General features: G+C 38.9%; 1 protein-coding gene across 1 annotated transcript; it reads right to left on the bottom strand.

Moving 5' to 3' along the window:
- Positions 1-21,179: 21,179 nt before the first annotated feature.
- Positions 21,180-56,627, bottom strand: GABRA4 (gamma-aminobutyric acid type A receptor subunit alpha4). The gene is made up of 8 exons (XM_066317052.1): positions 56,517-56,627; positions 47,232-47,299; positions 44,569-44,789; positions 44,384-44,466; positions 42,511-42,654; positions 40,965-41,117; positions 38,395-38,654; positions 21,180-22,177 (listed from the first exon to the last, which is right to left on the bottom strand). The coding sequence occupies exons 2-8, from the start codon at positions 47,232-47,234 to the stop codon at positions 21,644-21,646; spliced, it is 1,398 nt and encodes a 465-aa protein (XP_066173149.1). The 5' UTR covers positions 47,235-47,299; positions 56,517-56,627; the 3' UTR covers positions 21,180-21,643.
- Positions 56,628-72,089: the final 15,462 nt, after the last annotated feature.

Genomic DNA, 72,089 nt, shown 5'->3' with positions numbered 1-72,089 from the left:
CTTTATGTAATTGTTTCCTTAAACTGCTGTTTTCAATTTGCATAATGTATCATTTAAGTAAAGGTAAAGAAGCATTTCATCTTGATAATTTCTGCCACAGCTGAGATTGCAAAATTGCTTCTTGTTAGAAGGAAATTTTTAAAAAGTGCAATCACTGCAACTTTCCAGATGGCATCTAACATATTTTTCAATCTGCTGCAATAGTATGTTATGGATATGCTTGCTATTCAGTTCAAGCTAGGGAACATTTTCTCTAGCTGAGGTAGGTCTTTTGACCCCAGTTTTTCATATTGCATCATATTCCTTGATAATTTCCTGATTTGTTCTATAGTTCTAAGCATTTTCTTGTACATAAAAAAAATCTCTACAATTTGACTTACCAAGACACTCTATTTCTCCAGAAAGCTTATTTCTTTTCTATTAAATCTGATTAATTCTTTTCTATAGCCTTATTTAATAGTGCCATAATTTAGCCAAAATGCCATTCTACACCTATCTGTAACTTCCCCTAACTTAAATTCTCTTCTATTATTAATAGCAAGTATTGATACATGCAGTACTCTATACCTCAGATGTACTCATAGGTTGAAATCCTAAAAACATAAAGCTTCTCCCAGGTTTCATGCCTGATACTTCTCTGGAATTAGCCTTTATGTATAGTGTTTCAGGAAATATCAATGTCATTATATTGACTAGTTCTGTGCAGGTCAAAATCTAGCAATTGATATATAAAATATGTATTGTTTGTGCATGTTTGGTCCCACATTCACCTGAGCTATTGATCCAGCCAAGCATATGAGTCTTATATTTCTGTAAAGTCACTACATACTTTGTTTCAGTGTGGCAATACCAGCACAGACATCCAAAAATTTAAATAAAATTACTTTTTTTAAAAAAGATCATATATATATGTTTTAAAAAAACATATAGATCATGGTGGCTTAAACAATCCTATTGCTTAAGACTGCAAATCAGACCTGGTGCCTGCCAGAGAGAAAAAAACCACTGAGTTACAGGGCCATAGACCTGTGCAGATAGTCAGCAAAATAAAACAAGATTTGTCCTTGATTTGATTATCTTCCTTTTCTTATGTTTAAAATGCTATCTTTCTCTATCTCTTTATCACTTGCAAGTCTGTAAGCTGATGCAACCCCTCATTTGAAATTCTTTCATTAGATCAAGAGCATTAAAATGGGGCATGCCTATCTCTACTTGGTTGCTATATTAATCTGTCTTTTTCCATCAGAACTGGACAAAATTTCCAAGATTTTCGTTGAAATTTTGAAAATCTTTGTTTTATTGATGTGAAAACTTAGGTGTTTTAAGGATTTGTTTTTCAATCACTCTTGTTTCCAAGCTTAATTTTAACACCAAAGAAAACAAAAATCTATGATAATGTCATCTTTTATGACATCTCTCTTGGTCAAAGTAAGCTCTATGACACATTTCAGCTTCAAAGAGCTCCAGTGCTTCCTTTATGTTTAATGACTGTGACATGGACTCAAGTGATCTGCAGTATCTGCAAGAAGGCAGCAAAATCAGCCACCAGCATGGAAGAGTCAGGACTGTTTAATGTCAGACCTGAAAGACTATAAAGAGTGCAGAGTTTATCTAGATTATGTGCACATCAGCCATGTAGTTAATGATTCATGAAGCTATCACCATCTCTTAGTCTGGGTGGAATATGCTGCAGGATGTCTCAAGTGAATTGTTTGGATAGCACTGCTTGGATGTGGTCAGAGGATGTGAAGTTCACGCAGCAAGATCATCTGAGATATCTGAAACATTAAATAGCTTCATCTCAAACTGTAGGATTGTGTTAGGCTTATTTGCTAGACAAGGAAAACCTTTTGTAAAGGACCAAATTGTAATAATGTATGCAATTTCATTTTGAAATACAAGGACTAATGGCACACAATGCCAGTAATGGTAGTTAAATTTGACCTCCAGCAAGGATTATTATAACCCTGTGGGGGATTCCTCTGCAACTGCTTCTAAAAATTTTACTTCCAACAAAAAGGTTTGCTGCATCCCTCCATAATAGCCCTTTAAGGAACACAGAGACTCTTCTCCATCCTGCTGCAGCCTGGTGCATCTCTGCTACTAGGTTAAACCTGCCTAGGAGTGTGCCTGCTGCTTAGGCAAACTGGCACTGAAAAAAGTGATGTCATTTACTCCTCTTGCCCCCAGTGAGGGCAACTACGTATTGAGAAAATTCCCATCAGGAACTCCCACTTGTGTCCAGAAACCACTTGGCTAGCTGAAGCAAACCAAAACCATCCCAAAGACTAGCTAGATGCTTAACTTCTAACATGGACATTGGCAAGAAGAAACAAAATCAGAAATCAAATAAAATTCTCTTTCACAGAATCATCAAGGTTGGAAGAGACCTTCAAGACATACTAGTCCAACCCTCAATCCAGCACCACCATAATCACTAAACCACAATTCAAGGGTCACATTCAGATGCCTCTTAAGAAGCTCCAGTTACAGTGACTCCACCAACTACCTCGAGAACTTACTTCAATAGCCAACCACTCTTTCAATGAAAAAAATTTGATACCTGATCTGAACCTCCCCTAGAGCAACTTAACATCATTTCCTCTTTTCATTTGAGACATGGCAAAAAAACCAATCGCCACCTCACTACAGCCTCCTGCCAGGTAGCTCCCTCAGCCACTCCTCACAGGATTTGTGCTCCAGACCCTTCACCAGCTCCACTGCCCATCTCCAAACTAACTCCAGCACTCCAATGTCTTTTTCAAAGACAAGAGCCCAGAACTGAGCACAGCATTTGAGGTGTGGCCTCACCAGGGCCAAGTGCATGGGGACAATCACTTCCATGGTCACACTATTGCTGACACAGGCCAGGATGCCATTGGCCTTCTTGGCCACCTGGGCACAGCTGGCTCATGTTCAGCTGCTGTCAACCAGCATCTTCTGGTCCTTCTCAGCTGACTAGCTTTCCAGACACTCTTCCCCCAGCCAGTAGAACTGCCTGGGTTGGTGTGACCCAAGTGCTGGATTCAACACTTGGCCCTGTTGAGCCTCATACAACTGTGTTTGGCCCATCAGTCCAGCCTGTCCAGGTTCCTCTGCAGAGCTTTGGTTCCCTCCAGCAGATCAACACTGCCACACAACTTGGAGTTGTTTGTGAACTTACTGAGAATGCTCCTCATCCAAACTGTGGAGGGAGTTAAGCCTCGGGAGGCTGTGGAACCTGACCGTGGTGAGGACACTCTCCCCTGGAGAGAAAGCAGCCCCTAGGCTTCAGGGTTGTGGTCAGTGCCCTAGGGAAGAAACCTTAGGAGACTGCTCTCTCCCATAGTGATAAGGTGTGTTGCCCTCCATAAAGCTTATCAATACCAGAATAATTTGTTTTACCCCACTGTTTCTTTCCCTCCTTCCTCCTTATCACCCTTAATTGGTTAGTTGGTCTGATTTTGATCCTACCCCTGGTTAGTCCATTTTCAATCTCTAACCCAACTGGCAAAACTGTGTAACCTTGCCTGCTGCCTCCCCTGTATAAAAGCCCTTGATTTTCATGGCCCTGGATCTTCTTGAGGAATAAAGCTCCTGGAAAACTCCACCAGAAGGAACTCCCTTTCTTCCGTGTCACCCAAATCCCATGGCTTTCACAAAAGAGCTAGATCACTCCAGCAGCCTGAACGTGCCTGTGCTCCCAGGACATCCTCCTCAGGATGCCTCCGAGGAAAGTCACAGCACTCAGAACCACCCACGACACCAAACCACTGCTAAAGACATTCAACAGAACTGGCCAAAACACTGACCACTGAGGAGCACTGCCAGCAACCAGCTGCCAGCTGGGTGTAACATCATTCACCACCATCTCTGGGCCCAGCAATCACACCAGTTTTTCACACAGTGAGGAATTTCATTGTCCAAGCTCAGAACTGCAGAGTATAGCTCCTGCACTGGGGGATACCAGTAAAGGCTTCCAAATTAACATGTAAGTGGGGTTATTTCTTGTCTACAACAGGTATCTGAGAGTTTTATCTAGTTGCCTGAACAATTTATTAATAAAGCCCTTTGTGACAAAACTAACATAAACAAATTGTTCTTGCATTTATTCATAACTCAGAAAACTCTTCATAAATGTTATTTACTTCACAGACAATTTCAGTCTGATTAATTAGAGCACCCTTCTTCAGGAGAGCACTTGAGCATGTCCTCAAGTTCCAGTGAATTCAATTTTTAGGTTAGTTGAGCAAATCAGTTAAAAGAGAGATTGTGGTGGAAGACTGGACAAAGAAAAGCAGGAGCTAAATAGCCAAGGACAGAAACAGACTATGGGACAAAGCCTAAACAAAACTAAAACAAACCAAAAACAAAAAACAAAAGGGCCCAAACCCCAGGATTTGAAATTAAATCTGGTGGCCTTGTGCCACTGTACTTTGGCTGTTGTTGGAACCTGTACCTCACTCTCCAGTAGTTTCAGCACACACAGAGCAGAAAATGTCTTCTGTACTTCTCTTGTAAGTTTCTTCATGACTCTTGCAAAATTCTTTATTTTATACAACTTAACCTACAAAACTCTTTAAATAAACATGTTAGTAACACATCACAAAGATATTTGCAACCTGAATTAAGTACTTGTGATTTCATTCAAATTTAAAGACGTCAATGTAATATGTATGAACTAAATAGTGAAAATCCCTAAAGAATGGTTACAGGTGAATGCAACAGCAATGCATTTGCAAGAACATAATGAATACTCATGGGGAAAAATCCATGACAATGAATTAAGCACATGATTAAGTAATGATTTGGTTGATTTGCTCCATTTAGCACACCCTGCTACTGTGATAACAGAGGTAAGAGATGCTCACACTATATAATTTACTCAATGAATTTGACTTTCATGTGAATAAAGAAATAATAAATCAAGCTGCATGACACACACAAAAAAATGCTCAGGCTCATTCTCTCTGCTCTCACTTTAAGCATTTGTAACCTCTCACTGCCACAGGTCGTTTCTTCCCATATGAATAAACAACCAGATCAGAGCATGTGCAAGGATTGAGGCTGGATAACGAACCAAAGATCTAATTTGGATTTCAGTACATGTTCCTACATGACAAAAATTAAACGCTTTTTCAAGACTTGCATGGCATACTTGTTCAAAGAAAAACATGAAAACAGTGACCTTTTAGAGGACAAATTTTTATATTGTTCAAATTATGCCAGCGTTACCTGAGAATAGAGTTGTCTTTTTCTCCCATCCATTGTCCAGCTTCACTTCTCTGCTACCTGCCTTTCTCTCCTCCTCCCTTTTCCTAGAAAAACAATGCAGGAAGAAAGGCCTTTGCCATGGTATCTGTATGACATAGGGTTTAAGTTCTAACTTTACTATAGGTGTGGTTGTTGGATTTCAGCGGGAGGAACCAGCACCTAAAATGCTGTGCTGGTGCTGGTTTTAGCCCAGGGTTTGCAATCCAGAGGTTCAAAGGAGAGGCTGTTGGTTTTCCTCCTCTGGGATCCCTGACTCTTCATCTTGTGCTTATCTGAGAGTCACTGTGTCTCAGAAAGGGATTTCAAAGATTAGGATACTGAAGAGGAACTGTCTGGAGGTGGCTCAAAGGAAAACTGAGAAGACAGTATATCCTAATCTTTCCTCAACCACTTCTTTGGGCTTCACTCAGGTTTACAGTGAGATACGTTTTCTCCAGGCTAAAAACTGGGTAGGTTTTTGCTAACAGCATTTTGTTTTCCCCGAAAAAACTCTGCAGATCTCATGTTTCTAGCACACCTTCTCAATTTTTCCCTCTGATGAGAGCATATTTCTTCCTTACTGGTAGCATTTATGTGCATTGGCTGTGCATTCCAGCAGAGAGAGCATTCAGTGCCTAAGCACTTAAAAGGCATATCCAGCACAGGAACAAAAGTTTTCATAGGTAGGTTTTAATATACCTACTTACCCAGCTTTGCCCACAGACACCTCAAATAGCAAACTGAGCAATCCATTAGATATAAGCTCTTTCCAGACCTTTCTCAGCATACAGACACATGTATTTTCAACAAATTTCAGAATGTACTAAACCAACTTCCCTCCCAATCACCATTTGCAATATCAAACTGATGGCCATTTCTTTTTATGTGATTCTATTCATATCTCAGAGAGGACTAATTGCGTGTATTTTAGAATGCAGCTTATTGACAACAACATATGGAAATAAGGGCAAGATAAAACATTCATTATGTAAGAACTGATTGAAAAAGATCCGACAGATGCCATGACATGTAAGTGGTCACAAGTTTGATAACTAAATATATTCAGAAGCACCAATATTGACATCTTAGCTAATCTAGGTGAATGTAAAAATTAGCAAAGCCTAAGATATTAGGATCCCAGGCTCTTAAAATCACAGGAAAAGAAGTTTCCAGTTAGAGAAATTAAGAAGGCTTAACAATTACCCTACTTGTGTTGTTACTTCCATAAACAGTTGCAATATTTTCTCAAATTTGGGGATAGAATTAATCACATTTGGTGTCCAGTGGTGGTATTTATTGTAATCTTATATGATAAATTCAAAACAGAGTAAAAGAGCCTTAAAATTATGCCAGCTGCACCACTTCTCTGACACAGCTTGAAGCCACATGGAGAAAACGGGAACACATCTCAAATACCTCTTGCCCTGTGATGGCCAGGGAATCTGGCAGGGGTCTGCTTCTGAATTCCTAAGGCATCCCAGCTTCTTGACCTTCAGCTGTCAATGTACAAAGCACAGCTTACACACACTCTAAAAGCATTGCTGTGCTTTATAGCTCGCAATGAATCACATAGCAGAGATGCAATACTGTTTAGAGGAACCGGAAATTTAGAAAAAACACAAGCACAACTTCCAGCCTAAACTGACAGATGTAATTCATTTCTATAAAAGCAAAGACTGTTATTAAGGAGGATAAATAGAGGAATCAAAGTCAAATGTATGGTAAAAAAAGAGGCTGGTATAATACAGGAGCAAAAATAATTCAGACGGGCCCGGACTTGTGCAAATAATCAGGCCTGTTTAACTTCCAACTGGATACCTCTACCCTTAAAAATTATTTTTTGAGCCCCATATCAACACCATTATAACACCTGGTCAGGAAGCTGGGGAGGAACTCTAAGGATGGCTGTGTCCCTGGGGAAAAATACCCTTCCTATGGCTGCAATTGTTTCCATACAACCCACACAGCATTTGGGCCTCCTCAGCTAAGTCCAGTCCCCTTCAGGGCCAAATCTGTAGGTATTCTAACACGTCTATTCAAACCCCATGTACAACATTACCTGGTGCTAAGGCTTCCTGTATAGGTTCCTCGGGCAAGGGGTCCAGAAACACTGTGAAAAATGTGTATGAAATCATCTCCTGAACCAGCAACAGAATCAAACAGCTCTTTCATCTTCAGATCCTGGACAGACTCCTGAAGTAAAATACCTTCTGCTATGCTTCAAACAACCCCATAGGTCTTTTGCTTTGCTGCAATGGCCCACTGGCTGTGGTTACCTCATATTACACACACAGGTTTTTTTATGTCAGCTGGGAGCTGACACCTATAAACATGTTTTAAAACAGGCAGAAGACTTTCAACACCTTTCTGGGCAAGTGCTCTAACCATTAGCATTGTAAAGGAAGGATATAATAACACTTCCAACTGAAATAATTAAAAAAAAATCTTTAAAAAACCCCACAAACAAAAAACAAACCAAACACCAAAAAAACCCCAGTAGATAAAACATCAGGGAGCCCCGAGTTGTTTGTGTCATTTTGGCAGGCTCTCCCATGCTGTGAATGACACTTCAGAGCAGCTTTTGATTCAGCTTCTTGACATCTGGAAAAGAAAATACTTCAATGCATTTTTAATGAATTTCCTGTAGTTTGAAATGAAATTTTCTCAGTCGAGAAAGAAAGAAAAACATCTCCACAGAACAAATGGAAAAAGTCATTAAAGAAAAATAGCCAAAATTGCAATAAATACAGCGAGTACATCTGGACACCTTGCCCACCCTATGATGTCTTTGGCAATTTGCCCCAACAACTTCACACCTGCTAAGTCTCCAGCAAGGTTCCTTTCACACTATCTATCTGTCAGGGCTGACACAGACTTCCCATCCAAAGGCTTTCATCAGCATTGAAGAGTTCAGCAATATAGGTAAGTTCTCAATTCCTCTTAAAGACCCTCCAGCAAATTTGAAAAAAAAGCCTTTGATCTATAATTTTCCTGAATTTTGTTGGCTTAATCACATCAACTCATGCCTTCATCTTCCCTCCCCTAATAGCATCAGGGGCCACCAGCTCCTTCCTGCACTCAGACTGGGACTGCCCTTCACCTTCTATTTTGAATTTCTCCTCCAGGCTCACTCTGCTGTGCTGAAGTTGGTCCAAACTTTCTGTGTCTCTGTGCCTGTGCTGGCTGCCCTCCTGACATGACAATGGCTAGCACAAGCTATGAAATGTCACATGAGCTACATCCAGCTTTTCCCCAGGTGCTTCTTCACTTGTATCTGGAGCTGTCATCTAGCTGGTTTCCTTGAAAATTTTAGTTCTACCATCTCAGATCACTGAACAGGCTGAGCAGATTTTACCTTTATATACATACCAGGTCAGAGGCTGTTCAGCAGATGAACACTGATATTCAGCATTTGAGAATAAGATTTTTATTCCTGTAGCAGCATATTCAATTGTGTCTTCTCCAGAGCCATTCCAAAGGAGCATCCAAACACAAATTTGAGACTACAAATTTGAGACTGATCCCTGCAGAAAGCAAGGAGGAAAAAAGGCAGAAGGCAGTGGTAGGCAAAAAGCCAGAACCTGACTTCCACAACTGAGTCCTCCTCAGCTGCATCTTTTCTCTTAGGAGAAGTACTAACTACTACATATAAAAGTAAACATGTTTTAATGGGAATTGAGAGCACCTATTCCCAGCTCAATCTCAGATATTTCATGGGCCCACAGTAAGACCACTTGGACAGAAAATCCAGGCTCAATTCCCTTAAACTCAGACTGAAATTATATAGAACAGAAGTCTCATGCTCCAAACTACCAGAAATGGATCTAGTGCTTTTGAGACACAATAATCACACCCAGTACACAAAGAGGTATTAAAAATTAATTTAGGAGGTATTTTTCACCAGCTCAAGTAAAGTTCCTGATACTTTTTAGCCTGCAGACTGAACTCTTCTTATACTACCTGCAGCCATAGTTCTGAATTACATAAAACCTGACCACAGCATCCAGTGAAACTCTCCTTGGATGCTAAATAGGCCCAATTTATAACCTAACAGCAGAAATCCCCATCTAATCAATGCAAGTGATGTGAGTAAAACACGAGATGTGGGGTAGGTAGTATCATGCCATGTAGCATTATGTGGCAGCAGCAGCATGTATGACTAATTTGTGCTACAGGCTTAAAAATGACAGTCAGAGAAGCTAGGAAATAGGGCTGTAGTCTCCCAAATCTATGATCTAACTGTGGTTGTCAAACATAGCAGATTTCTTGGCATCAACATCTGTCCCTGAAGCAAGCAGCAATTACAGCACTTTGCAGCACTGTAAGCCATTCTGACAGCTTTCAGCTCAGCCTGCAAAGAGATTTGATGGTCCTGGCCACACTTAGCAAAAGAAATTTGGGTTCCCCCCTCCCTGCTTTGCATGGGCTCATACTACTACTCATACTTAAAGTGATTTCTCCTACATGCCTCTAATACACATATTTGTCACAAGCTATAGTTCATTTTTGCTGAAACACAGTTTTTACAAGTTTATGGTTTCTAATGTGCAGAAGCTTTGTAGGCCCAAGCACAGAATAATAGAAAATCACTTTAGGTCATGTAAAGAAATAGATCAGCTGACAAATGGTCTGTTGGCAGATAAGGCAAGAAGAAAGTGTTCTTAGATTACCTTACAGGAATAAAAAAATAAATTAGATAATAAAATGAGCATTTTTAATCTGTGTGTTATTTGTTCTTAGATTACCTTACAGGAATAAAAAAAATTAGATAATAAAATGAGCATTGTTAATCTGTGTATTATTTGTTTCTGCTGCTGTGAGAGAGGCAAGGTAACTAATTTAGCTTTTAGCTTGTTGACATAGTGAGATACATCATGACAATGATACATCAGTAGAGTGGTCTGTCATCTTAATAAATAATAAATTAGATTAACATTCATCAAATTGCTCATGAAACCCATCCCTTTATCTGTTCATATCTAAAACATCAGGCTGATGGAATCATTTAGCTAGCATCAACATTACAGCAATAATTTCAGGAGAGTCCATATTAAAGAGTTTTACTGTATTCCTTCTTCTTTCTGCTTCAGGCCACAATTAGAAAGACAACTGTTTAAGAACTCTCACAATTGTATTTTATTTGACATCAGCAATATACACTGGAGTATAATAGGAACAATTTTTTTGTACAATCTTTCTTGCAAGATGGATTTATTTTCCAAATACATAGATGTTCATAATACAGGAAGGTAACAGTTAAGCTGCACAATAGCAAAACAAGTTGACAGCTATCAAACCACCTTTTAAGTTTGTTAGTATAGTCAGGTGACCAGCATTGAACACATCATTCAAATAATTTAATATCTGATTTTTCAAATCTTCCCAGCCACATTGTTCCACGCAACTAAAATGTATCCCAAGAATAGTGTAAAATAATTCAACCAAAGGCTTCCCTTGCTTTAATTTCCTTTCAGTTTTTCCCCATGTATGAGCCAATACAAAGGGATAAACATCAGAATTTGGCATGGTTCAGGAACTCTTGCAACATGCATCTAGGACAGCCACATACTGCAGAAGTATTAAGTTACTGACAGAGAAGGTAGGACCTTCCAAAAAGGGGTGTTTAAGAAGCATTTTTACTATGCTTGCTTTAAGTGTGTATTTTATGCATGCCACTACTTTTACAGGAAAAAAGAAAAAAAGATAAAAGTACTTCCAAAGGCTTCCTATTTTTCACTGGGAGTCTTCCTTGCAGTGTCTAAGCCTAAGGCCAGATGTTTTGGTTGTAATGGACAGGGCTTGTTAGGAAACAAAAAGCTTGCAGTAAAACAAAATATCAGTAAGTAACATCTTTTTTGGTTTTGGTTTGGTTTTTTTTTTAAATTCTTTTCATTTTCAGCTTTAAAATAACAAGATAGAGCAGCTGCTGCACATTACATATAAATTCCTTTTTTTTTCCCCTGGTTCCTCAGTCGATACAGGTCTAAACTTCAAATTAGCACAGAAGTTGGTATCTCCCAGTCTGCCTCTCAACTGTGAATTGGTGAGTACAAAGAGCAAGAGAAAGGATGCGCCTCATCATTTGATAGATGGACTGATTTTAACAGCTCACTAAAGTGCCCCAGCAGTTTGGAATATCAGAACTGGCAGACTGCAAGGGTGGTAGGTAAAGGTGAGGAGAAAAAGGTACTTTTTCTCTAGCAACTAGAAGTTGCCAAGCAACTTCTAGGCACCTTATTTACTCACTGCCAGCAAGTTAAGTACTGTGCCTGCAGACAGACTTCTAACATACTCTCTCTGCTCTGTACACTGCTAGATGCAGCACAGAGCACAAGAGGGCTGGCAGTGCTAGCAGTCACCCAGAAAACCTAGAAACCTGAAAATCTTTTTGTCTGTTCTACAACTGACCTGCATTTCAAGCAGCCAAAGTTGGTTTGTGCCACTGCATAAGCACTGGATCCTGAAGCTCACCCAAAAATCCTCACACACCATATTTTAGGACTCCAACCCTACTCACATTGTGCCTTGCTGCTCGACTGCCAGGGTTTATCTGCCACTGGCAGGGATGCACACCCTCTCCCTGCCCGGATTCTGCTGTCCACCTGGTGATGGAGAGGTGATGCATGGAGAGCCCGTGGCTAAAGGGAAGGAGTGGGAATCCCACACCAACCCAGAAACTGCTGCAAGAGAGCAAAGTCAGGGACAGAACTTGAACAAATCAGAACAGTGCAAAAGTACCAGAACATGGCAGAGAGTGGGTTTAGATTGTTCACTGGGGAAGTTTAACAAAGCTAATGAGCCCTTAAGCCTAATTCAACTCTTACATCTCACCTCAGCAAAATGCCTCCACTGTTCTTATCCAGATCTGGGATACCTTCTCCTGCTGAACAGATTGCTCCATCACTTACAAACACATGCTCCTAACTCAGCAAGGCCAGCACTGAGCACCCTCCTAACTGGACTGATGAAATGAACCTAAAAATTCCTAGGTTTTCCACAGTTCACCCATGGCATAGCAGAAAGAAAACTTGGAAGTATACAGGGAAGCTCATTAATTGCATACTTAGTAAGATCAGCTGGGAATGTGAAGATAAAAGCATGTCTTTTTTTCACTCACTTGTATTTTATCTGATTTCACTATATTTATGCATACGACAGCCAGAGAGGAAGTGAGAAGTAGCATTTTAAAACCTCTCCACAGAATTTTCCCACCTTCTGTTTATATATCCTCTCCCCATTCTCCAAAGAATAAAAAATACAATCCATGTATTTATGAAATGGCTACTGAATATCCCACAACTAAGCACCTGGCTTAGCTTAGCAGAAAACCCACATACATTTCACCTTACCCTCCTAAGTGAAATGTCTACAAATAAAATTCACATTTTCAGTACAGAGAAAATATTTTTGTATTTAAAATTTTAGAAGTTTAATTAAATATTCTCCAAATTAGAGATCTTATTTAAAAAAAAAAAACTCACCTATCTTTCTGAGATAATCATAGACAGAAATTTGCATAGAAGTATTTCCTACCTTCCTGAAGTTTGCAATGCAGCTTATGATTTCCATGTGTGCAAGTGAGGAAGCTTCTTTAAAAAAACAAATAAAAACAAGAAGAATGAGCTTGATTTTCTTTTTCATAAATATGCAACAAAATGGAGAAATGTGCATAATTATGCAGCAAAATAAAGTGCCAAAGAGAAATCCCCTTTTTTCAATATTTAAGTTACAGGAGAGATGGTGGGGGCATAATAATTATACCTACAAAAATGTCAGTGATGCAGTTCTCTCTGGGAAGCTGCTGGCAGGACACTGTGGGTACTTACCCAGCAGCAGCACTAAGCATCTTCTGTTTCATTACCAGACCTGGATTTGTCATTGCCACCACTCTCCATCTCAAACCATTTAGCAGATAGGCAAGGAGAAGACAAGACTGCAATACACCTTGGTACTCCTTTGGGATGTTCTGGGCTGTTACAGGGTGTATGAGCAGCGCTGATCTGAAGGAGGTTTTCATTCTGCCCCATTTTGCACTCCAAAAAGCACTTTCTATCCCACCCCCACTACTCCAAAGACCCTGTTGCACTACAGGACAGCTTGGCATTCCAGCTGGCAGCAGGAGCTACCTCACATCTCTTCTAGCCACAGCATCAGAAACCTCAGGGGAGATTAACTGTGCTGATCCTCACACAGGATTTACAGTTGGAGTCAAATTCCACATTGCACTCAGCTTGCTCCTAAGCTGTCTATATGGAAAAGAGTTTAGGGGGCATTTTCCTAAGTGGCTTAATCCAATATAAGCTCTGCTCAGCCTCTGGATGAGGCAGTCACACTCTCATCTTCTCCCACATGAGCATGCAGTGGGCTGCACACACACCTTTGCCTTTTTGTGGGATCCAGGCCGTGCAAGTGCCAAGTTGTGGACGTACATTTTCAGTCATGGCAACTTTAAATGCAGGTGCAGCCCACAAGCTGCAGCACTGACTGGATTATCAGAAATGCTCAGCACTAAACAGCTCTCCTGAATTCATGTACAAGAATGAAGTCTTCAGATTTAGTAGGAAAGCAAGATACTTTAAAATGGTTGTTACTGTAATGAAAGCTGTTTTCTTCACCCACATCCCCTGTGGTAACTGATTTAAATCAGAGATAGCATTCTCTCTATTTAGTCTCTTAAACATAAAGCAAGTTAAATGCTAAACATTCCAAAGTGCTTTATTACTGAAAATTAAATATATAGAGCCCCAGAAAGGTTTTTTTAAAAATGTTACTGTTTACACTTTTGGTTGAGAAATGTTGTAAAACAAAGGGAAACAGTAATACTTATTAAAACTCATCCTTTTTCCCTTCCCATTCTGTCTCCTAATTCTTCCTGGCTGACAATGAAAATACCATTTTCGAAAACAGCTTCAGTGAAACACAAATGTTTATAATAGGATATTAGACACTTTTCTTTATTACTTTCTCATTATACTTATAATGAAGAAATAATTATTTCTAGGCTGTTTCCTGCCAGATGCAGTTCTAGTACCTCTAATACGACATCTCTTAAAATAACTGCTTGGTAGCAAGAAACAAGTTTTTCATCTAGACTCATGTTCTTCCTTCTCATCTTTTTCTCTCTCTTCAAGTAACTTCATTGATTTTGGCTCTTTCAAAAATTCTGGCCTCTTTTTTTGTTGTTTTTTTTGGGGGGAGGGGGGTTTAGTCCATGATTGGTGAAGGAAAAAATGACCACAGGGGGCACCGGAGGTTTGAGAAAGCCTGAGAGAGCCTCTATTTTAATGACGGTGGAGGTAAAACAAGAATCCTCAGACTGTGGTTTCACATCAGCATTCACCCAGCTCAATGCATCAATCCAGGCTCCTCACACCCTCCTTTGTACCAGCACCAAGATGGGAGCCAGATCAGACAGATCCCACTACTGCTAACCAGCCAAAAGGAGACAGGAGAAACACTGGAGGCTTAGTTAGTCAAGTCATTTCAGCCCGCTCCTCCAAAAGCACTGAAATACTTCCCCACATAAAAAGGTGAGGGTGCTACATTCAGGAGTAATACAGTTTTATGGTGGAGTCTTAAAAAAAGGTTGCAAAAAGCCCATGGATTCTGCTTGTGCTCTCGCTGGTGCAGACTGCTTCAGAAGATGGCAGGACATGAGCCAGCTCCAATTCAGAAGCCTCTTAGAATAAACATGCCCCAAGTCCTGCCTTGCCCAATGTGCTTCATCAGCCCTTCAAATATGGGTTGAGTATTCAAGGCCAGGATTTTTCACAGGTGGATTAATTTTCACCACAAAAGCACTGCTGGTATTGATTTGCAAAGGCATGTATCTATGAAACAAATACTTTAAAGTAATTGCTCAAGAACTCTGGTTATCTGAAACACCTCATATCTCCACCACTCCTCAGGTGATAGAGAATGTTGCCACAAATAAATAAAAAATTAAATACATGTACATACAGAATCACCTATTTATGAAAAGTTCATTTGACAGCCTGGGACATCCTAACAGAAAAGGAGATTTTCAAGCTTGCAAATATGAAGCATACTGTGACATTACTGTTAGTAATAAGGTTAACTACCTCATACTTCAAGCTAACTTCGAAGAAATACTTGTAGATGTTCTTTACTTCTGAGTCCTCCATCCTCATAGCAGTTTTACTTACCAAGGAGATGAGCCACCAACACAAGATAAAGCAGTATTCAACTAAATTTTTCAATGTATTGAGCTCAGAAGTAAAGCTGAGCTTTCCATACTGTCATCTTCTTCTTCTACCAAACTCCAGTTAAGTTTTTTCCAAGGATAAAAAACATACTCACAAACAATAATCTCCTTTTTTGTTTTTTTTATGTCATCAGATCATCCATAGATTGCTATGTCAGTTAACAGCAACCTGGATACAGCATTCACAAAACCACTAAACAAATTGACACAATAGCAAGATGACCAGCAGGAAATAACCCAGATCTTCAGGCTATTTGAAGATTAATTCAGTACTACCACACTCTTCCTCCAGATCTTTTTCTTGAAAACAGTTATATGAAGACAGTAATAAAAAAATACCTACCTCATATTGTGTTTTCCATCCAGAAAGCTACTCTTTCCACACAGAACTATTAGCAAGTGCATCTTGAGTTTGCCTCCTCAAAATTCAGGGAAATTATATTATTTCAAGGGATGTTTGAATATAGGTATCCAGGCTGCAACAGCATTATTACTTTTAAATGCTAAAACTATGATATTTTTTAAAAGAAGCATTCAAAAATTGATGGGAGTATGGAAGGTTTTCTAAAAAAGGGAATCTCCAAGGCTTTTGTTTTGCTGCTGTTATTTTTATTTTGAAGAAGCCATCATGCTCTCAATTCCTCTTGCACAAGAAAATGAAAATAGAATTATGACAAAAAAACCAGTTTTTTTTAAATCCTTTTCAGTGGAATAATACAAAAAGCATAAGAAAGTCTAAGAGATACTTTTAGATGCAGTAAGTTATGGACTAAAAGACAACACTATTCAATTCTGAAATAAATACCTACCCCATTTCTAACTCATGTGAACACAAAATAAGTTTCGCAAATTCTATCAGTTTTACAATAATTGCATTTTTTATTCCCTCCAGTTAGCACAGAATATAACACTAGCAAAGAGAGATCTTTACAGGGTGCTCTGTACTTCGCACTACTCTCACTTCCCTGGTATGTGGCAAAAATTTACTTCCAGAGTCTGATTTACTCAGAACACACTGAAACTCTCACCACACTCATATTCTCTAAAATAGCTACATCTTGATTCTGAGGAGAGGCCTACAAATGAAGATTGTACAAATCAGACTCTTTCAAAATGGTACATTTTTCCTTCCAGTAAACTTGCAGTTTAAAGTGCACTGAAGTAAATGAGAAACACATATTGGTGTCAGTGGATACCAGTAGAGGTTTTCAAAAAAATGTAAACTCACCTTGGAAGCCCACAGTGAAAGAAATACAAGGTCTTCAAAAAATAAATAAACAAACAAACAAATAAATAATTTTAAAAGATGCTACTGTCACTTAAATTAGTTTTAATTTTTTTGTGGATATTTTTCCCGTTTTGGGGGGGACTGGTGTCCCAAATACTGACCTCCATAATGTTATTTGCCCCTCGGATTTTTACTGAGTACAAAATTTTGTTTATGCAGTTTTGTTCTAACAAATATAAATGGAGGAGCTGTACTGCTTATACTTTATTGCTTTACTCCTGTCAGAGTATAAAGAGAATCACCTCCTTTTCTCCCCACTCAGCACTGACCTGCTCCAAATTTACTTCTGTATAGTTCTGCAAGACTTCTATGACTTTGACCATCCTTGGCTTGATCGATACCATCAGCAGATGTAGCCCAAACCTAGGCTTCTCAACACTACAGCTGCTTTTCTTCTAATCTGTTATTTAGTACTAGGATTAAATAAAACCAAGGGTGAGTTTTGGCTGCTGTCTGTATTGCAATTCCATAACAGTGCTAGCCACACAAATCCTTTCTATTTTAGTGAGGTCAAGCCCTCTTGGCAAGTTTCAGGAAGACAAGGTACAACTCACCAAAATTTCTTTCCTCCTTAATTCTTATAAGTCAAGCAAAAGTTGTAAGAAGTGTGCAAAGTCCATGACCTACTCTGCTATCCAAACAGACCTCTTGGAAGCTTTTGGGATTTAGATGTACAGTGTGCTATGCTGTAAAAGTTCTCCTAAGAAATCTGTAGTATTTATGGGAAAATATCCCAGATGGCCAATGTGTGTCTTTTACAAAGCCTGTATGTCATTCCTTCCATTCTGGCCTTCCCTACACTTCTAACAGAACAAAGAATATGGGAAGTTAGGCTTTGGATAAATTGGATAAATAGATGCTGCATACTGTGACGTTGGCACATGGCACTCAATGAGCTACAGCATTAAGGTACACTGAGGAAAAATGACATACAGGAGGTACAAAATACAGTGGAAGAACAAGGAATTCTGAGCATATCAAAAAGCTGAGTTCATTCAATTTTTTGTAGAAATACTGGTTAAATCCTATTAAATATATTTACTTGGTACTATTTTTTTGCAAGGTCCATTCTGAATGATGAAGATGATGAGATGCCAAAGGCTACACTTGAACACCCTGAAATCAATAACTTTTAGCTCCTGTTAAGAGAAGATTAATCACATTCACTAATCACATTCCTCATTAAACTATTTACCTCTTTCATTCAATTATCGTCCATTTTACTTGCCTGATCAAAGGGTAATGTAGAGTGGATAACCAAACAGTTTAAAAAGCCTACTTTTTTCCCCTTCAGAGGCACATGGGAGAAGAAATGCACTACCAAAATCCATTTGATGGAGACAAGTCCATTTTAATAGGAGGAAAAACAGATTCCAGTACCAAGGGTGAGCTCTAAGAGTTCAGGTCACCTTGATAGGCTGGGGTTTAAATTTGCTACCTTTCTCATCTTCATTATTTTCACAATTGCAGTGAAACCTGTTATTAATAGTGGGCTCACAGTTGACTACAAACGACACTTCAGTTCCTGTGAAGGCAATCTTTGTGAACCAAGTTTTTAACTGTTGTTCTCAAATGACTGCATTAGTGGTCAGGGCCGTATCAATGCAATGTGTGGGAGTTTGCTGCTGCTAACAATGGCTCCAATGAAATGTCAGTGGAAAACTATCTCTGTTTCCTTGTAAAGATTTTCGTCTTTCTATCCAGTTCCCTTTCCTGTTGATAGACGTGAACTTATCTGAAGTGTTTGGCTAGTTTTAAACCAGTATGATACTGTCAAAAAAGAAAATTATCCAACAATGCCAATAGAAAAAAAGAACAAAAAACAAAAAATATAGCTCTTGTAGAGTTCATCTCATTGAAGGTCATCTCTATTAAGCTATTTGGTCACTGAAATGACACCTGCAATGTTCTCCTGTAGGATTTTAAGTACCAGTTTTGAACATTTGGGCTCCTATATTTAGTCTATTTCTCCTTTTGTGCTTCCAAGTTATGGTGTCACTGAGTATATTGCTGGCTCTTTGTTGTTTTACTGTTTCTGATCATTCAGGGAGATAAAAAATAATGAACAACTTTTAACAATAAATTCCTATTTACTTTGTCCACGTGTACTTTGGAAAGGTAATTATGGCAACTTCTTCATATGCAGAAACATAAAAATGTAGTACAGTTCAATAAATTAGTCCTAGACTCATAATGATTTTTTTAAATGTACTTCATTTTGAATTTAGGCATGGAAGTGTCGGAAAGTACTTCAGAAATACCACAGAAAAAGTAACCTACTTTAAATCTGCTAGTGTATCTTTAAAAATTGCTCCCAAAATGGAAGCATAGAAATAAATATTTGGAATTTATTATCTTTGCAATGCTTTTTCCTCCTTATAAGTCATTAAAATTAAACAGAAACTATAAGTGAATTCAAGCAGCACATTCAGATCAACCTTAACCTGAACTAGTGTTGATCCCACTGAACAATGCACTAGAAAAAGCTGATTATAAAATCAGTATAACAAGTACATGTGGAAGGAACAGACAACTATTTCTAATTAATTGTTTAAAGCTCTGCCTGGGAAAAAACATCCTTGGTTTTCATCACAGAGGAAAGCAAAGAGTAACTCCAGTAACTTCTAGTGCAAATACTTCTCCACACAGCAGGTCACTGTTTTTGATGCTAGAAATATTTTATCATTTGCACAGTTATAATTGCCAGAGGTTTAGCTTTGTTTATACTGGCTTAACCAAATAAATAAACTCTTGTATATGATATCTTCTAACGAATGCAACCTAATTGGAGAGCAAACAGCTACAGCAACCAGCAATACCTCCAAAGATACAAACTACTGCAGTCAGACATCTTGCACGGGTGCTCTATTTCAAGTTCTGTGATATGCCACATAAAGTTTTTGTAACGAGTGCTGTAATCTCAGGCATCTTCTAGATGTAAAAGATGAAAAAGGAAAGAACCATATCTGGCCTTTTGAGAGCATCCCTTAAGTAAAAGAAAGACTAAGGCAATTGTTTATATCATTCCATTAGAATAAAGTTACGTGAGACATTCCCATTGCATTCTATCATCTACAGTTCATTATTACACATTAAAGAACTGTCTGGGATCCATACTACACACTGTAGCATCTCTTGCCAGGTACCTCCCAGGTCCCATAGGTTAAAGGTCAGAATCTCAGCCATGAGCTGGCTAAAACGCTTGGAGAGACAGAGGCATGGTCATGATTTCACCATTATGGGGTCTTTTTACCCTCACTCTTGTCCCAGCATAGTCTAAGGCAGACTTAGACACATGCCTTTTGTTGGTACACAGCTTGTGGTCTCCAGAAGTCCCTTGATCATTATCTGGGCACAGAACCACTCAACACTCACCTGATCTGCGCTGCAGCATAAGACACTGACAACAGGCTATTCAATCAGCTGAAGCTAAGGATTAGTCCAGAGCCTTTAAAGGCACAGCCAGATCATAGCTGAGAATTTGGCCTTTCATTTTCACATGTCACCTGCAAATCTAACCATTTGTCAAGCCAGACAGATGTGTACAAACATTTCTTATTTTGGCAATATGTTTTCCATTAAAATATGTTTATCCATTAAAATAAAACAACATTTATGATCATGATTTCTATCAGGTTTAACTATTAAATTCTTTAATAATGTTGCCTGCTTGCAATTTAGTAAGAAAAGCACCTATCTATGCTACAGTTTAAAGTAAACAAATGGATCACAAATTAACTTTTTTAGCCTGGGATCCACCTAGAAAGTTTACTTTCTCATTTATATCATAGCAGTCCTTCTCAAAAAGGGAGTCTTTCATTCACTCAGTGACATGCCACACTCATCTATGCAGAGAAAATGGGGCTTTTTTTGCTTAATTTTGAGGCTGCTTTTAAGACTATGATGAAAATCTAACCTGACACAAAATTATATAAAGGGGAGGGGGGGAGTAATTGAATATGTGTTTAAAGGAAATGAGGTGTGTAACTGAAATGTATGGGGGGGAAAAAAAGAAAAACCAAAACCCAAACCCCAAAGCATCCAAAAAAAAAGGCAAAACATTCAAATAAAAAAGTTGAACATTGTGGTCTGGTCCTCATCTACTACAATTGATGTAATTTAGGAATAAATCCTCTCAAGCTGGTCAGCAAGGTCAAAGACTAATCACCCTCTTAAGATCACCTTACCAAACAAGAAAATCCAATTTTGAGAATTACATCAGATTTTAGATTTTACAAGGTTCATTCATTCTTAGTTTGGTGTGAGAATTTCCCAGGTTACAATGCAAAATAATGCTTAGTAAAAATATACGGAGCTCTACAACTCCTTTGCATAACTTTCCTGGAGTTGCACTCTCCCAGGCTGGACTCTCTTCCCTTTTGCCACGATTGATTTTCTTCCCCCCACTCTGTCAGTTTTAATCTAGCAGGGAAAAGTCCTTTTCTAGCAACCACTGTCAAAATATTCAGGACATAGACCTCACACCTGGAGAATACAATGCTGTGTCCAGACAGCAGTGCTGGGTGCCTGAGGCATTTGTAGTAGCCAACACACATATTCCTAGCAGTCAGATGTGTTCCACTGCACAGCTGTGCATCTCTGCCTCTGATTTTTTTTTCAGGTGCATGTTCCTCCCAAATGCAAGTTCTGTGCAGTCAGAGTAGTTTGTCTCAAGCAAGTGTTGGTTCATTGCTGACTGAAGGGAGGAAGACCCATTACTGTTACCCATTACTCTGTTAAGAGTTAACTAATTATCCCCACTAACTCCAGCCTTTAGAATGGGAAAGTAGCACACAGCTTTATAAATAAGAATTACTGACCTTTTTAAATAGTTTCAAAAGAAGAAACTCTGCATCAAATGTGAGTATAATTTTAGGAACTACTACATAGCAGCAAAACTACATTAGACTTTCCGATTTTTCCATGGTATCCTTGGATAGATAGACCACCCAGTAGACCATGTTAAATGCTCCAAAGGTAACAGGAAATAAAATGCGTGCATATTTGTCTATCTTACTCGTGCCAGAGTGGGAGGCGGGGGGAGGAGGTGGTATGACAGCAGATGGCTTTGCAGATGCTCCTAATGTATTAGGTGTGGTGGTCTGAATCTGCTCCAGTCTAGATCCAAGCAAGTGCTGAATGGAAGGGGATCCAGCTGTGGCATGCTGGGATACAAATCCAGTTAAAATTGGGGTAGAAGGAGGAGCAGGAGGGGTAGCTCTTGCAGAAGATAATGTCTCCGATGCGTTGATTCGTGTGAAAGGGTTGGGGCTTGATGCAGAAAGGGAGTGGGGTGTAATGTCAGAAGACCCCTGAGCTACAGAGGGAGGCTGGACAGAGCTGTGCCTTGTGTCAATTCGGCTCCCACCATCAGCTTCAGACTGTACTGTGGCATTCATTCTTTTCCTCACGTTTGAATTGGCATCTGTACTCTGCAAAGTTACAAAAAAATACTTGTCATTCTTACAATAAACACCCAAACAAAAGCAATGGAAACTATAATCAAGCATGTCCAATTAGTACCCATGAATATAACCAGTAGCTTGATCCTAAAGAGCAAAGATACCAAAAACTCATGAAAATACATTCAATAGCCTATGAAGTGACAAACAAGAGTTCCTTTTACCTGTGGTTGGAATATCAGAGTGAAGACATCTATATGCATCACACTCCATGTGATGCAGTACCTATACAAACTAAATACCGTGAAGCTAAGGATTCTCAGGTAAGAGTCACAGCTTTTTCCAGGCTCAAGCTCAAAACAAGATTCTCTAATGTCTACCTATTTCCCTGATGATTCAAAAACACTCTAGATGCAACTCACCAACCATGACCGTCTATTTATGCTTTATATATCCAGAAAAAATAATACCATATACTAACAAGTCTGGTCTTCTACAGAAGAGGTTAAAATGCAAGTAATCAGCAAACCAAGTTACCACATTGCTGCTCTTTCAGAAATAAAGCCAGTGGTTTTTCACATCAACCACAGGCAATAAATTCGCCAGGCACAACTGAATCGGGGAATAAATTAGTCTTTCATCAACTACTCCTCTCCATTCGTTAAGTAATAGAAGAGGTGATTTCTCCATCACTTGGTATCTTCAGGCAAGTCTGGATGTCTTTCTGAAAGATATTCTTCATCCAAATAGTACTTATTAGGCTGCAGGAAAAACTGAAATACAGATAAAGAGTACAGGTATAGGAAATCCATCAGAATTGAATATTCTACTGACTTTCAGAAGTGAGACTTGGCTTCTGCCTTTCTTCTCTGCACTTAAGAGGAAAACTAACATCTCCTGAACTTCCTTCTGGAAAGGTACTACCTAAAGAATTCTAACCTTCAGCCCTGCACCCAAATATGATGTTAAAACATGTAACACTTTAAATATAATATGTGAATATCTTCTAATTAAGAAACTAACTGCTTCCCAGAAGACAAAGACTTGAGGACAGATAGGGTACACAGGTCTAAATACAGACAGGATGAAACAACCTCTTGTTATATATAAAAAATGCTATGTTTCACGTCTCTCTGATGATACCAGTCCCAAGCATTGCCCTGCACCATACCAACTGTGTCTTTGGCTCCCCTTTCCTCCAGCCTTCCCAGAGACTCTTGCCAAAGCTCACAGCACAAATCAAAGGAAGAGAAAGCAGGCAGTGATGTCTTTCCTCCTTCATCTAACAGCAGTTATCTCCAGCCAAGTGACAGAGCAGTAACAGAGAGCAGGTTAGGTGTTATTCAAGGTACTAGTAGTATCCTGAGCAGTGACAAGAGTGACACTGTGTCTGTCTGCACCAGTTGTGCCTCACTGTTCTGCTCAAGAAAACAGAGAAATTGAAGCTGAAAGGAAATCTAAAAAAAAAAAAAAAAAATTAAAAAATATCAAATCACTTGCTAGTATTCCCATCATGACCAGAATGCTGGTCCCTAATCCTGTTAATTGCAGTACAAATCTGTCACTGGCAATACTGTTGGCCTGAATTTATTTGAAACTGTCACAGCTTTATGCTTGTTCCTGGCTGATGTATTTGCCAGCTCACAGTGGATGTATCAAAGAATCCCTCTTAAATTTCAGTTTCCCTTTCTCCATAGAAGCATGTCAATCCCTTTTATTTATTGTTCTGCATGTGCAACCCAAAGAAGAGGACTGGAAGCAACACCAGAAGAAACTAGTATTTCCTGAAAGGAACACTAATTTTACTGTTAGAGAAGCCTGAGTCACTCTTTGGGAAGAGCAGAAGTACACACAGGTGTGCAAATTGGATGCTTTCATGCTAGGGTTGTCAATGACCCAGGAACAACAAAGCCATTTTCAACACTGCTAAATTGAAATGATAAAATACAATCAGGACAGAGGAACATTTATTAGAGACTTGGTAATACCTGATGGACTGCTGCATGTCACTTGAAGGCTTCCAAAGCTAAGCAGATGGAAGTCGTCAATATTCACTGCCCAAAACATCTCTGTGCCATGGAGAAGCTGGCACTAGTGAATGAAAGGAGGTGAGTTTTATCTTGTAAATGCAGATCCTTGGACAACCTGGCTTTGCTCAAGCATGTGTCACCCAGTGTAAGGCTCTCAAGTAGTGCCTGAGAAGCAAAAATCCACAGGCTGGGACAGGGGTTGCAAAGTAGATTTGCACTGGAACCAAGACATGTCTCAGTTCCTTCCTGTTCTCTGCCTGTTAGACAAGTATCTTAGAAGCGCTGCTGCTGGAGAACAGAATTACCACGCCTTCAGTCACTCCACATGTAACCATAAAGAACAGTCCAAATAGCAAAACAAAAAATCTGGTGCAATTAATTTACAGAGACACTATTTTATGTTGTTGCTCACTTGTACTGTCACTTGTTTTCAACGACCATCTCAGTACATTCCCATTTTGTGCACCATCAACTACAGACACAGGTAAGACAGACAGGTAACAGTCAGGCTCCTCACATTCCAGTCACCTCCATTTCTTTTGTAGGAACTTGTTTCCATCAAAGTATTTGCACAACACCTCATCTTCCCCCCCACTTCAACATTCATCTGAATGACCAAATCAGACCCGTTGCTATTGGATTCACTACTTATTTTCCATTACAGTCTCTATTCTAAATAAAATTACCTATTATTTCAAATGGTCAAAATGAGTGTCTGTGTAAAAGCCTACTGGGCATTTTCTTTCTTGTTATTGACACAGAAAACTTCCAATACTTTGGAAACATTAAGTCTAGAGAGAAACACAATTTTCTCATAACATACATATAACTATACACATAAAGCCCAAATACATAATACTGTAAGTTCAGAAAATAACACAGAATAACAAGCACCAAAAATAAGGGTACATTTTTTGTTAATTTTCTGGGATCCATCTTCCAATCACTCAGAGCATGGAAATCAGAAATGGCATTTCTAACATGCTCCACAGACAATGTATCACAGAAACCCAGCTGTTCTTGCACAATGACATTATAATAGTTTGGATTTGTGTTGTTGAGTAGAATCTTGTTCTTGAAAGGTACTGAAACAAGCACTCTCCATGGAGCACCCTGTAAAAGCTGAGCAGAATGCACTCTCCTTGTCAGGGTGACCTCACCAGCATATTGACCATCACAGCCCCTCATTTATCCTTTCCTTGCACTTGTTTTACTCAAGATAATATCATGACAACAGCCCATTCTCCTCATTCAAAGCACTCAGGTATCCCTACTTGTTGAGTTGTCCAGTTGAAAAGTTTCTAGCAAAAATTCTTATCACCGATTGTATACATAGGGCCCTTATGTATTTCTCTATTCAGCATTGCAAAGATAACTCACTTCTTCCTACATTAGTCTATTTCTCATCTGTACAGAATCTATCTCACAACTCTACATCACGTGGAGATCAGTGACAAGGTCACTAATAAAAACATACAGGCCTGATTTGGTGGCAAGCCTTAATGAACTAAATTCTGTTGTAAAACACAGTAAAATACAACACTCAGTTTTTATTAGGAAAACATTTCACCATCAGTTCATTTATTGCATATACCGCTAGTAAAGGGGATAATGAGATAATGACATTGTGACCGGCGAAATTATAAATGTACGCAAAATACTTGCTACCTCCCAAAATTATTTCACTTTTTCTTTTTTAAAACAACAAAAAAACAACAAAACAACAACAACAACAACAACAAAGACAAAAAAAAAAAAAAAAAAAAAAAAAAAAAAAAAAAAAAAAAACAAACCACGAAACACTACTACTGCCCTTTTAGTTTGGAAGGACTGATTAGGTTTACATGGCAAGGTTTTCATGGCAGAAGGGCAACAGGGGTGGCTTCTGTAAGAAGCTGCCAGAAAGTTCCCCTGTGTCTGACAAACACACGCCTACAGCCCGTGGAGGTCCCCATGCCAGAGTCCCCATGCCAGGGCAGCCTGTTTTTGCAGGACTGCACTCCATGGAAGGGCTCACACTGGAGCAGCTCGTGACAAACTGCAGAGTCTGAGGAGGACTCACATTGTAAAAGTTCATGGAGGACTGTCTCCTCCAGGAGGGACCTCACACTGGAGCAAAACTAGAGTGTGAAGATTCTTCCCCCTGAGGAGGAAGGAGTGGCAGAGGTAACTTGTAATGAACTGACTGTAACTACCATTTCCCATCCCCCTGAATCACTGTAGGGCAGGAGATTAATTCAGAAGTAAAATTAAGCTGAGGAAGAAGGCTGTAGGGAAGATGTTTTAAGATATAGTTGTTATTTTCTCATTACTTAACACTGCTTTGACTGGTAATAAATTAAACTAATTTTCCCCAAGTCAAATGATGCCCATGATGGTAATTGGTGAGTGATCTCTCCCTGTCCTTATCTTGACCCATGAGCTTTTTGTTATATTTTCTCTACCCTGTGCATTTTAGGAGAAGAATGATAGAGCAGCTTTGGTGGTCACCTGGTATTCAGCCAGGGTCAACCCATCAGAGGTACAAAATCAAAAAATATAACATGAAAATCAAATAGAAGCCAAAAGAAAATGCAAGCCAAGAAAGGAAGGGAGTATCCAAGAAAGGATTCTTTTATGAGGGCAAGTCAGGAAACCACTCAATTGTCCTGAGCCAACAGGACTGTCGTGCTAGTCCAGACGGGGCTCCACAGGAAATACTGAGTGCACATTTTTCACACTTCTACTCTAGATTGAGAAAGGTTTTGATTTTCTGGAGGCATTTCAGTAAGACTTTTGGGAGGCATTTAAAATTGTGTAGACCAGGAATGCAAAATGGGAGCCTGGAAACTATCATAACATCCAGTCTATTACCCCGTGCAGCGCCAGGCTTAAAAGAGCTGATAAAGATTGTCTGCCTATAAAAACAACAAATTCTGCTTAGGTAAATTATGCCTCACCTTTCCTTTGAAATAGCCCATCCATCTGATAGGTCCAACCAATTGGTGCAACCAATTCCACACACACCAGAAACTCTGAGTGTAACCACCACCAAATCAGAAGTTGTAAGTGCTTTGCTCTGAAATATCCTTCCTTCAAGAGGAAACCTTCTTGCTATAGATTCTGCCAGGAGCATTCAGCCTCTGAACCTTCACTGGCAGAAACACTATAGATAAGTATCAAAATTTTGGGTGATTTGAGTGCACAGCTCCTGTCTGTGCATAATAAAGTTCACAAGAGCTCTGAGAACACATATATTGTCCTAATTGTAAGACATCTTCATTGGCTAAAGCTATTGGTTGGCTGAGATACACTAATGCCTATTTTATTTTTAACAGCCAAGATCAGCAACAGTAGAAACTATATCCCAGCCTTGATGGGAGTTCAAACATTTATCACCAAAACTTTGACCATGCTGAGGTAGATAGGTGGGTGTAGTAAAGCCAAGAAATTGATCAAATATGGGAAAATGTGGACTACACTCTTTTTCAAAGGAGATTGATAATCACTCCTCCTTTCTATCCAAATGAATATTTCCTTCGTAAATACAAATAAAAATAGAAAACCAAACAAAAAACCTGTTCAGTAAAACACATTGACAAAACTCCCATCCTGTGCATAAGCACACTTCGCTGAAGAGGAAGGAGGCTAGGATAGGACAGGAGGTCCAAATTCAGTCAGACAAATTTTGTCACATAGTATGCGATATGCAAAAAGGTTTTGAAGTATTTACTGCTTTAAAAGGCATAGAGATTTTACTTCAAGTATCACATGCTATTTCTCACGTGTTTTATCTTTAAAATAGCTAAATTAGGGAAAAAATCATTGAGTACAAGTTCTTCCTATGTATAGTGTCCTGATGCAAGATGCCCTTTTGCTAGTACTACAACAGACAGTCCATTTCATTTGGCATGAAGACAGAAGAACATCTAAATCAACGTCCTTACAAGGGTATGTAAAATGTGGTAATTAATGCTGTATCCTTCCCTTGACCAGAGGATTCACATGCAATTAACCACGAATAATACAATGAAAGATGTTGTTAGCACAGTTCAGAATTAATCGATACAATTTATTGTTAAATACTGTGGCAGAATTGTGGAGTACGTTTGATGGTCAGCATCTACAACAGAATGTACAGAACAAACAAAAAAAAAAAAACCCTAGAACAAAGCTATTGCCAAAAATCAACTCACACATCATTTGCTTTTCCATTTAAGCTGAACTTTGATGGATACTGCTGTTTACTACAGCACTAAAATGATGCACAAATATGAGTCGATCTAAATTCTTCAATATTTAACATGGTTTGTATACCATAAACAGCTGCTCACATAATGTGGAAATTCTGAAACTCTTTCTAACTCTATATAAGCCTCAACTTGAGCCAAAAAAAAATAAAGTACTGGATTGTTTTGTATGTATTACCAGTTTTTGACAAGCAAGGCAATTTTGCACTTCAATGAAGTCAAGATTGCAAATTTAGCATGAAGTGAAGTAGCGTGCAGCAGCTGAGCTGAGGTTCAAGGGAAGGGGATCATCAGCACAGCAATATGCAGTACTGAACTGACAAACTTAGTCATCTTGTTACAGAACAAAGAGAGCTGGTAACAACCACACTGCATATTTCCTATGATAAGGCCAACCTAGAATCTGTAAAACAAACAAGAACATAATTTAAAAGTCACAAGCCAAGTCCTGGGGAGAATGCAGCAATGACAAAAGTGATTACCAGAACATCAGGGAACTTAATCCTTAGGACTGTATTTAAAAACAAAAGCAGTGAGAACACTGCAAGCTGTGAGAACAGCATTGTACAATCAGCTGTTTCAACAACTCAAGAGCATCTTTCTGTAGCCTGTTAGTGCTCTACATAGCAGCTTTAAATCAGTCTCTGTAATTTTAAATTTCTTCACAGTTTTTATGATGGACACATCCTTTTGAGATGTGAATCTAAAATAAGCAGCTCTTACTGCCAGAGCTAACACAGTATCAGTATTACTCAGCATGGAAAATCCCCCTCTTAGGCCCTCTGATCACTTGGAAGCAGAGCCATCATCAACTCCTGAAAAACAGGTGCACATAAAACTAGAACCATGTATTGGCAATATAGTTCAGATGTACTCTTCCAATCTTCCTCAGGACTCCTTGGAAAATAGCTCAGCAGTTGTGTGGTTGGATATACAGACACTTCTGAAGACCAGAGCCAGGCTCACCCTGTGACAGAGCCTCACAGCATCACTGTCCAAGATCCCAGGACTGCTTTTGCACTGTTTGTTTACTCAAGTGGAGAGCTCACTGCTGCAGGTCAATAGATTTTCTAGTTCATAACAGATCTTTGCCACAGGATATCACTAAAACGGTATCTCTCTCTGGGACTGGGGTAGTACAATACTTAAAGCAGTAGCTTCTTTTTTTCCCAGGGATAAATGCACAGCAGAATTTACAAGTCACAACATCACCATCTGGTACCAGCTCTAGTGGGAGAGGGAGCTAACACTTTGACATCCAGCAAGCAGCTGTCAAAGCTGGAGAGAAATGCCCTGGGTAGGACCACAGCCTAGATTACATGCCTTCACAGAAGGAGCCACCCAACTGTATCCAGTGCTTCCAGCTCTGAGCTCTTTCCTGAGGCAAGACAGCTAAGTCACACTGTGAAAAGACACTCACAAAAAGACTGTGCCCTCCTCTACTGTAACCCAGTAACCAGGACAGGAACATGGGTCTGGTGATAGGAGACCACTTCTCAAATCTGCCTTGACTGTCACAGGATATCAACACAGGCTTTTAACATCTCAAGCATTTCCCCACCAGGCCCCTGGATATTCTAGGACAAATGATTATCCTTCCTTGCTAGAGATGTTGCTTTCTCCACATTTCAATCTTGCCCTCCCATTGCAGTGCACGCACAGACAATCTGGCTCCAGAATCAATTCTTCTCCTTCTCCATGATCCCATAAAAAATATTTAACATAACAAGAGCAGCTCCAATAGAACTTAACATGCCAAAGGCTACCTAGCAATCTGGCTACTAATCTAATTCTCCAGTATTGAAAAGGCAGGACTCAAGTCTGCTCAGGCTCCCATGGGGAATTTGTGGGAGCTTTTATCTAATAGGTATGGTGGCCACTGAGTTGAAATGGGGTAGGTATCCACCTAAGATGCACGGCAAACACTTAAGAAGCAGCAAGTCAGTTCTGTACATGCCTACCCAGGAAATTTAGTAATTAAGCCTTTCAGGTGTCTAATCATCATTTTGCATACTTCATCTCCGTAAGTAAAAAAAAAAAACCCAAACACAAAACCAACCAGTCAAAAAAAAAACATTCCTGAGAAGGGCACCAGAATCAAAGCAGTTTTAAAACTGAAAAGAATTTTAATTGATTAGAATAATCAGAACTTTCCAGAGATACATTAAGCATCTTTCATGACAGCACAACCAAAACTTCAATGAGACAGAGGTAAATTAATATATAGAGAGTCAGTAATGTATAATATGAGAGCATGGGCTTCATACTGCAAACTGCATACTTCAAACTGCAAACTTCATACTTCAAACTGCAAACACTCAATTAAGCCAAGCAAAAATTCATGCAAAAATTGGAAGGCTTAGAGCAACCAAAGTCTGACATCACTTACTGTTTAGCTGCAACAACAAAATTGTTTGTATGGTAATTTAGCAATATTTCACTATTAAAATCTACCACCATGGTTTTTATCCTTACCAATCCTTCCTAAGAAAACAGACTGTTCTTCTGGGAGGATATTGTATAGCCTGCCAAATTCACACTATTTGACATTTATCAGGGAAGCAGCATGTTGTCATCAGTGTAAATAATGCTGCTTGTCCCAAATCCCACTGAGTCACCATATTGACCTGCTGCGAGCAAAAGCAAAACTTGGAGGAGAAATCTACCCTGTTTTACTACTGTGTTGCAGAGCCAGTCAATCAGAATTTTACTGGAATAATACAAGAGATTTTGGGTTGCCTTACAGAGCCCTGGAATATGACCAAGCAAAAGCTCCACCTGCCACAAACACACAATGAATTCTAGTCCATAGCTCTAGCAGTGCAGAGAGCAGTACAAATTATTTGGAAAGAAAAAACAAAGGGGAGATAAGTTAGAAGAGCCAGTCCACTATCCATTCTGCTCATTTTGCAATCTGAATTGTGTGATGGGAGGGGAAAGGAGGCAAGAAGAGCACTCCATTCTATGTTTTACCACTAGATGGGCATAAAAGTGCATAAAGTAGAAGAAAAGTGAATACAAGGTTATTCATGAAACAGAAATTACAAAAACCTTTTATAAATAAATGGATGCCAAAATTATGCCAAATAAACCCATCCACCTGTGTGCTGCCTAAAAGATTTACACATGCAAACATATATATATATATATGTATGTATGTGTATTTAAATGTCAGTATGCATATATATGATTCTTAAACACTGGTGTGCACAATTCTTCGAGATTTTATTTATATTATGACAAAATGAAAGAACTGAAAATATAACTATGGTGGGGAACAAATCTATACCCTAAGTCATGTCCTAATGAACTGTAGAGGTGATATGTGCAACATCTCTGAAAGGAAGAAGAATGGCTCATCAGGAATCAAGGACCTTAGTTATTTTCTGTATCTTTTAATTTTCATTGACCTTAAACCTGTTGTTAAATTTGCTTTAGTAGTTGGTTGAAAGTGCTTGGAACACTCACTGCCTTGTAGATTTTCCCAAGCCTCTCAATGCTTACTTCTTCTGATTCCAATTCTCCCAGTGCAAAAATTAAGTCAGCCAGAAATCTCACACACAGCTGGGAAACTCAAATGTGATTTGGTGTCACTGGATGCACCAGCATTGAAAACTTTGTGGAGGGGAAACAAAGCTAAAAATTAAATATAGATACATGAAAGGGTTTAAGCAAAAAATATGGAGAGTCTTGTGTTCAGAGACATCATTTCATATTAACTATCACAGGTTATAAACCATAAACCCCCACAGCAATTTCAGTGTAAGGGTTGATGCTGGACAACCTGAAAATTTTACCCCATCACCATGAAGGACTGCCCTGCCTCGATATTTCTGAAATGCTACCACATATTTGTTTGACTGTGTAACATTACCCGCTACAAAAAAAGATTTTTAAAAGGGATGAAATTGCCTTTATATCAATAGAAGACCTATCTGAATGCCTCCAACTGGTATTGGTGGGAAATTAACTTATTACTAAACAGAAACACGCATTGTATATTCTAATGAAAAACACTTCGGGAATGTGGTTTTTTGGAGCATGACAGTCTTTGTTTTTCTAATAAATTATCACAATGACAGAGAAAGACATTCACAAGTATTTTTGGAACTCAAAACAATGGGATGTAGTATTTTTTAAAATAACTGCATTATGTTTTGGTTTCCAAAAAGAAGCCTTACCCTAATACTATCTAAATAAAGTATCCCATTACATACAGTAAACACTGTCAGGTATTTTAGCATCAGATGAGTAACAGCCAAGTATATCCTTCATATTTAGTTGTCTACTGTGTGACAGATCATTCTAATACTCACAGAAAATTGAAGAATGATCAATTATAACATTTCCTACTAAAGCTTGGAGAAGATAGCACTCCAGAAGGATTTTTTTTGTTATCCACCAGGTGCTGCAGTTAAACTCCTGCTTTAGTGTATATTGAAAAAAACCCATAACAAACCTCCCCCCATAAAAACACGTCCACTACAATAAGAAAAAATTTTCATTGTCCACCTTTAAATCCCAACAGTTTTGATCAAGCATCCTGCCATTTTTTATCTTCTTTATAACTGAATTCTGGATTTCAGTGGAGTTTACATAACAGTTAAATTGGGTCAGAATCTAGGCACAAACCCCATACTACATTGCCTACTTCCATTAATTACTCTGCTCACTTTGCATTAGAGAAATGTTTCTACTTACAGTTTAAATTGATTCCACAAACCAACAATGTTGAAGGTAGAGGTAATAATATCAGGTTGTTGAAGAGAGACAAAAGTTTTTAATACAGGACTTAAATTTGTGCTATCTAAAAAGCCATATTACGTGACATATTAAAAAAAAATTAATTTTATGGCTCACATTTAAGCTCAAGTCATATTGTTTGAGCACATGTTTAGCCTTATACATTATGAATAGTGTCAGATGATCAGTAGAACTATCTAAGTCTACCGAACCAAGTAAAAAAGCAAAAGCAAACAGAAAAACCCCACAAAACAAAAATCCAAACAAAACAGAAAACAAACAAACAAAAAAATCAAAAAAGAACCTAAAAAAAATCAAACAAACAAAAGAAACCAAAAGAACCCTACAAAGCCAAAACCAAAAAAGCCCCAAATGAACCCTCACAAACACACCAAAAAATAAACCAAACCCAAAAAACACAAAACAAAACAAAACAAAAACAAAACAAAAAAAAAAAACAGGAAAACAACAAAAAGGCAAATAAAATCAAGGAAGTGTAAAAAGGGAAATGTAAAAAGCCCCATGTAACATTGTACCTGAGCATCACAGCTAACAAAATACTTTATGAACCATTTTTGATTTATTCTACCTTCAGGTATCCAAACATTGAAACTTCCAACTAAGTCACTGCAACCTTCTCCCAGGTGATCGATCCCTCCTATCTTTCAAATACCATTTAATACAAAATGTGCCAGTTGTTTATGACCTGCACCCACTCTCGCCCTATTTAAACCCAATGCTAGCATACCTTGACTGCAACTCATCAACAACAAAAATGGTGAATAATAAAATTAGAGCAGCAGAAATTTGTTGACATGTCAAAGAAATTGTTCACATGGCACAGCAGCCTCCATTTGCGTGGTCTTTTCCTCATACTTAAATGAACTCTATGCATTTCTTGAGCCTAACATCCTTCATTAGGATCTGAGTTTTAAATGCCACTGCCCTAAAAACACTCAAATTGTAAAACCCTAGGCAGTGGAGAAGTAGTGAAGCAGAAAAAAATAGTCATTATATTTGAAACCCGAAACGGTGTCCTAACTGCAGAACTGTTAAAAGTCAAACAAAAGAGATTGGCACTGCATCCACCTAAGGAGTCCACTAATCAGACCTGTGGCCATCAAGACCAAGCTGCTCTTCAGATACTTCCATCCATATATTCAGGAGGGTTTAGCTCCACTTCACTATTGCTGGTACAAAGGAAGCTATTACTCCACTACTCCAAAGAAGGAGCAAAGTTGTACTCTAGCTCTGGTAGGCTTTTTGTACCTCTCCATGTATTCAAATAGAAGTTTTGGTCCAGTAGCTAAAATTTTCAGTTTCACTTAAAGTCTAGACCTTACACACAAGAGTGTATCTGCTGACATCTCACCATTAATCAAATTCAGGAATTAAGAACAACAGCAAAAACAAAAAGGCACACCAAAAAAAGAAGTATCCTACTTATGGCCTCAAGATCGCATGCAGCCCATCATAATTCATCAGGCCCAATATTTGTCCTGTAAGTCAGGAGTTTGGGGAACAGAGCTAGCCATCAGCCAGATTAATTGCTCTAGATGTCTGTTCACCAAGGGCTGCCAAAGGACCTCCACTTTTCTCCCACCCCAGCACATAACTTGAGCTACACCCATAAATGACTAAAAGACCATACCAGAGAAAATATATTTGAATCACACAAAAGCAGTATGCAGGTTGTCCACATGACAACATTTCCCATAAACATGCAAGGTGGATGCCAGTCACACAGTGCCCAAGCAAGGAGAGGAGTTTGTGCCCACATGGCAGTGAACAGCTTGACCCCTGAGTTCCCCCATTAGGTGCTACAGGACTTGCTAAAGACAAGATGACATTTAACTGTCTTCAGAAAAGAGGAAGAAAAACTGAGAGTTACAACCTACTTGTGACTGAGTTTGAAGAAATAATTCCATTCAAAAGGGGTTTTTTTGAGTCTGACCTGATTTTTCCCAAGTTTCACACTCTTATAACAAACAGCTGAGGTTGAAGCTCATGTTACCAGTGTTTAGGAGTCTATTTTTTGAAGACTACTTTTCAGTAGCATTCTTCATCTCCAAAACTGGGTAGGTCTTTAAAAATAAACTTCATAGGAATACAGTGAAAAGGAAATAGTACAGAAGCATAAAAATAGACTCAGGAGTCCAATAACAAACTATAAATCATTCATTTCCATCACACTCTGACTTGCAGAAATATTTCTGCTTAAACTAACGAAAGTAGTTCAGAACATTTAGGGACAGGTTCATTCCTTCTAAACAGAAAGCATTTTAACTTGTTCCCAAAACAAAGAAATCACAGGTAACCATAGTTTAAGTTACCTCTCTTGGCTTAGACATATTTCAGTGCTATTCTGCTGTGCCTGACAAAAAGTCTGTCCAAGTCCCTTGTGAACTCAAGGCAGAGTCCAAAAAAGCTTGGGGTCCTACTCCTGGGATGTCTAAACTGTAAGGTTTAGGTATTCAGGCATCTTCTTTCTCAATTAGTACATATTTCTTGTGGGCTAAGTGAAAATTTTTAATTTTGGGAGACTGGTAAATTTAATATTATAGACAAAGTCCGTTTGAAAAAAGTTTCAAGTTTAAAATACAACTTTTCCTTGAGCTCTGGAAATTGTACTGCTACCAACAGAATTTCCACCACAATAGTGCCACTACAGTAGAGATTTTTTTTAAATACTAACTGAGTCAAGAAATCAAGCCTATCATTTATCTATTGAGAAAAAAATGTGTAGATATATGTTAAGAAACATTGCTTACAAATTACATGCTACAGTCCAGCGATTCTTTGGGCACCATAAACTCACCACCAACCTCAGTACCAAGGAAACTAAGATTTCATTATCTCTAGTACATCAGCACTGACTAGACAGTATTTGTGCAGAACAAAAAGTCAGATTCATAATAAGAAATAAAGAGGCAATATAATAATAATAATAATAATAATACAATAATAAAAAAGATAAAGAAAATTCTAGATTAGTCCTTAAAAGCAAAATACAGCAAGAAGTATTTTACATGTCAGATTGGAAAGTAGAGTGTAACATCCATGTTAGGTTCTAGAGAATTAAAGCAGTGATCCTAGTTTCTGTTCCGTGCAGTGGGAGACCAGAAGTAATCTTTCAGTCACAGAAAGGATTGCACAATAGTTAAGCCCTTTTAACAGTAGCTGTGGGCTCATTTTGTACACCTGTCCTGAGAGAGCAATGTCTCAAATGTTAGTATAGGTATAATTAGTGAGAAAGCCGTGGGAAAAAAAAAAAAAAAAAAGAAAAAGTTCAAGGTGCAATCAACACTATCACTCACTTACATACTCATAACATTAATGTGTAACCCCTTGAGTAGATTGCTCCCTTGAGTGCTTTCAAAATCTCCCAATCTGTGAGAACACTCCCACATTTATCCCAGCAGTATTAATTAAGCAGTGGAATGGAACTGTTCCCATCTAATTTTACCTATCTTTTTAGCTGAAAGAAGATATGTGTGTTCTGTTGCTGCTGTTTTTAAAAAAAATAATAGCAATAGTAATAACAATAACAACAACAGGAAAAAGAAAAAAGAATTTCTCAAAAATGTGTGTTCATGGCTAAGCATTACACACTACTAACTCAAAGCAATTCTGTCCATGAATCAAAAGAGTTTTCGGAAGCCTCTGTGAGAACAAGTTTTATTAAGCTACCTGAGAAAACGACTGTTTTTCCTCTTATTTTAAATAAAATCTAATAAATAAGCCTAGGATTAAACTATTCTTAAGTAATTTATTTTCCTAGGCATGCAAATAAAATCTATCACCAAAAGCAGTATTTACTTTCACTCCTCAGGAGCCAAGATACTCTACTAAACTTCATACTACAGTCAAGAAGCTTAGCATAAGCTCATAGCACTAATACCTCTGTGTACAAGGTGAACTACGTGCTACCATAAACATATTTCTTGATTCCTGTCTCTTACCAGCAGCCAGTGGAGTGACAAATAACAAACTCTTCAGGAGCATATCTATCCTTTTAAGCAGAAAGGGGATCTAACATAACAACAGAGCCAGGAGATTGAAAACAGTATCTACAGCAGGAGAGCAAAGAAGAGGAAGAAAAATGGAAGTGGGTGGACAGCAGCTGCGCAGCAACAGAAAATGGAAGGGGTGGGAAGGCAAAAAGGAGAAGATGAAGAGGGAAGGAGACAAACGACATGTGAAAAGAGACAGAAGACAAAATTAACAAGAGTTAGTCTAAAACAGCACTTCTTAAATCCCAGCTCTGCCAAAGGAAATTACCAAGTCAGCCTGGCAGGAAGAGTAAGTAAATTACAACACTGCTGTCAGCGTCTCACTTCCAGGAGTCAGTGGTGGCTGGGAAGAACTGCCTCACGGCATGGCTGGGACAGGTGCTGCATGACTGTCAGCCACATGTCCCATGAATAGATGCTTCAGAGAGTAAGCACCATTTATTGGGAATGGGAAAAGAGAGGAAAGGGCAATCATTGGGGAGCTCAGCTGGAAATGAGATCGAGTCTTTATTAGCTAGTCCACACACTAAAACAGCTCCAACACGAGTCACATTTAATCCAAAGCATCAGCAAAGCATTTTGTTAAACAGAGTGCCAAAAACTTACTAGGAAATGAGGTGAACTACTGTGTAAAGATACACAAATTACATAAAAATTATATCTACAGTAGAAAAAAAGTTTCCATCCAACATTTCTTCAAAAATTCCTGAAACTGTAACAGATAAAGAAAGAAAGCTCTTGATAGGCAACACATGCAAGGCAAGGAGAACTGTGATGTTTAGGGAAGTGCTACAAGGCACAGGTGCAATGTTTTAACATATTTTAATTCATTGAAGACATTAGCCACACAAGGGAACATGACACCCTTATCATCTGCATGATCTTGGCCTGTATAATCACTCCATACAGAATCAATGTGGAAAAGGAAACTAAGTTTCCTCAAGATTCCCAACTTAACTGACCTTCACCAAAACATAAATGTAAAAGAGAGTGCACACATGCATGGACATAATGGCCACCTCTTCCCTGAGTAGATTCAATATTACAAACAAGAATTAAATAACGTTTTACAGGGTTTTATAATTGAATATATTGTAGTATTAGCCTTCCATTAATCTGACGTACAACACATCATTAGCTCAAAGGGAACCTGGGAGGAAGCTAAAGACCAATTTTTACTGAGAAACACTAGCAAAAAATACAGAGAATGTTTGCATAAGCTGAAAACATACCGTGAGTGTCTCTTCTGTGCTTCTTTTCCTTTGTACTGGAGCAACTGGAAATTCAAGAAGGGACTTTACCGTCTTCCTTTTGGCTTTTTCCATTTGAATGTTAGTAAAATAGTTGACAGCAGCAAACTCAATAAGAGCAGAGAACACAAAGGCAAAGCAAACCGCTATGAACCAGTCCATGGCAGTAGCATAGGATACTTTTGGCAGTGAATGTCTTGCACTGATGCTTAGCGTCGTCATTGTCAACACTGTGGTTATTCCTTAAAAAAAATAAAGCAAAAGAACTGTTGAATCAAAGTAAAACAATGCAAGAAATGGCAAGCAGCTTCAAACAAAGAATTTTAGATCATTTGTGAGTCTTTGTCTTCCTCTTGTGAATACTGGATTTAGATCTAAGCCATGGCAAGCATCATATATCCAGGAGTAGCTAAGCCCACGAACAGCTGACCACTTTTTAAAGGCACAGAAAACCATGACTTCAGCAGATCATCTCTGGCTCACATGAAGAAAACACAGAAGCCTTCATTTTGCATGTTTTCCACATCAAGTTCAGTAGAAATTTTTACAAGTCATTATCTAAATATTTGAATGGGATTTAAGTTGTTAAATTGAGGAGTACTCCTCCTGCAAAAAAAACATGACTTCTCCTGTAAATGTTTCTGAATGCCACCTTTTATTCTGCATCTGTGCCTCTGATCTCACTTGTAATCCAAGAGCCATTAAGTCATAACAAATTATTTTGCTGCTAAAGAAGAATACTTTGTTAAAAACTCTGTTCTTTAAGAAACCATCAGGTTTTTTATAACCTTCTGCTACTAGTCAGCCAATGAAATTTAATTAGAATTTCATCTTCTGAAAGAACAACTTTAATTAAAAAGTGTGCAAGCATAAATACTGAACTCAAAAGATGGCCACTTCCTGGTAGTACTTCAAATGCAAACTACATGCTGTATAAAAACAAATGAATGGGGTCTTCTTTTCTTTTTTCATCCAAAATATCACACAAATTTAAAACCCTAAGTATGTAGTGAACACTGCATAAATCCTAGCAGGATAACTTCAATGATGAGTGACTACAAATAGAGATGTCCTTACTCTTATGGAAAGAACACTGTACCCATTCTAATTCAAGATGCAATTCTTATGCTCAGAATTTTAATTCATTACAAACATGTTTTTCAACAGATTCCTCATATCCCTATTTGGTAAATTATGGTATTCCATCAAGGTAATATAATAAAAAAGAACTTCACCTACACATTGCTATACAGAGAATTGGTCACAATGAAATCAGCCCCTTCTACTATAGAAGAAAAATGAAAAAAGAGTAATAACCAGGTCATGAGAGCTCAAAAGATTTCTTTGAGTTTTCAGGAGGATAAAAAATACAGATGCAAGCTCACAAAACCCTCTTCAGTGGGAAGGTCTCGAAAACCACACCATTGAAAATGTTTAAGTCTGAGGGAGAAAAAAAGTATGGAAAGGTTTTGGTTTTTTCCCTGGAGGAAACCCAGCTCTGTTTAGCCCTATCCTCTCTCAGGACCTGAGTGGACCTCTATCCTCTTCAAGCAAAAAGTTTGTCCAAAATGTTTCTAAAAATATTTGTTTAATAGATGCAAAAATAGGGTAAAGTGAAATAAATGACCAAACATGAACCAAAAACAAGGAGGAGACAGCAGTGTGTGACAATGTTAGTTTACTGACAGTCTTTATCATATTTTTCCCTATTAAATCATTCTTCTGGAAGACTTGGAGCTGCCAGTACAACTGCTCCTATCACTCTTTCCAGCATCTAGCAGTCTACAGAAAGGCTTGTAGTAGAACATTCTCTTCCTGCTTTAGGCTGCTTTTAAAATGTTTTCATCCTATTTCTTTGTTAGGAAACATATTTCCATTGAGATTTTTGCACTTTGTCTTCCACTGAAGATTTTCTGTTATTTTCACTGTGCCATCTCATTCAAGCTGTATTTTGAAGACAGGAATTTTAATATCTTTCGATCCTTTTGCTTTTGTAATTGATTTTCATGATGGCAGTGGTAGAATGGGAAGAAACACACTAAATATGAAATGACAATAACAGAATCTAAGGCTTACCCATAGCAAGCTTCCAGTGACAATGCAGATACCTCCTAACAAGACATTGGAACATTTCACACACTCCAATTTTACAAGTATTCCATAAACTGTGAGTTCAAATACTTACACTACTGTCCACTGGAGGATAAACCTGATCTGGATGTAGACTAAGGACTTGAGTGTATTACTCAGAGCCAGCTCTTTCAAGGTTGCTTCCTCAAGAAGCTAGAATCCCTAGAGCTGAGCAGCCATTTGTTACAGGTGACCATGCCACCCTTCTGGTTATATATTCCAAGTTTTTCTTCAGATTCCATGGATTCATGTAACAACATTCCTCATACACACAATAGCAAAATCCTGCTGAATTTAAATTATTCCCTTGTTTCTGCAATAGCATGGAGTATACCCCAAGGCACTAAAAAGGCCTGTTCTAGCAAGAGTTATTTAAAGAGCAAGTACAAGTAAACTAAAAAAAAAAAAAAAGAAATAATTACCAAATACAGTTCTAGCAGGAACAGATTCCTTATTTATCCAAAAGGAAACTTGAGAGAGGATCACGGTCATAATGCATGGGATATAGGTCTGAATCATAAAATAACCCATTTTCCGTCTGAGGTGGAAATAAACCGTCATAACAATATATTCACCTAAAAAAAAAAAAAAAAGAAGAAAATATTTCTCTCTGTATAACATTTGTGTTGCAGAGTAACTGTTTCAGACTCTCAAGTAGGACTGCTACTCATGAATATGCTATTCGTATAACTTAACACGTACAGAAAGATATCTTCTTTAGAACAAGAATGAATGAAGATTTTTTTAAAAAATCCTAGAAACAGTAGGTCCTTACAAGGAAGCTGATATCAAAAATACTATAAAACAACTAATACTAGATTACATTTTACAGTATAAGCATGATTTTAAAAATCCTTTTGACAGCTGTTGAAGAAGATAATCCCAAGACACAATTGATCTACCTACCACAGTATCCGTAACATTGTGGTACCTACCTGCTGAATAAAACAATAAGAACAATGATACACATCAAATGTTATGCAATCATCTCAACTTTTTGCTAGGTTTATCAGTCAGCCCCACTATGATAATGAAACAAATGCAACAATCATTGAGAAGAACTAAAGATACCCTAAACTTGTCTAAAACGTTATCATTCATATTAAGCAAACAGACCAATAAAGAAGTTTTACCATAAACTCAATAAATTGTCTAAATAAAGCACTACAGAATGAGCCTTTTGGGACAGCAAGGACTTGTTTTTTTTGTTAACTCATAATAATCTATATGCTGAGAAGTAAATGTCTAGTGAACTGCAAAATGCCATTTTACCTTTGTGTAAAACATCCTCAGAGCAATACATCAAATATATTTGCTTTATTGCTTTCATTTTGACTATCTCACAACACCCAAACCCGCTGATGCTTAGAAAATGATTCCAAATTTTAAAAATATTTTGGGAATATGCTTGTTTATCACCACACTGCTCATCAGTGATACTTCACTCATTTTGGATGCCTGTAGTTGCCATTTGCCTTATTTCTTACAGCACAAATCAGCAGAAGTATCTATTGTGACTAACGTATTTGTGCCTACCCTTATCTGACTAAAGGGTTTTTTATGATTTTAATAACCCATTCTGTATGCTGTACTTCTATCCTGTGCTGTTTGCACCACCAAACAAAGGAAGTCTTTTGCACATAATGTGGATACAGTGCTGAGAAATTACTTCCTCACCCAGGCATCCTCTTGACTCTTCAAACTGCATTTTAAGCAGTGATTAAATGCTCATTTTGTCCCTTGGAGTAATGATCTCATTCTAGCTTTCTGAAAGACTGTCGCAATCTACTGTAATGAATCTGCAAATGTAAATCTCAAGGACAGAAACTTAATTCAGATTAACGCTCACTCAGCCCTTATTACACACCCTATGACATTCAGTAGAATAAAACTTACAGGAAGAAAAAGGAAAAAAAGTGTTACAGGTTAGTTTTACCTCAAGTTGATTTTTACTGACGAGATTCCTACCTGTAATAGATTTAATAGTTTCAGAGGATACCGTATGCCCAAGCAGGTCATACTGAACTAAACTGGAAGACTCCTCAGGAACTTCCACTGACTTCTCAGGTCCTTTTGTCCAGGTATAAATCATTTCACTCTTTGGATAAGCATCTACAACACAGCATCAGTTTGTATAAATAGGAAAACTTTTTCTCATGCCTTACTAAGAACCCAAGCCTACTGAAACCAAACAGTAAAACACACATGAACAACTTCAGAAGATATCCTTCATGTTAAGTTACCCCCAAAAAGCCACCCTCGGAGTAGGATAAATGAGGTTATATGCCAAGTGTCACACATAAATTCACTCCACATATAAACAGGAAGATTAAATGCATATCCCTTCTGGATCAGCCCTTACTGGGCATGCAAAGTTTATCTTCATTATAGCAATTTCTAACTAAAATTTTACTATTAATATATACTGATTAAAAAAAAAAAAAAAAAAAAAAAAAAAAGAGTATGTACAAGGATATATTTTGGAGATTGGGGACACATTACAGAAAAGAATGATTATACTAAAACAAACAATATTTTAAACTTCTGTTTAAAATATTTGCCAGAAACCATAGGTCAGTAAAAAAATCACAATGGCCCCAAAATAAGCACACACAAAGAAATACTTTACATTTAATGATTTAATGCAGAAGACATATTTTAGGGCATTCAATCCCTACACAGTCCAAACTCCTGTTAAAATTGAATCAAATCAGTCTTACATTTGAAATGGCTATATGTTATTTCAAGTTTGACGGTGGGAAAATATCAGACTGGATTTCAGCACAATCCCTGCTGAGTGGTGATTCTGTCTGAAGAGCTGTGGCTGTGGATGAGCCCCCACTATCAAAGCAGCTGATACCAAAGACAAATCTTGCAGCACCTGGTCTCCACTGATGAAAAATCATATCAGAGCAGTGTCTTTTATAGCCCGGTTCAGGTTGACTACCCAGCTGTATAAGCTAAATTTATGCAATGAAAAATCTCTGAAGGTTCTCCAGCTATTTCTGACTTCAGAACTTTGGGATCAAGGAAAACAGATTAATGTCCAGCCATTGGAGGGTCTAAAGCATAGACGTCAGTGATCAAGAAGGCTTAAAAGAATAACAAAATAGTTAATGGAGTGCACCAACCATCTCCAGGGGGTCTCAGAGATCCCTGCTTTGGAGTCACATTCTATGCTTTGGATTCTACCCTCTCTTGTTTGTTACGCAGATATCCCAAACTGCTCCTTCTAAGTTTGGACATTTTTCAAAAACCTACATCTGACTTCAAAGCAGAAAAGGGAAGTCATCTGCACTAAGATTTCTCATCAGTTAAAAGGTTATTTATCTAGTCTAAACTTGCCCTGCAGATTCCTCTTACAGGGCCAGCAGAAAGACAATTACAAATAGAGGTCAAATCTCTGGACATAACCTACACCTCTTTCTTAAGATGCCCACGTGCTTCCACTACCTGTAGAGAAAGTCAGTTAACCTGCTTCCCTAGGTGTCTTTTACCTGGCTGTTTCAAGTTAAGTTTGTCTTCTCCAGACAATCTCTCACTTCACTGAGTATCCAATTCCTCCCCAAGAACCAAGAAAAACTACATATTTCAAGCAACTGTATATCCAGAATAGTGAGGTTTAACATAATAGCTGAATCACTGCTTGATTTTTAATTATCTGGGTTTAAGTTTTGAGGTCCTAAATTGAGATCCCAAGGAACTTAACAGGAGTTTGGTCTGCATAGAGATTGCATATCAAGACATAACTGTGTAAGTTCAGAAAGTCTAGTAACTGCTCAAAATTTAATTCTACTATTTAAATTCTGTAGTTACAAGAAATTTCATAATTGCAACTTACAACTCCCAAATTTGAGAGGACAAGCATGACCATCCATGGGAAAATCCACTAATCTCATGGGACACTCTGCACTTATTGTAAGCCTATAATGGAACAAATTAAATAGTCTCTGGTTGCCATTTTGTCTAGGCAGTACAAGTTTTGCATACAGTAATTGTAAGAAGTCAAACAAACATATTAGATACCTCATTGTGTACAGGATGGTGCCATTTCTCATTATTCTGAAGAGTTTATTTGGGGCTGTCATATTATGGGCGACAGACTTTTTCCCATTCCTGAAGAAAGTATCAGGAGTCCATACCTTCGAAACCATCAAGTTGTTAAGTCTTAAAATTTCAATAGGGCCATCATATTTTAATCTTTTATCTACCCATGTCTGACGAAAGAAGACATCCATTGTATATTCCTGTATTAAATTGCAGAAAAACAAAGATCACATTTGCATGTGTGTTTCCTGTAAAAGAAGAAATCCCTCAGGAACAAAGAAATCATTAGAAAAGAAAATCCTAAGTCCACTACATAAACATCTTTCCACCAATTAAAGTGTCTTGTGTACTTCTTAATAGCTTAATTTCTTACATTAGTCATATCAATAAGCTGCTACCCGTTTAATCATTAAGAAATAATTAACTTAATTAGGTTGCAGGAAGCAGGCAACTAAATTTGAAGTCAAGAATATAACTGGAAACAAAATGATCTCTGACAAGAATTGGCAACAGATTTTTAAAGATAATATATCCATAGATCGGCTGCTGCTGGCTAAATTGAAAATACCAGGACAAACTTTTAGTTCCACTTTAAAGTTAGGAAAGAAAACCTAACTTCATCACATGGAAAGTAAGCTTTTAACTGAGGAAAGCTAAGTATTTTGCCCTGCCCACAAAACAGGGATAATAAATTATATAGAGATTTGCATAAACATACATTTTTTAAAAGTATGCAACAATCCCATTAACTTCCTCAGAAAAGCCACTCAGGTGCTCCAAAGGAAACATGGAAACAATTGCAGAACTGCAGACACAGGCACATTATGAGAAATCGTATATGAATGAATGGATGAAGGAATGCATTTCTCATCTCGGGAAGTTAAAGCATTTCACAAAAAAAACTATCATGTGGCATTGAAAAAGGTCACATGAAAGGCTTTAAGTCCTTTCTAACTTACAGTTTTGATTTCGTTGTTAAGCCAAACAATGTTTTCTGACTTCATTTCAAATTCTTCTGCATAACATTTCCACTGAAATTACTTGTAAGGCCATATCTATTTGCATTGGCAAGGAGGGATGTCTACTAGTGTAATGCATCTTAGGATTATATCTGTCTTCTTTTCCATGACTGTATCCTCCACTGTGATTTATAGTTAATCCATGAAAAGTTTCTCCTCTAGTGTCATTTCTTGCTGGCAACTTCATAGCTCATAAGAAGCAGTTTCTGTTATAAGCTTCTACCTGACAGATTTTCTAATATAAGATTTCAACCATTTTCATTAGAAAATGAAAACGAGTACCAAAGTAACTAAAAAGTCATTCTGATCATCCCCTGTACTGAGACCACAGCACATGTCACTGTTGCAGCAAGTGTTATGAGTGCAGCCAAATTGAGATTATATTGGGTCACTAATGGATGTATTAACTAAAGGGTATTCCAGAAGTGATTCCTGTATCCCCAAATAGCCTCCTAAATCAACCCTAATGAAGAAAGGGGAAATATCAGCTGTAAACTCTCCTTTTGGAAGCTCCTTACCTATCTTCAGTCCATGTTGTCACTTCTGTCTATACATCTGCTTCAATATAACAAATGACTTCCCATGAAAATAAAACCTGAGAGAGGCCATGCAGCCCCCACTGCAGATTTGAGGCTCATATTACTATTTCCTTGGGAACACATTCTTGCACCCCTTGTCACTCTGATAAGCATCACACTGCACATGATAACCAATGAAAGGGTAAAAATGCATCTCAACATCAGACTGGCATCATGAATGTAGTGCTTGAAAAAGAGTACCCTGATATCACATACCTTTCCACGTAACAGAAGTAAATCATGTGCAACACAAAGTGGACAACAGCTCTATATGGGAAGAAAATTACTACCCTGAAACTGCTTTTTCCAGGAAGAAATTCAGTGCAGCACGTATGGCTGTGTTATTTCCATGGGATTTCTTGAATATGTTATAAAAAGATCAGCTGCTGTATGATTTAAGGGTACACCATTGTATTTTAGAAGCTGATGAGAGTTTTGCTGGATTTGACCTTGAAAGCAAAAGCCATTCAGGCACAAAAAACAGAACATGCAAATGTAATACTTTTCTTCTGATACCATTTCATGCATGTCATTTGGACACTTAATTTCTGTAGATACCTATGAAAACTCTTATCAGACAAACATTTGCTGAAAGTGATGCTTAAAGGAGCACAAAGATCAGCAAAGGGCATTCATCTGAAATGAAAACGTCGACAAGTATTTTGAAGTGATGTCATTATTATTCACCTGAGAATAATACAGTTTACTCTTTAAGTTTCAGAAATGAAAAGCAATTTCAAAGATATTGCACATTTTCCCCACAGTAGACTTACTTAGGCACTCCCTACAAGGCTGAATTCTGCCTCTGTGCTGTGAAAATCTGTTTTAAATCCTATGAAGTGAATTTCTTAAGCCAGCCAAAACCCACTAAAAGTGTGACCAGAATCAGGCCTTCTGTATCTAATTATAACCTGTAAATTAAGCTGTTACTAATCTTGCCTAATTTGCATGATTGACAGAACAGTACAGATGAAGCATCCACTCCTACTGCAGCTAATGGTTTCTCAGAACCAGGAAATGGCATTTTAATCCCAGAAATACATACCATTTCTACATCAGAAACAGGTCCAAAACTGGTGACATATATATCTGTTTTGACTTCAGTAACAGGACCTAATGTATGAAAAGGAAGTGAGCAAGAAAATTTGAATTTTGCAGGTCAACAATTCCCATAAATGATCCTGGTGTGTGAACAGTTACCGCTTTCAGGGTTCTGTGGACGAGCAAGAGCAAAACGCAAACAGAGGTCAATTCAGATAAGTCTCACACAAGAAGCACTGCTCAATCACCTTTACCACATAAGTAAATCAAAAGCAGCATTTCCATGCAAATCCCCATTCAGAAAACCAACGTTGATTCAAGGGCTAAGAAAACTCATGCCAAAAAAATTAAAAGGCTCACTAAAAACACCATTCTACTTAACAACAAGCACTGAATCCAGGAAATCCAGATTCCCCCAAAGCATTTATTACTAATATTTGGACCTACTGGTAATAACTGGACTACAGATATTAGCATGCCATGCACTGAGCAATTTAGTATTACAGGATCAAGAACTGCATCCATTTCCTGAGATGTAATTAAGTACTTTAATACTAATACTCAAAATAAAAGTCAGAGGTTTAAGTATTTTTGTGGGTTTGAGCCAAGACCCACATTCTGCAACAAAGCCTGTCTTGAAAGAATCAAAGAAACTTAGGACACTGTCAAAAACAGTGCACTGAGCAGAGGTTTTGCACTCTCACAGCTGTGTATGGCAAATCAAGCAGCAGAGAAAGCAGTTTCATTTTTAATGTATTGTTTCCTTTACTACCTTGAAATTTTAAATGGGCATTCAATCTTGAGTACACTCTAGCTTTCCCCTTAAATCAAAGCATACACACATTAATTTCACTGGGATTTAGGTCTCTTCCTAATGCAAAAGTCTAGAAAGATGCTAATCATTACCAGCTGTTATGATGATTTTGTGATCTAAGTAGTAGCTACAGTTTAATTCAGTTAATTAACTCACATCATAAGTTTAAAAAAAATCTATTGAAGGTCTTACCAAATAGTATCTGTTTGAAAAAATCATGCATGATCTACAAATTCACGACCAGCTTCTAAACCCCTACAATTCAAATTACTAAAGAGGATAAGTGGCTCAAGTCTGATAATTCAGGTTTATCATAATATTTGCAATGTGAAAATGAAAGGAGGAAAGACTCAACAGAGTTAGTAACAGAAGAATATGTTCCACTTGAAAAAAAATTTTAAAAATCATTCTTTACAGATGTCACTTTGAATCAAATGGTAAAAGATGAAAAAAAAGAAGTAAGCGATGCGAAAACAGGAAACCTGAACTTCTTGCACCTAGAACAAGTCTCAAGCTGTGAACAAAAAGATCTGTAGTAAAATTGTTTTACTACAGATTTTGCCAATTATTTGGAGAAGAAAAGCTAAAAAATTTTCACCTAAATGTCAAAAAGATTACTTTGTTGGAAGCTAAGTTTCACAGAAGGGCATTTTTTCAACAACTCCAAAGAAATTTCACTGTACAACAGTTGGTAGCTCAGAGGTCCCTGGAAAGTTGCATAGTTTGGTATGTCTGTCTCAAAGAGGTTTTAAGAAGCAACCACCAAGCTCCAGATAACACACTTGCAAGACCATGCCATTTGTTTTGCAGTGGGTTGCTCTCTAAACACATCAAATGAAAGCTGCTCACTTTTCTACAAATAACAAAGCGTTCATCAGTCAGGGAAATCCATCAATGTTTAGATCACTGATTTTACTAACAATGACATTTCCTGAATATATTTATTTCTGGAGAGCAGAAGAGCACCAAGAGATTAGAAGTGAAGATATTTATCTATGGTACCAGAAAATAGGAGAGAAAAGCCCAGTCATACTTGCCTGTAGAAACAGAAGAAATTCAATTACCACTGATGTCTCATACATACACTAAAATTTATCCAGGGTTGATTCAAATAGATAAATATTTATTTCATTTGAACTTGAAATATTTCTGGAAACAGTTTTATAGAAGTGAAAAATTCACTTTCCCACACAGTTTTAATAAGAAAATATAGGAATTAGTCTTTGTTACTCAATAATGAGAGAATACTGAATACTGCACTCAGTTCCTTCAACAATCCCTTTCAGGAGCTGAGTTCATTACCCAGTATTCCCTTTTTACAGAGTAACAGAGACAAGTCCCTGCATTCCTTTCAGGAACTGCTTTACTCGCTAGTTCTAAGAAACTAAATAGGAATAGTCCTTAAATAAACCCCAAACCTGTAAGTGTTTTTCCTCTGATGGTATACTCTTTTCTTTAGCTCACAGAACACTGTAATTTTACAATCATACCAAATTGAGCAAAGGGACAGATTTCCCCACAGGCATGAGCTGCTTCTCCTCAGACATTGATTTCTTTTGTTTTATTAAATGATTACAGCTTCATGGGCAATAGGCATTGAGAGGCTTTTACAGCTTTGTGTTTTGGAGTTTCTCGGAAAGAAGGGGAAAACTAAGATCAAGAAGCTAATCTCCAAATCAGCAAGCCTACAACCTAATGCTATTATAGAAGCACTACAGCAGCAGCACAAGACTAAAACTTTGAGTTCACTCTCCAGTAACTGCTATTCTGTTCTCAAATATTTATTAGTATGACCCATGAGAAAGAAGGAAGCAGGAACTCGAAGACAACTATGAGGCCATAAAACAGTATTTACGTTTGGTTGCTTGCCCAACGTGATGGCAGAAGAGTGACAAAACAGATGTTTAAATCACATTTTATTTCACTAGAAAATGGCAGATGAATGCAGATCTAGAAATACTTAAGACATCATAACAGTTATCCAGCTACTACAGACATACAAATCCTTGCTTTGCAGCCAAAACCTTGGTCAAACGGTTCAGTGTCTGGCAGGAGCAAAGACAGTGAAGCTGATTATCTCCTTAATGCTTGCTCTCCAATTGCAGCCCTTTCATGCTCCACGTCTTCCACCTACACTGGCCTTAACAGTTGTGAAATGACAAATCTTGGATTTTCTAGCACATCCCAGTACTTAATGCCAACCCAGGAGTATCTATGGCGACACCAATACCTCTTATTCTTCTTGTTCCAGAAGAAAACATAGTTGGTAACAATAGCGAGGGTATAAATAGTGAGTCATGCTGCTGCTTCTTTTTTAAACTATTATTAATCGTGGGAATTCCTGTCAACGAGGAGGTGATCTGTAGTCACCTAACCTACTTTTACTGGTGATTTAAGCAGCCCTCCAAAAGGAATGTGTTGCACCACTTAATCAACTCGGGCTCTGCAAGCCTAAGATCCTATTAGAATCCTTAACGCTCTATTACTGGCAATAAAATGCAGTGAGTTGTAAGAAGGCCAATTAACTTTAAATATGACCATTTGGGCTTACCCCTCAATGGATCTTCACAAAGTATCTATCCACCATAAATCTTCAGGAATGCTGAAGAACTATTTATATCATACTGGTGTGTATTTTTATGTCAATGAAATAGGAGGAGAGTCCTACACACTGCAGTGGGAACAGTTAAGTCTGAATCACTGCTTGCAAGATAATATACTTTAAAGAAGCTCAGGGAGGATTAAAAGCAACCCCTGCAAAAAGCCAGAATAGTTCAGTGTTATAGATGTTACATGTGGGCTGAAGAAGTGATGCCAGGCCCTAACCCTGGGATGAGGAGCATAAAAGAGCTCTCCCATGCATTTTATGTCAACATATGGGTTGAACTGCAGCACAGCTCCCAGTGAAAGACTTCGGGCTCCATTATCCCTGCGTCTCCATAGGCAACTGTCACTGCAGAGATCTCCGCTGTATGTAAACACTCAGATCCTGCACAGGCTTTCTGGATATTGCAAATGTTGCCATCAAGGGTCCCACAACTCATCGAAAAGTCTGTAAAACGGTTTCAACATACAACGTACAATTTAAATGCTGTGCAGTTATTGGTGCTATCAGGAGCTCAGTCCCAGGATATATAAACCACATAAAATCATATTACATCAGTTCCTACAGCTACATTAAAAAAAAAAAAAAAAAAAAAAAAAAAAAAAAAAAAAACCAACCATTAGTTGCTACGGATTTTTTTAAAATATAACTACATGTGAAAATTTTGGTGTTTTCTCTTTCCAAGTTCTTGCTGTCTGAATAGGGTTGACATTTTTTAAGTGAGGGGAAAAAAAAGAAAAAAAAAACCCATCATATGAAACATGTGCTCTTGTTTCATTCTATCAGAAAGAACAGCTAAGGACACCTGCTATATGTAAGAATTCTGTTCAGAAGCCAGAACTAGTTAGGGCATTTTTAAAAAATTAATGCAGAATTCAAACACATGGGCTACATTCTCTACCAAAAGACAATACAACAAACACAGCAGCACACAGTGACCTTTGTCTCTATGCATGTTCTTCCATCAGAATGTCTGAACCTGGAAAAAAAGGAAAAGTATACCTCCAGAAATTAGAAGATTACTGTTTCTTTGCCTATTTATCAGCAAACCATCTCTGCTGAGACAGCCAATAAGCCTAATACTGGTGCCAGTTTTCATGATGTGGACACCTGTCTACTAAGAACTGGACTAAGAATATCAGCTGATTTTACACAGATCACTGAACAACAGACAGATGGTAATGACTTCAAGCATTACTAACCAAGGCCAAAATCAAATCTGTCACCTACAGGTATCTAACACCACATCCTGTTAAGCTTTGAGTCATCAACTTTCACCAGCTGAGAAAGAATGGACAAATGCCGGGAAAAAAAAAAATGACCCGCTTCACTTTTCAATACTCACTTCAAGTCCATTTTCAATCTAAACAGTAAAAACAAAGTATAATATCTATTATGCTGAGAAATGGAACCTTTAAGGTACACTTGAGTTCCTAGTAAGAGCAAATAATCATGTAGATATTTTTATTTTCTCTAAAAACAGAAAATTGCCTTTGCTCTTCAAGTGTATTCTGCGTTTATTTTCTGACTAAAGTCCTGCATAGACAGGAAATGAAACTCTTCAGAAATGCTGTTCATCAGCTGAACAACACAGACTAGAGGGGCAGAGAATCCTTCTCCTACCCTTCCTATGGGAGACAATGGTCAATATATTTAATTCCACCAAGTACTCAGCTGCACTTCCACAGTTACAAGATCATGAGAAAAAATACAAAAGGAGGAAGAAAAAAAAAAAGGGGGAAATGAATGAACACAGTCCTATTTCTCCTATTCAGGAGTCAGCAGCAGATGTGGCAATTTCCAAAGAGAAAGCCACAAAGCTAACACCAGTAGTTGACAGTGAGATTCAAAACTTATGCCAGGTTCTACCTCACACAAACAAACAGAACTCCGCAGGGGAGAAGGCACCAGTTTTCACCAGCTGATGGGCAACCACACCACAACACCCCAGCAGCAGGCTGTGAGCGATGCTGCAGCTTGTGGTCAGTGGGTCCCACAGCCAACCTAAGAACCTTGGGCAGGGGGTAAGTTCCACATCACTTTTTTCTTTGGTCTGGCCATACAATTGGTCATTTAAAAGCAAGATGCCAGAGATCAGATGTTCTCTGTAAAGCACAATTCATTAAAATTAGCAGATACAAGGCAGCACACAGTCTACTCACCAGCTTCAGTCTACTTATTCCTTGCTTTGTCCCTAAGTCCAGGTTTAAGTGTGATTAGTTACTGTATCATGAAAATTTCAAAGACACCATTGCATTTTTTATACGATTGAATCATCATGAATTCAATACAGGATTGAATCAGCTCTTGCAGGCCCTTGCTAATGTCAAGAGTCACTCAGGTAAAGTCTGAAACCATGCAAGGGTTGAAAATGGCAAATCAGACCCAGGCCTTTTACTTCAAGTGAATAATGCTCCATTCAAAGACTTTGGACTTCTACTGCCACTTTGAAACTAACCACCAAAAAAGCAATAAGATGATTTTCAGAGAAAATACATAACTTGTGCAACTTTCTATAGTTTTTCTTCATGTAATACACAAAATTTTAAATGCAGATGAAAAGTGTAGACAGGGTTTAGCTAGAAATGCCTCTACCTCAAACTTTTACAGCTGAATCAAACTAGTACTCTGGTAGTACTCTTGACGTTTTCCAGCAGATGATGATTTTAATTAATGCCACTACAAGCAGCCTCTGTAAAAATACTGTTTTTATAGAGTGGTTGTGACCAGCAAACCTACTTGGACTATAAACTACATGCTGAAATTCAGGATAACGATGTAACAGAGCATACAGCGTAGGGAATGAACTAACTTCACTTCCATCACACTATTTTCAAACATCATACAGCATTACTTTACTCATTAGTCTCTAAATACCTTCCATCTACTCAAATTCAAAACTCTAATTCATTTAAAGTCTTCCTGACAGCAGTTGCAGAGTTTTTTTCTTTCCTACATGAAACTGCCCATTCTGCTTTACTTCATTCAATTTCTAGGTGACATTTCTTTGTTCCTCTCATTAGATTCTCCTCCTGCCCCAACTTAATGGGAACTTTCACTTAAACGGTCTTTAGTAACCTTTTTAATAAACACTTCTAGTTTTGTTTTTCACACTATCAAACCTCACAGTGCCTAGCAAGATGACAGCAACTTTTTAAGTTTATTAAATTCATTTAATGAAGTGTACTTACTAAGCAATGTGTCAATCCAATGACATGGGGGACTTCATTCTGCTATAAACCCTCAACACTTGCCATGCTCCTGCTAAGTACCACCAAGAGAAGCTTCCACATACTCCACTGGGGTTCACAACCCTCCTGGGAGACCACATCCACATTTGTAAGCATGCTGTGACAATTTAACTTCTCCTCCATAACTATCAAAAATTGTGCAAAGTAATGATAGTATGGACAATTTTGATCCAGTTGTAGGAAATTTCCAACATCAAACATTTTCTACTTTGCTTTGCATGTGAGTTATCTTCATGGGTTTTTTTATTTGTGGTAACACTGGAACATGCCAGCAAAATTTAGAATTTGGCTACCTCCACAAGTCTGATTTTAAGCATAATTTGTGCCAGAATTAGAAATATTTTCATCAATTTCAAGTTTAAAATCAGCATCAGTTAGTCCTCTGTGAGGTCTTTTGTTCTTGAAATAAAACCTTCGTTTCATTTCAGGCCCTGTGAAAACTAGATGGTGAATCAGCTTTAAGAAGAAAACAAAAATAAGTATTGTGCTGTTCATCAGAAAGTGATGTAGCTTTAACATTACCAAAACACACTATACTTTCCATCTCTAAATATTCCCATCCCCTCTGACACTATGTTTGCAAAGCTACAAACTAGTGAGTGACCCATTTTCAAGCAACAAATCCCATTTCTGATAAAGATTCACCAGGAAAAAAAAACCCAAAATACAGGTAAAAGTTGATCTTCATAGTCTCTATTTCAATAAATAGTCTGTAGCAATTACTCTGAGCAATGTCAAAAAGTGAAATCTGATCAATTACAGAAATTCCTTTCTTTGGTTGGTTTTGTTGTTTGGTTTATTTTCATCCAAAGTTGTTCTTCTCAAATCAGGTGTAGATAATGTCCACTGTAAGGAGCCAGGGAGGCAAGTATCATTTTTAAAAACAAAGCATTTCCCTCCCATGTTTTACGTAAAAGTTCAAAACTCAAAGATGAGTGGTTAAATGTAAATCATAGAGATAATTATAAGAAAGAAGCAAAAAATTATCAATTTTGTAAAATATTGACCCAGAAGTGTTTCTCCCCAGGCTGAAATCTGAGTTTTTTCCTCCCTCTCTCATTTACTTCAATATTGCCAATGTGAAAGTTCATGAAGATTACAATGAACTTTTTCTCCTTGATTGTGTTTGGCTGGAAGTCTGCTGCACTTACAGGAGAAAAATACCTACTCTTGCAAAACATTCTGCGAAGGACAACTGTATTAAAATAAAAATCACCATATATTACATATTTAGTAGTTGTTTAATTTTGGAAATCTGATAATGCCCATAAAGCATCTTTGCTAGATGACTAATTAGTTGGCATTCAACCTAAAATGATGCCAAACTTAGCACATCTCTTGTACGCGTGCAGAAGTGTCTGTAACCTCTCCACAAAGACTAAATTGCAAAAGACTATCAGTTCCCAATGACTCCTCCGGGTGTTAATAAATATAGCTTCCTTCTCACTTGATGTGTAAGCTAACTTAAGAAGGCCTCATTTATTCCACACACTCAAAATAATGAGTGGTCCATGGTGGCCAGTTGTTGTCCTTTAACAATCACAATCGTGCATGTGAGAGCACTGCATATGGCATGTGGGGAATGTGCTGGCACACATGTCAGTATGGATGGATCACATGTATGGAGAAGGCACTTTCAGAGGAGGAAGAAAGTATTTTGCAACATAAACCTACGCAAGGATCTCATTCAATCCTGTATTGGAAGCAGCCTATAAAAACCTCATTACAGCTCTGAGCATCATAAAAAGGTCTGTAGCATTTATTTACAATTTTTTAGTATTACCTTTACTTTCGAATTTACATTTTTTAATATGTTCATTCCAAATTACAAAATAAACTTTAATTTTGCCTGGATCCTAATGATTTTTTTGGTTCCAAGTCCCTACACAAAAACATCAAAATCCTAAAGAACAGCAAGTCTGGCTGCTTCTTCAGCATCACAAAACTGCATCTTAACAGCCTGGGGAAAGGAAGAGGCCCAAAACTCCCACACGCAGAACGCAGGTGAAGGCAAATTTAAAACTCCACCACGTCTAATTCCTATACAGCAATTACGTCTACTACTTCTAAATCAAAGCTGGAATTGCAGCAACTGTGGGAAAGAACTGGCACCTGAGCTCTAATTTTCTCTAACTAATGGAAGATAATCCATCAGACCCAACCTCCTAAGCCGGTAAAAGTACACCTGTTTCTATTAGGACCCGATCGCGGCATTTACGGGTCAAAACCCGGCAAGAACGAGAAGAATATGAGTGTTAGACAGGTCGCTCCATCCCCACCAACCAAGCCAACGCACCCCGGCTTCAGTGGCTATTTTTCCTCCAGCGCAGCGGCAGCAGCCCGAGCCCGGCATGTGGGCAGAGCACCAGAGCGGGGGCTGAGCCCAGGACCGCCCCAGCGGGGTCCCCACGGCCGGGACTGCGCAGCACCCCCGGGCTTTCGGGCCAGGAGCTGCCTCGCTGCCGGCCCTTCCCGGAGTGTTCGGACCGCGGAGCTCGGAGCGGGGACACACCCCCGCCTTTTCGGTCACGAACGGGTCGGTCCGAGCGGTGAGCGCTGCGTCCGCCGCCCCTGCCCAGCGACCCCCCGCCCGCCGCCGGCACCGCGCCGCCACCGTACCCCCAAATCCCGGTCGCAGCCGGTTGTCATAGCCATCCAGGAGGCTGTTCAGGATGCTGGTGAAATTCTCCGGCCACAATTTCTCCTCTTTTTTGATCTGCCCTGGCGGCCCGGTGAGACTGCGAGGCAAACAGGGAGCGGAGGGTGAGCGGAGCCGCCGGGAGCCCGCGGGGAGCGGCGACACCCGGACCGGCCGCCCGGGCCCCCCGGCGCCGCCGCCGGGCTACTCACCAGGTCGCCAGGCACAGGCAATGCAGGAGGGCGATGGAGAGACCCGAGGACATGGCGATGGCTGGCTCCTTGGCAGAAACCATCCTTGCATGCCATACTTCACGCCTGGGCACGTTAAACGCCTTGTCCGGGGCGGGGAGGGGGACGCGGGGCTCGGCGGGGGGGCGGCGGCCCCCGGCGGTCCCACATGCGCGGCGCCCCGGTTGCCAAGCGCCCGGCACGGGCGGAGCAGCGGCGAGCGAGTTTCCCCGCACCGTTAACTCTCTCGGGGCAACAGGCGCCGGTGCCCGCCGCTCCCCCCGCCGCCGCCCCCGCCCCGCCCCGCCCGCGGCCCCGCGCTCCGCCCCGCGCTCCCCTCCCGGCCCGGCCGCCGCTGCGGAGGTGGGCTGACGGGGCGGGAAGGGCGGCCGGGGGCGTCGCGGGGGTGACCGCGGTGGCGGAGTCTTCGCTCGTCCCGATCGCCTCTGCTCCCCGCCAGGGGAATAAAACCGAGAGCGGGGGCGGGCGGGGGCGATTAATTCCCCAGCGAGGAGGGTTTGGGAGCAGGAGGGTCTCTCCGCTCCAGTCGAAGAGGAGCTGGCAGGAGAGAGGTAGGAAGAGGAGGTGAAGGAAAGCTTTGACTTCAAGGTTAAAACAGAGCGCGCCCAAGACAGATGGAAGCGAGTGGGTTATCCCAGGTTTCTAAACGCAAAAAATTGCCAGAATAAGAGAATCGCTTCACGTTATATCTGGTGGAGTTTTTTCTTTTTTTCTTTTCTTATCATTCCTATAATTAGGAAACGTGATTTGGTGACCCAAAAAAAAAAAAAATTCCATTATGCAAGGTCCAAGGGATTCTGAAGAATTACAGTGAAATCCACGCAGAAGTGTTGTTAGTCTGTCACAGGCTATTGAGATGGTTGGGTGGAGGGGGAGGACTAGGGGAAAGGAAGAACGGGGAGGAGAGTGTTCCACACGCAGTAACTGTTGGCAATAAACAACTTGTTCTTCTGGTCAGGTGTGCTGTAGAGACAATTGCTGAGGTTTGAAAATCAGTGTGCAGGTCAATTTTAATGAGGGTGGTGAGATTCATCATGCACATAGGGCAGGTATTGTAATTGACTCAAAGACTACAGTACTGTCAATGCCAACAGTAAAAAGTCTTTCTTCGTTACTTACTACAGTATCTTTTAGCACTGAAATGCCTGATTATCTTCAAAACTACTGTACACTTGAAATTTTCCTGATTGTACTTCAGAGCTTGTTCCAGCTAGGGTGCCCTTTGCTGATTCGTTTGAAAAACAATTAAAGCTGTGCTTGAAATCCATTTAGCCTGCTGACGCTGTTTATCTTTCAAAAAACTCCGTCTAGGCATTCAGCTCTGCTTCCAATTTTAAAAGCCCTATTTAGGCCTCTGCAGATTACTAGTCTGCTTCCTGAGATTTTGACAAGGATCCTCATCTCCTGACTGCTTTACAGGATCCTGAACTGACTGCCTTAGTGGAATGACAAATGTGCTGTGCCAAAACACCACCGACTGGGGCAGCCTGCCTATGGACGGCACACACGCTCTGTGCAGTATTTACAAACCTGGGCAACACAGACGGTAGGATGTCAGGCCAAGGTCACTTCAGCTCCTGTCATGAGGCTCTAGGAGCAGCCTGCTTAACTCCACAGACAGGTGAAAACCAGCACAACAGCCAGAGTCCACTGCTTTGTCTCCATCAGCAATCTGATCAGGAGCAACAGAAGGATGGATGTTTCAGAAGTCTAATTTCACCAGAGTGAGATAAATTTCTCTGGGTTAATCTGTCACTTGGGATCTTCTATAAAGTGTTGTGATTTCTTTCTCACAATCAATCTGGTCTAGCATGGATTATGCCAGGGGGATACTGAGAACTGGCCTCCAGTAAAGAAAGGGTCTAGTTTTTCTCCCTTGAAATAAAAAAATAAACCCTTATTGCAGAATATTAAAAATATTTCCTAGTGAGATTATCTTATATAGGGATAACTCAGTAAAATTTTGCTGGCAGAAGTGAAACACAAAAAACTAAAGTGAGAGCAATAGAGGGTAATTGAGAACTGGGCAGAATCCTGCTGGCTAGTCACAAACTTGGAACAAAACATAGTTCTATGGCACTGTCACTTATTGCAGCTGCTGAGGAACAAAACAAACACTCGGGCAGAACTGGGGACACCCTTGGATTTAGATTGCCTTAATTCCTTTTGGATACGTATAGACACCTGCATGAACTGAAATAGAAAATTTGAATGGTATTCTCTGGTAATGATCTCACCACATGAATGTCCTGAGAAATGCTATCACACAACCCCCTCTCAAATCCATGCCTGGAGTCAGTAGTTCTGCTACAGCTAGAAATCAAAGAAATTCCCCCTTTCATAAAAACTAGGAACTGAGCTGCTCTTTGAATGATTTCTAAGTTCTTCAGAACAAGGAACAATATTATTGATACCTTTTGCCTCTTCAGTACAGGTACATCAGTGAAGTAACTGAAGTAATATTCAATAAAGATTACATCAGGTTACAAGACTTGTGGGCATGCCATGCAAGGGCAGGGAATACTCATGGCATCTAAAAGGATGCCCATGTTGTTTTTTCTAAGAAAATGTAGACATAGTGCCCTCCTGTCACACTAAGCCCGCCTCAGGTTGTATTGATGCAGTATCTGGGTGCCTCATTGAGTGCATTTATTCCCTACAAGTGCTGAAACTCCCTACAAGTGCTAAATGAAAATTCGCTTTCTCTAAATCTAGAAAATTAATTCTAGCATATCTCAAATTTATGAGTTAATATCTCTCTTAAAGCCAGCAATGATTATCAAAAAATCCATAAGCTCAATACCAAAACCAGACTGTTATCCTTTATATCTGAAAAACTGCATCATTTGTGGATTGATGAGCTTTTACAAAACTAGACTTGAAAGAAACTTAAAGCAGTTTGAAATAACAGTGAACAGTCCTGTAAGCCACATATAGCACCTCTGAGTATTTATCTATTACTTCTGATATATGCATTGTCTGGCTTAATTTCAATGTTTTCTGAATTACAACTTAAGAGCTATTCTAGGGGGTTTTGGTAATGTATTTGTAGCATAGACACACAGAAACTCCAGAGGTGCTTCTTTGTCACCATCAGATGTATGCTGTTTTGAAAAGTTCAGCTTTAAATGGTCTTTGATCTCTTCATAGAATATCTGGGTTATATCATCTCTCTAAAATAATTTGATGACTCCAAGAAGGATTTGGTGGTCACAGGCTGGATTGATGGTTCCCAAAAGTGTTTGCTGAATTCAGTATTTTCCCAGCTTCTCCAGCTTTTGCCACCAATTCTTCCAAGATTTCTCTGAAGAAATCTCACCCATCGGGGACTATTGTAAGAAGGGGACTATTTTTGCCAGGCTCCATATGCTCAGAAAGCACTTGAATTTTTTAAATAGATGATTTTTTTTTTTTTACTGTCCCTATACTCATGTATAATGATTTTTGTTGAAACAGACATTCTGGCCAAGCCTCAAAAGCACATTTATCCAAAGCTATGGATCTTAAGTACAGCCTAATCATTTTTTTATTTGTCACAACACAGGGAAGCAGATTTTCTCATCACTCTTCCCATTTCTGCTTTACCACCAGATTAAGTGTAAAGAAAAAGGAAGTCAGTTATTTTCTTGTGTTAGTCATTATCTAACTTTTTTTTTTCTTTTTTTTTTTTTTTTCCCCCTTTTGTAAACTATAGGCTCTACCAACACTACAGATTATATAGGTAAGTTATAAGCTCCATCATTTCCCCCAGCAGATTTAATTATTCAGTTGAATTTTACCTGATTTAGTTTTGGCATCAAATCCATGAAGACAGACAAGCTACTATTGAAAAGTCTGTGAAAATCTTTAATGCCCAGCTATATGTTGCATAGTTAAAAAAACTCTAACTCTTAGAAAAGAGAGGATAAAACTGGGATCACTGCTAAGTATCTCAATGTTTCTTTATCTAAATAGCTAAGTCGTTGATTTCTTGGATTTTTTTACTTTCTACCCATATCAGTAGATTTTCTTACAGTCTTGAAAAAAAAACAACTTGTCTTCACATACATCCTTTTTTAAAAATCAGGGTTTGAGTATCCATTCTTTGGAAAATGCATACCACAATCCCACTTTTGGCAGATGACCAAGAAAAGAGATGGATACTTTTACTATACTAACTAAGGTGTTTTTCATTCCCTCCTTCTCCAACATCCACACTGATTAGAGAGATCATGGAAACCTACATGTCCTGGCTTTATCAAACTGCGGTCTGGAGTACAGGGAAAATCTCTACTACCAGTTCAGGGAAGAGTTTTCAATCAGTGGGGATACCAGGACACTGTGGGCCTTGGCTGCACCTCTACTGATGTGCTATGTTTAAGGAATGTAGATTTTGGGTGCATTGATTGAAACTTAAGTTCTGCTCTAGGAACAGTAAGGTAGATGCATAAGCTCTTTCTGGCTCTTCTTCCAGTTCTAGCTTTTCCTGTAGTTTCCTTTCCTGACGTAGTTCTAGAAGTTTTCTTTCCAGGTTCCTATTTCAGTATCTGATCAAAAAGTTTTTACCTATGCACTTACTTCTCTAAATAACTTACAGTCTAGATAAAAAAGATAAATAAGGACTGGATACAAGAAAATACTGTTGTTTCTGTTTTGCTGGGAATAGAGATACAAAAAGCTCAAGGGGCGATGCAACACAATGTATGAAAAGTAACTGCTTCCAATATAAGGAAATTTGCAGCAGCACAGGAGCTTAATTCCAGTCTGCTGTGTCCCAGGTCAGTTTTCTAGTCACCTCCTCATCTGTCTTTTCAGAGCACAGCATAAGCTCTATGTAAAACTGAACCTTCAGCTGGCCCAGCTTTGCTTCACTTCCGTGGCCAGAACTCCTACGAAACTGCAGGAGCTGATGCCGACATGCATTTAGCTGTGTATTTTTTCCTCTGACATATGGTATTTACAAGACTGCTCTACAGTACCATGGTTATTTTAACACATATGTCCTTGATTGCTTAGAAGACTAGAAAATCCTTTGAGTACCAAATATATATATATATGTATATATATATGCATATATTGCTATTACTGATTGCAAGAAGATTTATATGGATTATAGTGATTGACACATGGATGTTTAAGGAGGTAAACTGTGAGCTTCATGATTAAGGGGACCTCTACTCTACACACTGCAATGGAAATATGTTTGTGGAAACATTCACTGCAGGAACTGCAATTTGGGGCAAAAAGTGTTGTCACAAAGAAAGAACTAAAGAATTCATGTGCCTTCATCTCTTCTTTCTCATCTGACCCCAGTACTTCCCTGGCACACACACTCATATAATTTGGCACGTCACTGACCCATGTCACATCTGCAGCCAGGGCCATCAGGACAAGTTGCAGTCCTCAGTGGCAAAGTGGGGGATCAAGGAGATCTGATTTCTATCTCTAAAATAGGCATCCCCAGGAAAATAAGATAAGAAAAACCTCTTCATGCAGGGAGAAAAGCATATTTTCCTAAAAGCAATACGAATCTGTCTCTCTTTCATCGAGATGAAGGACATGGCAGCCAAGGTTGTGAGGAGGAATCTGGGAAGCCACTGCCCTGTATCCTGCCTTTTCCTGTCAGGGCTCCCGTGTGTTAACAAAACATGTCAAAAATTTTGGTTGCCTTGAGCAAACTTTCTGCAGCATTTAGAAGTGACAGGCAGGGCAGAGAAGGCAGGGGACTGAGGCAAGGGGTGTTTGTGGGGGCTGCCACAGCTCAGAAGGAGAAGGGAGGAAGGCTGGATGCTCCCACTTGCAGTCTCCTTCAGATTTCTGCTTTCAGGCAGAGTCTGCTGCTCTGCCTACTGGTTTTAAGACAGCTGCATCCTGCTGCTGGCAACTGCTCCCAGAAGGAACAAGAGAGAAGATGCACCAACAAACTGCCTTACTGAAAATCTTCATTGTTCCCAGTCATTACACATCTAATGTAGATATTAATCCCAGAAGTATATGAGATGTGGGCAGATACCTGGGAAATGGCTTAGATATTCCAGGGAAGCCACAGGTCTGGCCCTTGACTCACAGTGAAGCCATTGGCAACAGCTCTAGTGATTTTCTTCCTGCCTTCCTGGTGCCTGGTTTACACCAAAGGAGGAGGAGCCTCATTTTTCCTTAAAAGGAGGACAGAAAAGAGTTGTAAAGTCCCTGGATTGTATAATGCCAGGAAAAACCTGAAATTTTTACCTAGACAGTTTACTAAGTACTGCATGAAGAACCCAAAATCCTGCAGGCAGGTAAGTAAAACTGAGACTTCTGAATGAGCCCTGTGGGGCTGACTTCTGGTTCTCAAAAGTCTGGGGCCAGCAGTACTTATGAGACTGTGTTTATGCTGCTCTTCCCTCATGTTGCCATGCTGGGGGGTTGGCAAGCTGTGCTCAGCACCACCTCTTCACTGACAATGATGTTCAGCTAAGAACTCTGCTTTGGTTTGGTTCATTTCATTTCTCAACACTTCTCTTTGCTGACGTTGAGCGTGCAGAGTAACAGACTTTCAGTTCTACCTTCAAAGAGGTACATCCTTCATAACATTTGGAGAAATACAATGGCAGCAGAAGCAAGGAATACAACCACTTAAAGGTGTTCTGCACCTACCTTCCTACAAGAGATAGCTCATATAGTGGTACACCAAATATAGTCAAAACCTTCCTTATAATGAGATTATTTTTGTACTAAATAATAATATCATCATTTTTGCATTAGGTGGATGATATTCCCTTTCACTCACATATTTTAGTATAAAAACAGAGTGATTGGGGGATTTATGCAAATAGAGCTGCCAAGCAGACAGGCCCAGAGGTAAACAACTGAACAATCTGGTGTTTAGACCTGTAAGCTTTGCTTGTAAAAGCAAAATTTGCCATTGTGGCAATACTTTAAATCTACAGAAGACACACAACTAGTCTGCTCTTCATTACCATCTGGTGGTTGTTGCATGGAGTGGCATTACTCACATCTCAAAGTTACGGAGGAAAACTTTCATATCCTCAGAAAGGAAAGGGCACTGTAGCAGCAGTGGGCAGCACAAGACCAGTGGTTTTGTCTTATAGGCATCGATACAAAGGCATCAGGTGAAGAAAACACTGTAAAGATGAGCAGGTAGAAATAAGAAAAAATTAAGAAGTACTTCTCTCAGGTATTTTGAGGTGTACCTGAGTATCATTTTCAAGCAGCTGAGAACTGCTTGGGAAGTGCAGTCTGCTATTCCCTCCTGCTGGCAGCAATGGCAGCTGAAACCATTGGACAAGGTATTGGTTAGACACTTTCCATAACTAGTTCCTAGATCTTCACTACTCGCCCAGAGAGGTATTTTACAGTGCTGGCCTAGCAAGGGGCCCTTGCCCTCAGCAAGAGGGAGCTATCCCATTCTACAGCTACATGGGGAGCTAGCTCACCTCTTGCACAGTGAATAGTCTCCCTCTCCATCCACTGTATAGTCTCCACCTCTTCCCTTTCCCACACAGTGATTCCCGCACAAAGGGAAATAGCAGTATAATTCAGCTTGGAAGTAACTTTTAGAAGCCATTGATCCAAAAAGCGCCATAAAGGACAGCCAGCCTCAAAGTTAGACCAGATAGGTCCAGAGCCTCTGAAGAGTTCCTCACCCTTTTGAATCTTCCTGCAATATTCCTTATCCTTGGAGTATTTCTTATGAAGGGAGGGTAGTCTGCTTTTATGCAGAGTGAAAGAAGTACAATAATTGACAAAGTGCAATAGCCTTTTGCTTTTACCCAAGTGTATGAATCAATAGGTACTTGATGTGCAGTGACAAGTCCTCTCTAAGTAGTTTACAACAGTACCAATATTAACTCCTGGACACAGTCAGAGATTGTGCTAGTTTGTGTACACCGTGGGGTTGATCCACTGCAGCTGCAGCATTTCGTGTCTTATGTACTACATTGAGTTTTTCAAGAACAGCATGGAAAAAATTCGTTATTATAATTATAAAATTCACAGGGCATAATGCACTTAAAAACAGAAATAGTTTTATACCTCATTATTTTTTACCTTCAAAGATGCAGTCTTCAGATCCTTTCTCAGCTCTGTCACATTTCTCTGACCTTTGATAAGTCATTTAGGCCAAATCTTCTAACAAATGCATGTAGCTCATTCTACATGCATCAATTTATACATAAGACTGACACAGACCTAGTGGAGGTGAATACCCAAATCTGCATTTAAAATTTTATTTCCACACCTCCATGTCTGAATTTCATGTTCTTCAAATTTTAGAAAAGACTTCCATATATTGCAGGGATATTTGAAGGCATTAATCAGTTCAAATGCACACAGTGAATTAAAAATTTAAAGTATAGAAACACTAAATATTATTACCAAATGGGTCAGTATTTAACCAATACCCATGTCCTTAGTAATTTAGACATTTTGTCATCTTTGTGTCTCATTTTAGATGTTTAATACATAATCAGCTTTCTAAATATTTCTCTGCTGGACACAGATATGAGAGTACATGAGATTAACACTATCTGAGAAATACCCTGTCTTCATGAGCAGGCCTCCACCATCACCTCTCTCACCTCTTTGCCCACTCAGACATGAGAAAAGACTTCCACTGCTGAGGGTGAAAATGAGTGGGTGGAAAATCCAAGGGACAAAAAGGAATCTGAATATTTAACAGAGACAAATACATTATTCCATGAGGCAGACTTCACAAGATGAATGGTTTTAAGAGGCTGGATAAGGTGCCTTTGCTGTCTTATTAACCCAAAGCAATATGTGATTTTTTTTCCTATCCACAATAAAGAAGCAAAAATCTACCCTGACTTATCTATGATTTAGATACTAGGGTCATTTAGGTCCTGCTCCAAAACTCACTGAAATAAACAAAACCCTGCCACTCACGCAGATGATTCTGGATCAGAACAAGATTGCATTTTTCATTCAGAGTACTGAGTAATTTACTATAATGTTGGGGTTTTTTATATTTAAAATACTTTGTTTTCTTATAGCTTTATTATTGTAGTTTAATCCTCTTATACAAATTTTCTAATTCTTCAGTTCCCTATTTGACTACAGGCAGGCAACATTTTGCTTTCTGAAAGGGGAGTGAAAAGGATTTGACTTGTCTGCCACTCACATGGCCTAGCACATCTCACTGAAACATATTTTGCGGATTTTCTGAAATTAGAACCTTGATAATGTCCAGAGCTGAAGTAAAAATTAAGCCTTAATATACCACGTGAAGGAAGAGAAACACTCTGAATCAAAGAACAGGTCACTTAAGGAGACAGTTAGCAAGACAAAGGAAGAAACAACAAAGAGTTTGAGAATATGAGAAGTCAGCTCATGTGAAGGATTTCAAAACCATTCCTTACATTAGAAAAAGGTAAGAGAGAAAGGTTTCCAAATTATTAATATATTGTTATTAATTATTTTGGCCTCCTCTGCACACAAAACTGAATCTTCTTTCAACCTCTATTCACTTCTGTTCCAAAATGGTACTAAAAACGGTCTGAAGCTAGTGCTGACATCACGTATATGCTAGATGCTGCTCAAGAAAAGCTCAAGGGAACAAGGGGATGCTCCTGCATCCCTATCTCACCTTTTAATGCTTCCTGAGCTTTAACATGCTGCTGATTGCTTTAAAAGAGAGGTTATGATGGTTTCGTCCTCTGAGCTGGGTTTGAAGGCAGCAGTAAAAAGTTCAGTCTTTTCCAAGTGTATGAACAGTGAATAAAGCAATACCCCATGCCATTGAATATCCCTCCTGAACAGCTCTTCTCAAAGCAGTTATCCATGGGAGCATCCTTGTGCCCCTATGCCTGCCACTGCAGTGGGAAGAGATACCAACAGGGGCTAAAAAACACTAGTTGCAATTCCCAGTTCTGTGATCTGGCAGAAGAACATCTTTAACATCTTTTGTTTAATTTCTTTTTTTCTTCAAATTCTTAACTTTGCACTTATTTTAGCCTTTAAAGTTCATTTTCAACTAGTTAAAAGCAGCAAAAATGAGAGGGCGCAATCAATTTCTCAGTATTTGGACCACTTCCAGTGACTGCTGCCAGCCCACACGACATATATAAATCATGGATTTTAGACCTGCACCCCTACATCACTTAAAGACATAAGTAAAATTACTTGTTGTCTTACACTTCCCTGATGACAAAGTGACTCCCAGCAGAAGAGATTCACATGTGTTCTTTATTTCAGCAAGCCAGAAGCATCTATCACACTCTTCAAATGTGCTCCTGAGACAAGAAAGAAGTGTGCAAGCAGCTGGTGTGTAGGACTATTTCATTTGTTAAAATCATGATGCCCACTTTGTTTTCTCCTAGCGTAGGCATGACTGTGCATGGTGATACCTAATGCTGTCATTTTCATGGCTGTAAATTGACAACAGAATTCCAGGGGAATTTGCCATCCTCAAAGTAAACAGCCTGCAAGTTTTCAGTCTGGCAGGTTTTATTGTTATATTTTGCTCTTTCCATAAAACTCACTCTTAAATGTGAGAGGTAACATATTTGTAAACATATTCTTGAAATACAATGCAGATATTTCTTATTGTTGCCTCCATCTTTGGAAGCAGCAGATTACCTTGATAATGAGTGCAAATACAAAATGCCTACCTTTCAGGAGGCAAGTGCAACATCAAGATAAAGAACTGTTTGTATTTGTTATGCCCATTCTTGGCTCTGTTCTAGCTTTTCCTTTTTAGGGTTTTTACCATATACAGGCAGAACCTCTTAAAAACAAGTACTATAAAATCTGAACCAAAATGTCCGTTTCCCTTCTTACTGAATTCGGCTGTTAGAGGAGTATGCGATTTAGAGTCTGGGTCTTCAGTGCCCTAAGAATACTTTTGGGGAGATTTAATTTTAAAACTGGAAGCGGTGGCCAATAGGAAAGGCCTGTGTTCAGAACTAGTTTCCATCACAAATCAGATTTAAGTCAAAACCCCAAAATTTCTAATGTAGAACTAGTTTTGAGGAACAAGTAGCCAGGATCTTCAATCTTCTCAGCAATACAACTCACCAAATAAGCAGAGGCTACTGGAGATTTAAAAAGGAACTGGAACTACCATTTCTATGGAAGAATTATAAAGCAGAAGTAGAGGCAGAAAGCAGTGTTACCACCATTTAAATCCACAAGATCACAAAATACTTGAAATTGGAAGGGAAAGTTGAGTAGCCTACCTCCTGCTCAACTGCAGCGCCAAGCTCAGTTTCTTCTCTGAGATGCATTAACTGCAAAGACAGACCAAGTTGGTCAGAAGTATATTTTAATTCAAAATTTCTTGAGAGTATATAATGTAAAAAATGTGTATTTTCTCAAAGAAAAATTCATTTTCATCCAGTTTTTACTTAGTTCTTCCTGAGAAAGGAGCTCTCTGAACTACACACTTATGGAAGATATGTCCAGAGAAATTGCTTATGTGACTAAATTCAACTCCTTATTGCTATCTATTGCTATTACTCCTTATTGCTATTCTATCTCCTTATTGCTAGAAGAAAAGCTAGGCTCTTATTTACATGACTCACATTCACAAGTGTTTGTAGTGAGTGCATCACATCACTGAAATGGGACAGAGAGACACATTGCATTCTAGTGGATCTGTGTGGTAAAATGCTTGTGAGCATGAGAATACTACTCATAAAACCTGATAATTTAAATAGGGCTTTGCAGTGAGCTGCTTCAGAAAACAATGAAAAGGCGAAGCTGGATAAAATTAATCCATTTATCAGAAAAATAATTTCTGAGCCATTCCACTAACAGTGTTTTGTTTCTTACACTAAAGAAACCCTGTACAAACCAAAACAGGAGCAGGCCTAAAAAGCACAGAAGCAAACCTCTCAATCCTACAAATGTGTAAGCACCTTGCCACAGCAGTTTACATCAGCCTCTTAAAATCAAGTGAGCTGTTTGTAATCAAAAGGCATATATGCTCAATTTCTCCAGGATAAAGCATCAGGTGTTAACTCTTTCTGTCCTGCTTCTGACATACTGCCTGTACTGACAAAACTCAGTTTTTAGGAGCTGTATAAAAGGAAGCATCTGAAGTACCTTTCAAGAGAAATTAAAACAATATCATACTTCGTCTATCTCTGTTCTCTAAAAGCCTCCTTAAAACCAGCTTTTGCAGTGCTGCCATCGACTGCCTTCCTTTTTCCAACAACACTTAAGATGACTGCCCCCTTGTAGTCGATATGTCCATTAAAACTATACAAATGCATAGAGACTAACTGCTGCCTTTGCCTTCTTCATGTCTGTCTGAACACTTGGGGCTTCTGTTCCTTACTCACCCTGAATGGTTTGTTCTCTGAAGCTAAGATTGTCTTTTTTGATAATCTCTATAGCAACTGGCACAAAGACCTTACTCTTTAGCCCCTACTACTTCTCTTGAGCCAGAATCAGAGGCAGAAGGAACTTCTGAATCTTTCATATGTGGGATGAAGGACTTTGAAGCTTCACATAGGTGGTGAAGAGGGAGGGCGAAGGAAATGTACTGCTGTAGGATTTTCTGTCATTGGGGATGCAGTGCTGGGTGTGCACATCTTAAGAGGAAGCAAATTCTGTAATGTTAAAATGAATGTTAAATGGTGGTCTAGACAAAAAGATGGGAAATCTAAAAATGGGTTTCAAGTGAGTAGTACAGATGTTTACCTGACATGATTAAAGACTCACTAAATTATCCTGGCTAGAGATATTACAGGATAAAATCCTGTATCTCATATATTCTCTTCTCATTTTGACTATTAAAGGTGAGTAACTTTGATTCACAGTTTTGATATTTACTATTAGTTCCTTAAAAAACTATCCTAAGCATTTTACAGTCTTTTAAAACAAAGTAGAACGTGCACTAGAACAATCTTAATTGATCTTTACAGGGTATAAAAAGAGGGATGAAAATGGAGCACAAAGATGATATGATATGTGCCTTCTTCTTTCCTGAGATAAGAGTGAAGGCTGAGAGACCCAAAGGAAGGGGAAACAGGTGTGAGTCTGAGGTGTTCTCCTCAGTGTGTAGCACTATCACACTGTCTACAGATCCAAGGGTAAAGCACAAGTTCAGCATGTCAGTCCTCTTCTCGACTGTTTGTGCAGCTTTGCTGCTGCACTGAAATCCCCAAGGCACACTAAAAGTACTTCCAGCTTGCAGTTTTCTGTCATTTGAGAAGATGGCTCACAAGCCCTATTTGACTCAAGGGATTACTGTAGGTATAAAACAGCAATAGTGCTATCACTCAGCAGATGAAATAAGTGACCTATTTCATTACCTGCCTCTTCATGTATAAATACGAACACAATTTGTTGTTTACCTGCACAGGGATTTATTTCATAATTCTAAGGTTTCACTTCATAGTTCTCAAACCCAACAATTCAGCTTAATTGCAAAAAAAATTGATCTAAAATTTCAAATTTAGATTATTTATATAATTGCTGCAAAATGTCATCTGTTCAGTGCGGCTCAAATGGGAGCTCATTTCACTGACAAAGTGGACAGGAAAGGTAACAGCAACAGAAATATTTAATAATTTCTGCCAAGGTAGACACTTCCATGCAGAGGACATGTGATTTCTTGGTATAGCAGCTGTGTTATCTCCTGTCTTGTTTAATGACACAGATTTAAACTGCGTATCTCAGAGGTGAGAGAGAGAACTAAAAATATTGAAAACTAGTAGCAAAACTCTCCAGATTAAGCTCCTAGAACTTTGGACGCTAAGCAGCCTGATTTCCAAAACTGCAGATTAGCCATCTACTTAGCTGCCTATATTCTTGGGTGCTCAGCAAATTCCAAGATGCCCAAAAGCCATGCTGAGTACATCAGGTTTAACTCAGCCTGAGTGATTGAGCAAACGCCATTGGAGTGGATGGAAAGACACACTGCTTTGTTTTGAATCGAATTTACTGACTGCAGAAGCAGCTGCTATTGGAAGCACATATCAAAAACAGATCATTTGCCTCTTCACCTTTATAAGCTTTTAGAAGATGCTTGTAAACAATAGTCATGATATTTGAGCATTAGCTCCATCCCAACAGTCATTCATTTTAGATGTCCTTGCCTTTGTTCTTTGTACAAAGGGTTGTTAAAGAGATCCTGAAGCAAGAACTATGTCACATGGAGGGTTTTTATCAAAGTTACATCAACATTCTTCCACGCTGGTGGCCTGGAAAAGCACACTATATTCTCCTAGAAATAGATCATCTGCAACGAGAGCAGAACTTCCAATTCTTAATTCATTGACTATTTCAGCTAGCAACATGTGTGGGAGTGGAAGTCCTGCTGATAATAATTTACGTTTCTCAGTCCTGAAAGCAATGGAAAACAGGTCTCAGATATGTTTCCTTCATCTTCTCCATAGGGCAAGAGAAATCCTTCTCACCTCCTCTGCTCTGGCAGTGCAATGCCATGCAGCTCCTCCTTTGTACAGTTATTAAAAGTATCATATAAATCTCTTTGTTCCCAAGCCCACACTACCGAGGGATCTTTTCAGTATTGTTTCCACACTGCAGGATATTTGCAGTTGTTTCAAAGCCCAAGTTTTGAGCCCAGATGTCCCCAGTAATCAAGCTGTACAAAATGGAATTGAATTTCAACAGTTTGGGTCTTATTTTTTGGGATGTTTGGTAGAGGAAGCTCGAGGGTGGTCTCCAGAACCAAGGACAGCTTGGTTAGGCGAACTCTCAGAGGAAGCAGCTCGCCAAGAAGAACATCCTCATCCCTCTTGGAAGAATATTTGCTGGGCTGAGACATCTCTGATTGCAGGAGACCTGCAGGACAGGCTTTGTTGATGCCTTCTCAGACCAGATGGTAAGATCAGAAATTCACCTACAACAGTTCAACCATTAATGGGCATTCAGTCCAGGGGCCAGACTACAACTCATCTGAAGTAAAGCTGCCCTGAAATGTGCAGCAGATTAAGAATTCTAATAGAATATACCCCTGCACTTACGCCTTAAGACAGATTTTGTCAAGCCATGGAGAGCAGTGGTCTCCCTTAAATACAGGCTTATCTGCCTTCATATGGCTTATGACAAAGCTAAATGTAATGCTGCATACCATCAAGAAGTAAAAGGGACTATATAGCTCCATGGTAAATCCTAATTCAGTGCTTCAGAAGAACCAATAAATTTATGATGGCTGTGTCTGATACAACTCTAATTAAAAAGATACTTTTTGGTAGACAGCTAAAGGTAGGAATTTTTTTGTAAGCACTCTACCCAAGCCACACCAATTATAATTGAACAAAACTCTTTCCAAACAGCAATCCTAAAGTAGTCTAAAGTTGAGCTGGGAGGTCACACTTTTCAGCAGCTAATTAC

Source organism: Sylvia atricapilla, chromosome 4 (genome assembly GCF_009819655.1).
Source record: "Sylvia atricapilla isolate bSylAtr1 chromosome 4, bSylAtr1.pri, whole genome shotgun sequence".
Taxonomy (NCBI): domain Eukaryota; kingdom Metazoa; phylum Chordata; class Aves; order Passeriformes; family Sylviidae; genus Sylvia; species Sylvia atricapilla.
This window is presented reverse-complemented; position numbering and strand designations above follow the sequence as displayed.

Coding starts and splice junctions, on each gene's coding strand:
- GABRA4 (XM_066317052.1), bottom strand. Junction 42,655..44,383: donor TCCTCTCAAATTTGGGAGTT/GTAAGTTGCAAT, acceptor GCTGTGTTGTAG/ATGCTTATCCAAAGAGTGAA. Junction 38,655..40,964: donor TCCTGCTAGAACTGTATTTG/GTAATTATTTCT, acceptor ATTTTTTTTAAG/GAATAACCACAGTGTTGACA.